The sequence below is a fragment of the Abrus precatorius genome, unplaced genomic scaffold (assembly GCF_003935025.1).
Source record: "Abrus precatorius isolate BTA unplaced genomic scaffold, Abrus_2018 Scaffold2, whole genome shotgun sequence".
Classification (NCBI taxonomy): domain Eukaryota; kingdom Viridiplantae; phylum Streptophyta; class Magnoliopsida; order Fabales; family Fabaceae; genus Abrus; species Abrus precatorius.
In genome coordinates this window covers 26,605,599-26,667,450 of record NW_020874362.1, presented here as the reverse complement: position 1 = coordinate 26,667,450, position 61,852 = coordinate 26,605,599, and the positions used below count along the sequence as shown (strand labels likewise).

General features: G+C 31.3%; 9 protein-coding genes across 11 annotated transcripts in view; 4 read left to right on the top strand and 5 right to left on the bottom strand.

Annotated features, from left to right (window-relative positions):
- LOC113857698 overlaps window positions 1–2,225 on the top strand; it is a 2,265-nt gene extending 40 nt beyond the window's left edge. The window contains exons 1-4 of one of the 3 annotated variants that reach the window (XM_027489834.1): window positions 1–32; window positions 147–195; window positions 533–715; window positions 1,944–2,225. The exon at window positions 1–32 is cut by the window's left edge and continues 40 nt beyond it. In XM_027489834.1, the coding sequence (XP_027345635.1) occupies window positions 557–715; window positions 1,944–2,111 (327 nt within the window). In that variant the 5' untranslated portion in view covers window positions 1–32; window positions 147–195; window positions 533–556 and the 3' untranslated portion in view covers window positions 2,112–2,225. The other 2 variants (XM_027489833.1, XM_027489835.1) reach the window with 2 other exon arrangements.
- A 14,384-nt stretch (window positions 2,226–16,609) lies between these two features.
- Window positions 16,610–16,921, top strand: LOC113859298. Its single transcript, XM_027492105.1, has one exon. It carries the CDS (start codon window positions 16,610–16,612, stop codon window positions 16,919–16,921), a length of 312 nt encoding a protein of 103 aa, XP_027347906.1.
- Window positions 16,922–19,743: 2,822 nt separating this feature from the next.
- Window positions 19,744–20,871, top strand: LOC113858986 (probable CCR4-associated factor 1 homolog 9). Its single transcript, XM_027491799.1, has one exon. The coding sequence runs from the start codon at window positions 19,879–19,881 to the stop codon at window positions 20,728–20,730; it is 852 nt and encodes a 283-aa protein (XP_027347600.1). The 5' UTR covers window positions 19,744–19,878; the 3' UTR covers window positions 20,731–20,871.
- A 4,804-nt stretch (window positions 20,872–25,675) lies between these two features.
- Window positions 25,676–27,283, bottom strand: LOC113859732. The gene has a single exon (XM_027492434.1). It carries the CDS (start codon window positions 27,281–27,283, stop codon window positions 25,676–25,678), a length of 1,608 nt encoding a protein of 535 aa, XP_027348235.1.
- A 4,752-nt stretch (window positions 27,284–32,035) lies between these two features.
- Window positions 32,036–33,460, bottom strand: LOC113858956 (transcription repressor OFP6-like). Its single transcript, XM_027491768.1, has one exon. The coding sequence runs from the start codon at window positions 33,286–33,288 to the stop codon at window positions 32,737–32,739; it is 552 nt and encodes a 183-aa protein (XP_027347569.1). The 5' UTR covers window positions 33,289–33,460; the 3' UTR covers window positions 32,036–32,736.
- A 5,386-nt stretch (window positions 33,461–38,846) lies between these two features.
- LOC113858141 lies at window positions 38,847–41,653 on the top strand. The gene is made up of 3 exons (XM_027490631.1): window positions 38,847–39,320; window positions 39,980–40,171; window positions 40,266–41,653. Exons 1-3 carry the CDS (start codon window positions 39,099–39,101, stop codon window positions 40,422–40,424), a joined length of 573 nt encoding a protein of 190 aa, XP_027346432.1. The 5' UTR covers window positions 38,847–39,098; the 3' UTR covers window positions 40,425–41,653.
- Window positions 40,855–47,308, bottom strand: LOC113858140 (transcription factor E2FB-like). Its single transcript, XM_027490630.1, has 14 exons — window positions 46,887–47,308; window positions 45,418–45,607; window positions 45,191–45,250; window positions 43,929–44,014; window positions 43,756–43,844; window positions 43,613–43,667; window positions 43,199–43,251; window positions 43,058–43,108; window positions 42,907–42,955; window positions 42,731–42,796; window positions 42,569–42,645; window positions 42,197–42,419; window positions 41,878–41,944; window positions 40,855–41,395 (listed from the first exon to the last, which is right to left on the bottom strand). The coding sequence occupies exons 1-14, from the start codon at window positions 47,085–47,087 to the stop codon at window positions 41,250–41,252; spliced, it is 1,413 nt and encodes a 470-aa protein (XP_027346431.1). The 5' UTR covers window positions 47,088–47,308; the 3' UTR covers window positions 40,855–41,249.
- Window positions 47,309–48,423: 1,115 nt separating this feature from the next.
- LOC113858350 (5'-3' exoribonuclease 3-like) lies at window positions 48,424–54,015 on the bottom strand. Its single transcript, XM_027490960.1, has 21 exons — window positions 53,934–54,015; window positions 53,498–53,574; window positions 53,179–53,370; window positions 52,746–52,808; window positions 52,510–52,563; window positions 52,247–52,417; window positions 52,075–52,152; window positions 51,798–51,947; window positions 51,584–51,709; window positions 51,353–51,448; window positions 51,117–51,212; window positions 50,929–50,999; window positions 50,719–50,847; window positions 50,533–50,609; window positions 50,390–50,430; window positions 50,220–50,294; window positions 49,977–50,107; window positions 49,739–49,837; window positions 49,577–49,649; window positions 49,358–49,428; window positions 48,424–49,274 (listed from the first exon to the last, which is right to left on the bottom strand). The coding sequence occupies exons 1-21, from the start codon at window positions 53,941–53,943 to the stop codon at window positions 48,704–48,706; spliced, it is 2,451 nt and encodes an 816-aa protein (XP_027346761.1). The 5' UTR covers window positions 53,944–54,015; the 3' UTR covers window positions 48,424–48,703.
- A 6,617-nt stretch (window positions 54,016–60,632) lies between these two features.
- On the bottom strand, window positions 60,633–61,286 carry LOC113859731 (NDR1/HIN1-like protein 1). The gene has a single exon (XM_027492433.1). It carries the CDS (start codon window positions 61,284–61,286, stop codon window positions 60,633–60,635), a length of 654 nt encoding a protein of 217 aa, XP_027348234.1.
- Between the last annotated feature and the right edge of the window lie 566 nt (window positions 61,287–61,852).

Sequence of the window (61,852 nt, the reverse complement as noted above, 5' to 3'; positions counted from 1 at the left end):
TACTGTTATAGCTGTGAGCACCTAAACACAAAGTTAGGACTCTTTTAACGCTTCGAATAATTCAAATTTATTACACAGTCCAAGTCTTTTAATCGTGAAGCCTTCGCGTCCTGATGCAAAATTAATTAAATTCTTTCACGGTGCAGCTTTTCGAGATCGAAGATGAATTTAGGATTTTCTCGCTCACACGGATCCGTAAGTATTCTGTTTTAATTTTCAAAACCAAATTTTCCGTTGTGCAACTTCTCGATTATCATCGTTTTCTTTTCCTTAATTTGAACCTTTTTATTTTTTTTTATAGCAATTGACCTATATTGACTAGAGTGGGGGTTCCAATTTTGCGTCAGAAAAAAAATTCAAAACCCTAATTCCCACGTTTATTTAATCTCAAATTCTCTCCTCTTCATTGGTTTTCTAGCAAGGAGTAATCAAAAGGTGTTTTTTTGCTTAGATTGTGTGACTACTAACTAACTATTAACCAACTGTCTTTTTGTAACATCGCGGTTTTTGTTGTTGTTTGCATCCTCTGCAGGTGTTCTGCTTGTAATTGGAAACGATGTCGCGACCCATTTTGCTTGTCTTTTTGCTGCTCATACTTATAATAACCTCTCAGTTTGAGTGGAAGCAACAACTTGTGATTGATGTTGACTCTAATTCCAGCTTATCTCAAAAGCAGCAACAGATTTCTAACAGGGTGGAAGCCGTAAAGGAGAAGGTGTTATAATCTTTTCCCATTTTCCATAGTGGGTTCAGACTTGAGTTATGGTGTAATATCTCTTTTTTGTGGTTCTGTTATTGGGTCAACATTGTGTGTTTTGATACTAGCTTTGATCTCTTAGCATGCAGCATTCTTGAAGTTACATTGTGATTATGATATAGATTGTTATCAGATTATAACAAAGTTGACATTTAAGTTTCTGATCTCCTTGGTAACATTGTTTGCATCGTTGTGCACGTGCTTGTATGTTTGCCTGGATCCATTCATTTCATTATGCAGGGTATGAACTTGAGGATCCAAGTAGGTTTGTCTAACCTTCAAGCTATTCTCATTCTGAATTTTGTTGAAGGGGTGAAGAGGTGGTTTGTATTCACTTTTCAAAATTGATTTTTAAGGAACTTATTGAATTTGGTTAAATCTTGTGCTAATGGTTTCCCTCTAACTTTAGAATAAAACCTGAAAACTGAAATAATCCATGAGTTCAGAAATTCTATTTTTCCAACCCAAGATAGTCATTTTGTATCTAAATTATTTGGGAATAGCTGTTTCGGTGGAGCCTCTCTATTGCCTAGTTTTGCATGCAAGGAGATCTTGCTTGGGTTGTAATTCAGTTGGTTCTTTCATTATAAAATGAATAGAAATGTGAAGACAGTTGCAATTTGTTAAAATTATCTACGTGTATGTTATCTTTTGATTTAATATAACATTTTATGGTAACTCATAGCTTTTATATGGAAAATTGTGTCATTGAAGTCTTTGTTTAGGATCTGTCTCTAAACAAGTCATCCTTGGTGACTAAGAAAAATAAGGAAAAGGCTTTTAAACAATGAGTGCCAATTTGAAAACAGTCTCCTTATTACATGGTTTTGCATTCATTGGAACATTACAATCCACCTGTTTATTGTTTGCATGCAGCATATCCCTGTTTTGACCACTTATTATGTGATGAAATTGGCCTAGGCAAAGTAAGAAAGAAATGAGATGGTGTGACTTTATGGTGCATGCACATTGTATGGAACTCAGCAGTTTCTTAAATTATGCATTGTGGAAAAGTTATATATTTAGAATATGAAGTGCATTTCTCTAATTTGCTGTGCTTCATACTGTGTATGATCTCAATTCCAAAATTATTAGAAAATTTTCTTTAGATCTTGGATCTGGGACCATACTACTTTTAGCCAGAAATTTACTAAATTCTTTCAATTTATGTTACTTGCGCGTGCAGATTATTTTAGTGCAAGAGAAAAATATTCGAAGATTGAATGATCTTGTGCGGCATCTCCAGGAACAGTTGCAGCAGTGTAGAAGCAGTAATGGTACAACAAATGGCACTGTAAGCCCGTTAGCTGAGCGTATACTTGAGCTTGAGCGACATCAAATTTTAGAGGATTAAGCTGACACATGTAATAGTGGCTTTGCTTTTTCTTTCTTTCTTTTTTCTTTTTAATCAAATTGCAAAGTTGTTTTAAGTAGTTCTTTGAAAGGAAACGTTGTAAAAGATTTACTTCCATTTGTTAACTACAATTATATTTGGCTTAATTGCATTTATTTTATTTTATTTTTGTCTCGTTTAGATTACATGCAATTTTGGTTCTTCCAAGTTTTTTTTTCGTTTACTTTTAAATTTTAGCAAATTTAGTCTTTTGTTGATTTTCTTCTACTTAAAATTCTTACATTCTTATTTTTTATTCAAAATCGTTATAAAATTAAATTGATTTAATTAATTTTTACTTAAAATTGACTAATCAAAATATCAAATTTAATTTAAACAAAATTCTTAAAATTTCTCCTCTTTGAATCTTATCTCACATTTTATTAAATTCTTCAAATGTTATTAAGTGTTCAATAAATTTCTTACTTCTAAACTTAATTTTATTATAAACCTTCAAAATTTTGGATAGGAATTAAAATTGGAGGATTTTAAGTAAAAAAAAGAAAGATGTAATGAACGATTAAATTTACATAATTTTAAAAATAGAAAGGTTTAATTGAGTTATTAAAACCGTATATAATTCAAATAAGAGCAACCAAGGCATTTTATATTTCTATTACAATCCGGGTCCTTCATCAGTCAAATGAAAATTAATGTTCTGTTAATCCATCAACATCATATATAATTGCACTTTGTGATTTTATTACTCGCTGGCTGTAAATAGGGGATACCTAGCTAGCTGCCTTTGGAGTGCATTGTCTAGTGTAGATAACTGAATAATGGATATTCTATCAGTATTTTACTTGTTATAGAAATATGTTGTTATTTCTTAAACGCTATCAAAGTTAGGTTAAGTATAAACCGTTTGCATTGTGACCTTGAGATCACAAGAACCTCCAAGACCATATGTTCAAACATGTAAGTGAATATTACAACATTGTTAAACTCACACATCAATCCATGTCAACTAGTATATGCTCAATTTTTATAGTTTGATTATCCAATGATGTACCTTTTTCTTTATGTCCCTTAAATTTCTGAATCAAATTTTTTTTATTATAATTGTGTCTTGTAGTTAATTATTTTTTTACTCTCACTTAAACAAAATATTTTCACTTAAACAAAAGTGCAAAATAAACATTAACTTTAGGGTGAAGTTCACATAAAAAATGCAGAAGATTTTAGCCTAAACTTATACTCTGCAGATTTGAAAACATAAATATGACATTTTTTTCTCAGGTCAATGAGAAATATGACTAAGTGTTGTATAATTAGCATTTTTCATGTACATACAGGCTGACATGGAAAACAAATCCAATCACTCACTTGAAGTTTTTAGTGAGTGTTTACAGATTTGATTTTTTTTTTTTTATAAAAATGATTTTAGTTAAAATTAGATTAAAGTGAAATTGTTTTATTTTTACTTTCTTTTATCAAATATGTTTTTAAGAATCAACTTGACTTTTGTTTTAAAATCACGTTTATAAAATAAACTGACGCACAAGGAGCTGAAACATTCCCCTAATCGAAACGTGCAACGTAGTTCGATTTGATTTAAGAAAATAATATCAAAACTAAATTAATTCGAATTGATATTTTATTTTTTAAAATTGGATCAATTTTTTATCATGTTTTTTAAGGGATGCAATTTCATTGGTAAATAAAATAAAAATTTACTAAATAGAGTATGAATAGAATCATAGTTACATAACCTTTTTTTAGTAATTAATTTTTTATTTAAACATAATGATTTTCAATAAAAGGTCAAATATATAGTAATTATGAAGAAAAAAAAACCATCAAATATCACCATAAATAAAATTTTAGTCTAAATTATATATCATAAACCATAATAATCTCTCTTTTATTATATATATATATATATATATATTATAAAATATACTTCGAATTAGTACTGATGTAAAGATAAAATAGAAAAGCTAATATAATATTAGTAGTTTTCAAAACTTTTGTCTATGAAAATTGGGTTTAGCTCATCCAGAATTAAGAGTAAATTTTAATACTCTTACAGTACTTGATTTCTTATGGCTACATTTTTTATGTAGTGATTTTTAAATTAAAATAAATAACTAAATAACCATACAAATAAATTAATTGAATTTACATTTTTTAATAAAAAATAACTTATTTAATACAATTTTAAAAGCTAGAGACGCAAAATAAAATAAAATAAGTTTATGAAACTAAACTGAAAGAAAACTAAAAGTTAAGAAACTTGTTTATTAACTTAAATTAATAAATATATTTTTTATTATGCCAACAACGGTTGATTTAAAATCTCTCTCTCCATGTCAAAGTCTCGGTGTTGGGTGTTTTATAAGTATCTTTGTAAGTGTTATTTGAGTCTTGAGGTATGTCACGAGTAACTAATTTGTTTATTTATTGTAAGTGTAGTAAAATTATATTATCTATTATAATGAATGTACATTAATAAAACTTTTTTATATACATCTATTAATTGTTTAGTCATTATATAACTCAATTTTTATTTAGTATAGTAGTAAACACAATTTATATTAGTAACATATATGAGTAGCAATTTAATTAAATGTTTATTTAGTAATATTTTATTGTATATGAGGTGTGTCCCACAAGTTTAATTATAAAATTTATTAGCATACAAGTTAATGAAAACATATTTTAATAAATTATATAAAATAATTTATCAATTTTTTTAATTATAAGAACCACAAGTTATTTTTGTAAGATGTTTTCACGTATAAAAACACTTGTAAGATCTAAAAATAAATTCAAAATAAAATTTAGTAATAATTAGTGATTTAAAAAATAATTAAATATTTAAAACATATATAAAAAATCGTCAGTGAACAATTTTTAACCAAAAGTTGTCAATGATGATTTTTTAAAAATTTATATTTCGGTAATTTTATAAAAAAATTGCATATTTTTTGAATTTTGATAAAAAAAAAAGTAGCTAACAAAAATCCTCTCTAATATTTTAAAATTTATATAAAAATACGTAAAGTGTAAACCCTAAACCTTAAACTTAAGTTGAGAAAACAGGGGCACGTGATTGAGAGGTGAAGCTATTATGGATCTCTCTCTTTCTTATATATTGTCAGTCTTTCTTTTCAGGTTGAGCAGTTTCATTTATTATTCAGCGGTTCGTAGATGCATAACCCGTTACTACCCTTTCTGTTGATAAATATGGGCCCAAACAGAACAAAGGGCCCAGTCATCAATACAACAAGGATAAGACAAAACGACAAAGCCTGCTTCCTCAAAGATCCGACAATATCTGCTCCATTTACGCCATAGATACCGCTGCTACGTTTGGAATCAAGGAAAAAACAAATAACGGCAAAAATTAAATTTAAATTGAAAAAATGAATTTTAAAAATATTACTTTTTAACCAAATATACAAAATATTATTTATTATTTTCATTTTTTTTCTCTCATTAATTTTTGTCAACTTTCTCCCATTCAAAGGAGAGGCTAAGAATGTAGATTTATTTAAATGATTAGTCTACAACTCCCAATTTAAATTATTTCACCTGTCTAATGTGAATGGTTTTATCTACTTTGAAATGATTATTATACAATAAATTATTAATTTTAAATCTTACAATTGACAATATTCCTAAAAAATAAAATTTATCTACAAAACAATGTGCATATATACCTCACACTGCCGCAGTTGCATGTGGTGTGGCTGGCGTGTTTGGTCACGCATTACATAACATTACATAAAATAAAAATTAACATTTAATATTATATATATTTTTATATAGAAATGAAAGTCCATAACACAATTCCTTTTACCACTATCATTCTAAAAAACATGCAGGTTTGCACAAAAAGAATAAAAAAATATTAATAAGAGGGCGAAACTAATAACTAGTAAGAAAATTATTTTTATAAGCTAAATCTTTAAAAATGATTAAAATTATATTTAAATATGTACGTGGGGATAATTAACTTTTTAAAATTTTAGTCATAGTATTTTTTTATCTATGTGTTACAGTTACTATGTAATTTGGAACCGAATATTATTTTTCTTTGATATATAAATTATTTATTTAATTTTTCAGATAATATTATTTTTTTAAAAATTGGCATACATGGCCTTAATAATTTATAATTGGTTTTCTGCTTAAATTTACCTTTTTCCTAAAAAAATCGTGATTCTTTTTATTTGCTCCGTATTTAAGTGAGGGCTAATTTTAAAAAATATGTATTATGTTTTCATATTTATATGTATTTAAATCTTAATTTTGAAAATAAAAAAAAGTTAATTTATTGATATATTAAATTTTAATTTTTTTATGAATATAGGATGGAAAATAAATATTTTATTATTTTTTATTATTGATCATGAATACACGACAAATAAGCATATATATATGTGCAGTGTAAAACAATGTGTCGGACAAATTAAATACGTCACACAACTGGGCAGTGCTGAGAATAGCATGAATAATTATGAACTAATTAATACATTATTGCAATTTTCTTTTATACTACTTTTTTCTATTTTTATTTTATGTCTCTCCCTTTTTAATGGATGTGTATACAAATGATGGGAAAGGATTGCGCAACCAGTTTTGTTATAATCTATAAGTTAAAAACTATGTAACTTCACTTTCGACATCTCGAATATATTCAAAATAAATATTGAATTAGTTAATTTTAAATTTTATAAAAATTCATTAAGTGATACAAACATAATAATAATTTTTTTGAAGCATAAATATTAGTTCATAACATAAACGTTTGCAAAAATATATTAACTACTAAGACGTTGAATTCAATTATTATATATAAAAATAGAAGTTCTATTTAGTTTGACAAAGAATAAAACGAATTTGCTATGACAAATAAAAAATAAAAAATTGGCAGAAATCATGTGTGGAGGTGCTTATGATGAACTGTGGTTCCAATGCAATTCAGACAACGTATGTGGTAAGGATGTGTGCGTGACAGGAAAGGTAAAAATCTGTCGACAGTTGTACATGCTACAAAGAAAACGTGACATTTATAATGCTAACTAAAGGGAGTTTCACAATAATTGCAAGTTATCAATTTTTAAATAAAATATGTTTAACTATGATTAAATCAAATTAATTTTAAAACTACTTTTAACTCAATTACTAAAACAGAAATAGTGAATTTTTTATTCTTAGTTATAAAAAATTAATTCGTACACTGTTACTATATTTATACTGTTGTATGAACAGCAGAAATAGAAAAATGAAAGAGATAGTATTTTGGGAGGAAGACATCATGGTTTATTCAATAGAAAAGCCTTTTAAATAGGCTGTACAGCAAACGGGAAGCGAACAGAAAATACGAAATTAACTCCTAAAATATTGGAAAGTATAACAACTTTAAATCAAATACTAACTATTGCTGTAAAATAGGAAGTAACACGTAACAAAGTCAAAACTATCTTAACAAATCCTCCCTTAAACTGACATTAGTTTCTAATATCAGTTTAAACTAAGAACTTTCTGTCTTGCTAACTCCAAGCATCTGCCTCAACTTCTGAAATGCTGCAAGTTTGAGAGCCTTTGTGAATATGTCTGCGATTTGATCCTCACTCCTGCAGTAAACCAAGTCAATTTCTTCATTACTTGCCCGTTCTCTCAAGAAATGGTATCGAACATCAATATGTTTACTTCTCCCATGTAAAATAGGATTTTTGGACAGCTTTATGGTTGAACTATTATCACAGTAGATAAGAGTAGGCCCTTTTTGCTTGAAATGAACTTCCTCAAGAAGCTTTCTCAGCCAAATGGCTTGACAGACATGCTGATGCAGCTACAAGCTCTGCTTCTGTTGTCGATAGAGTGACAATTGGTTGCTTTCGAGAAGACCATGAAACAGCTCCTGACCCCATTTTAAAGACATAACCAGATGTATTTTTCCTATCATCTTGGTCACCAGCATAGTCGCTATCCGTAAAGCCAATCAAATCTGACTTTTCTCCCTTTTTGTACAAAATTCCATATTCACTTATACCTTGCAAATATCTAAGAATTCTTTTTGCTGCTTGAAGATGCACTTCCTTTGGATGTTCCATGAATCTACAAATGAGACTTACAACATACATTATATCCGGCCTTATCGTAGTGAGATACATCAAGCTTCCCACAATTTGCTTGTACATAGTGCTGTCAACATTTCTTCCATTGTCATCTTTTACTAACTTCAAACTCGTCTCTGCTGGTGTGCAAGCTGGATTACAGTCCTCCATTTGAAACCTTCTTAGAATCTCTCGCACATACTTCTTTTGAGAAATAAAGATACTTGTATCTGATTGAATAACCTCTATACCCAGAAAATAATGCATTCTTCCAAGATAAGACATGTCAAATTCAGCCATCATGGACCTTTTAAACTTATCAAACATAGTCTGATCAGTTCCAGTAAATAACAAGTCATCAACATACAAACAGACCAACAACAATTTTCCACCATTGTCAACCTTCATAAAAAGTGTGTACTCATAAGGACATTTCTGAAAGCCTTCTTTGAGAAAATAAGCTTCTATACGACTATACCAAGCTCGTGGAGCTTGCTTAAGTCCGTATAAAGCCCTTTTTAATTTATACACTTTATGCTCTTGTCCAATCTTAACATAACCAGGAGGTTGTTTAACAAATACTTGCTCATTCAAATCTCCATGTAGGAATGCTGACTTAACATCTAATTGGAAAATTGGCCAAGAATTTTGTGCAGCCAATGCGATCACCATTCTAATTGTGTCATGCCTAGCAACTGGAGCGAATATCTCTTTATAATCGATGCCAAACTCCTGGCTGTACCCTTTCGCTACCAAGCGTGCTTTGCATTTGTCAACTTCACCATTCTCCTTCAATTTCGTCTTGTACACCCACTTCACTTCAATTGTTTTCTGTCCCCTTGGAAGATCAGTCAGCTCCCAAGTGTTGTTTCTTTCAATTGCAGCAATTTCATCATCCATCGCTTTCCTCCATCTTGATTGTTTAGCTGCTTCTTCAAAAACTACTGGATCACAATCTGCAAAAAGAGCAAAATACATGAATGGATCTTCAGATTGGTTGATCCCAGGCACTTCATAATCCTTCATCCATGCAGGTCTTTTTCTTATACGTGGTGATGTTGACTCTCCTGCAACTTCAGGTGCATTTTGAACTGCTACTTCCTCATGAGGTGGCTGCGAATTACCCTCAACTTGCAACTCTAAATCTGCTCCATCAAAGTCTGCTGCAATATTCTGTTGAACTTCATCTGTATCCCAATGCCAAAAATTTTCTTCATCAAAAATTACATCGCGACTGACAATAATATTCTTAGTGCTAGGATTATACAATTTGAAAGCTTTAATATAGTCACTAACACCAAGAAAGATGCATTTTTCTCCTTTGTCATCCAACTTCTTCCGCTTTTGGTCAGGAACATGGGAGTAAGCAATACATCCAAAAACTTTGAAATTATTGACATCGGGTTTCCTTCCGCTCCATGCCTCTTCTGGTGTCATATTCTGAACGGCAAAAGTTGGACTCCTATTCAGAATATGAATGCTCCAATTGATCGCTTCTGGCCAAAACTTCTTTGGAATTTTGCTCCGTTGCAATAGACTTCTCACCATGTTAAAGATGGTTCGATTCTTTCTTTCGGATACGCCATTCTGCTGCGGTGTATAAGCTGCTGTCAATTGCCTTTTAATGCCTTGCTCTTCACAAAAATTTGTGAATTCCAGCGAATTATATTCCCCTCCACGATCTGTCCGCAACACTTGTATTGGTTGTCCTGCTTCTTTCTCAACCATTGCTTTATAGCTTTTAAAAGCTGTTAAAGCTTCAGACTTTTCCTGCAAGAAATAAACCCAAGTTTTTCTACTCAAGTCATCAATGAAGGTGATAAGATATCGTTTACCTCCATTAAAAATGGGATTAATTGGCCCACAAATATCAGAGTGCACAATCTCCAATAGTTTTCTTGCTCTCTCAGATTTTTCTTTTGGAAATGGTTCTTGATGTTGCTTACTGAGAACACATTCCTCACATACATGTTTAGGACTAGAGAAATATGGAAGACCAGTTACCATATTTTTCTGTTGAAGTGTCTTTAAACCTCCAAGACTAAGATGACCATAACGAAAATGCCAACGTTGCACTTGATCAATCGAACTTGCTGCATAACATGATTGAGTAGAATGATTGAGGTGGAGAGGAAACATTCGATTTGCTGTCATAGCCACTTGAGCGATCAATCCCAATCTGTCATCTAGAATTCGACACACACCATTTTTAATTGTGATCTCGTAACCCTTCTCTTGCAGCTGACCCATACTTAACAAATTGGTCTTTAAATCTGGGACAAAAAGGACATTAGACATGGTTTATGCAACATTGCTTTTAGTTAGTAAAGTTACTTGCCCTTTTCCCATCACTAAGATTGTAGAATTGTTTCCAAATTTCACATTATCTCTAAAGGATTCATCAAGAATGGAAAATACGGACTTATCTCCACTCATGTGATTGCTGCACCCGGTGTCTAAATACCACAAGTTCTTGCTGGTTGACTCCCTTTCATGACAAACCATCAGCAATGAGATTTCTCCAACTTGCTTTCCTCCTTTTCTGCGAAATTAGATGCTTCACCATGTGTATTTGGCAAATTTGATCGGCATTCTGATTTGTAATGACCAAATTTGTGGCATCGATAGCATTCCACATTTGTCTTGTCTGCTGACCTTGCTTGATAACCACCTCGTCCCCTTCCTCTTTCCTGAGATTGGTTTCGTTGGTGCTGATTCTGTTGATAACCATAGTTTCCTCTGCCTCGACCTTTGCCATAGCCTCTACCTCGACCTCTATTGTTGTTGTTTGATCCACGTCCTCCATCTCCTTTGCTCGAATGATCTGATGAAACTTTTAATGCTAATTCTACATTGTCTTGCTGCTGCAGCTTTCTTTCATGAACCAATAATGAACCTTGCAATTCATCAATGGATTAAAGATCAATATTTTTGACTCCTCAATGGAACAAACCACATAATTAAATTTTGGTGTCAATGAGCGCAGGATTTTTTCAACTACAGCCACATCCTCTATTTTCTCCCCAAGTGTTCTCATCTTGCTGATGATGGCCATCGTTCTTGAGAAGAAGTCAGAAATGGACTCCCCAGATTTCATCCGATGAATTTCAAACTCTGAGCGAAGTGCTTGAAGCTGCTGCCTCTTTGCTCTAGCTGATCCTTGAAATTTCTTTTTCATCGAGTCCCAAATTTCCTTTGATGTGTCTTTACAAAGGATGGTTTCCAAGACTGAACAATCAATCGCTTGGAAAAGGTAATTCTTCGCCTTAAGATCCTTCAATTTCAAGGCTTCAACTTCTGTTTTCTGGGCATCTGTTGCTGTGCCCTCAGCCAACTCTGGTATTCCCACAGAAACTACTTGCCAGTATTCCTTGGATCTCAGAAAATTTTCCATTAACATACTCCAATGATCATAATGACCATCAAAGCGGGGAATTGCTGGTTGTACAAAAGTTTCAGACGCCATAAGAAGAGTGGTGGTGGAAAAGCTGCAGCTTTTTCCAGAGAACCGCTCTGATACCACTGTTGTATGAACAGCAGAAATAGGAAAATGACAGAGATAGTATTTTGGGAGGAAGACATCATGGTTTATTCAATAGAAAAGCCTTTTAAATAGGCTGTACAGTAAACGGGAAGCGAACAGAAAATACGAAGCTAACTCCTAAAATATTGGAAAGTATAACAACTTTAAATCAAATACTAACTACTGCTGTAAAATAGGAAATAACACGTAACAAAGTCAAAACTATCTTAACATATACAACCATCCTCGTTATTATTACTATTAAAATCAATGCATTAATTAATTAATATTGTCATTGTGGTTACTTAAAGTTAGTATACCAATTTTTACATATGAGTTAGCCTACTAAAAATGAAGTGTACAAAATTTAACGTGTTTCACTATTTCGTGGTGATTTGATGTTAATTTTATTAAGTTTGATTTTTAAAATTAAATATGATATATTTTTAATTTAAAATTCAGCTCAATGTCCTTTTATATATATATATATATATATATATATAAATAAATTATATATTAATAATAAATTTTAAGTACTAACATAAGTTAGTTTAAATGATAAGCAGTTCTGTATCGCTTAAGTATAATAACATGTTTAGGTTTGTGACTTAGATTGGATTTGAATTAAATCAATAAAAAATTTAAAAAATAAAATAAAATTTTAAGTCTTAAATAATATTTTACATATTATAACATTATATTTATACTAATATTGTTGTTTTTAAAATAAAAAAAGAGATAATGTAATTAAAAAATTAACAAGTAAAAACTATATATGTATACATAATTTTAAAAATAAGGAAAAAGAGAGAGACACGATTACAAAGTTTAACAAGAAAAATTGTATACACACATGCAACACATAAGCCTACATATCAAATCTAACATGGTCATAATTGCTTCCACTGACATTATCATTAGAATTATTATTGTTATTACATAATAACAGTGAATCAGTAAAATCTATTAAACTACTATATATTATTATCCTTATTTGTCAATTATTATTATAACAATCTTATTACTTTCCTTATATTTTCTTTATTATTATTATTAGTCAACTCCTATTACAAAACAAACACAAATATATAACTATAAATAAATCATTTATGTGATTTAAATTTAAAAATAGGTATTAAAAATTTAAAATTAAAAGCGATAAGTAGAAACTGTGTATATGCATTTGGCTTCCAACTAAAATGCATCTTATAACTTGCACTATACATTATTAGCTAAATTTTACTATATCCTCATGGGGTTTTTTTTAATTGTCATTATCATGATGGTTTGGGACCAACGACACACTATCATTATAATTATGTGCATCTGTATAATCTTCAACAGCCGTTGGATCTACTGTCTTCAATGATACTTACCATCAAAACCAGCAACAGTATGGTCGATCTACGAGTTCCTGACAATGGCATCCCACGGCAACGAAGAACCTCTCTCTTTCTATTAGTGCTTTGATATGAGGTAGATAAACCTGACATGTGAAATCGTAAGTCACTACTATATACAGTTATCATCAATTATTATACATATAAAGATCGTAGTAATTGCGTTCTTTTACACTATTCAATTAACATTTAGGATCTTCGTAGCATTTCTTGTTTGGGTTACATATGTAATGTTTAAATGTGTTAGGATTATCATTTAATTAGCCAAAATTATAAAGTAGTTTATTTTATATTACATTTATGACTAAGGACATAATTATTATAAAAAGTTATTATATAGATATTGTAAGTAATATTTTAATTTGATAAGGAACTAAATTAAAAATATTAAATTACAAATATAACTGATAAAAGTTACATAAATATGTTATGATCTTTGTTTATAGAAGCGATTATAGAACATACAGAATTTATTTTTTTGTTTTTTTCTCTTCATTCCCATTAGATAAGGAGCCTGGAAAAAGGAACTTAAAGTCTTCTACATTTAAAAGATCACATACTTATTGTTAATCTTATCACTTTCATCATTTTTAATGACAAATTTAGGTACAGTTTTACATTTTATTTTTATCATTAATTAGAGTATGAGCTCATAAAGATTAATTTATGATTGTGTTATAATTTTAGTTCTATGAGTAAAAATATGTCGTTAAGTATAATTATTATTTGTTAAAAATTGACATTTCCTTTTTAGTAATTTTTCAGACGAGGGAGACTTTGATTATGATCAAATTGCAGTGAGGTTTGTTTGATAGTTTGATATCATAAAAACATTCTTGTTGTTTATGTTGCACAAAAACCCTAGTACCATGTAGTTTCTTTTTCTATAACCATTTATATGCACTTTATTCTCTAATTATGAGTTCGTAACATCAATTTAAATATATCTATGCACCCATTAAGAAAAGTAATTATATACTAATATTAATGGAAAAAAATTGATGACAGTCTCAATAAAATTTCTTCCATTGCTATAACATTTATTTTTTTAGTAAAAATTAATTGTTGGTATTTTGTAAAATTATACTACTAGTTTAATTTTTATGACATAAGAGTTCTACTATTACAAACAAACTTAACATTTAGTTGTTAGTATATGACATATTTTTGTAGTAAAAAGAAAACTTACTTTTTAGTGTAAATGAACAAAATAGTAGTAATTGTACGAAGTACGATTGTAAGTTCCAAGTTGTACGACTGTCTAACTTTGGGAATTGTCAAATATTGAAATTTATTAATCTCATTTAATTTAGCCTCATGAAAATATTTATGAAGCCGTTGCAAGTGGTTACAGAGTTGTCTTATATACGGTTCCAAATTCAATTAGATATATATTTTTTTGGGTGAAATTCAATTAATGTTAAGTTTAATTTCAATATATTAATAATATACATTTTTATATTATCAACTAATTTATATTTTTAAATTTTTTGAATTTTTGATTTTTTCGATTTTTAGTTAATTCAAGTTTTTATTCAATTTAATATCTTATATTGTATTAGATCAGTTAATAAATACCCCTCGTTGTTTGTGTTGTGGTGAAGCAAAACTTGTACGTTATATTTGGCCTCATTGTAACCTTAGCATGGTATCCAAGTGCATACTCAGGAGAGGTTTTTTAAAGAGAGAATATCAATTTTCTTTAATCAAACCGCATGTATCGTTTAAACGATATAATTTTATTCAAGTTAAAAACATTTATATCACAGTGAAGTTGAAAATACTGTTAAAAATAGGAGAAAATATCAAAATAAGTTAAATCAAACATGATATAGAAGAGAGGTTTACATTTGCCGTGAAAAATACATAATTTCGATTCACATAAAAATTAGTCTTAAAATTATCCAATTGTACAACATAAATAAAAACCTATTTATGTGCGTTGGCAAATTTGTTATGCAAATCAATGTTATCCATCATTCAATAAATATGACGGAGACCAACTGACTTGGAAAATTTTCACGAATTGGTCTTGTTGGTTTGCTAAAGTTTGGTCTGTTTCCCGAACCTATGGATTATGTTCTAATTTGAATTTGGTGGAGATAGTTAAGTATGGTTTCCTCCCTATATATATTTAAACATAAAATATTCTAAAATTTACATTTTTTGATATAAAATATATTTAAATAAAAGAGACAATGAAGTAAATGAAAAAAAAATATTACGAAGGTTAAAAAAAACCAGAGACAATAAAATTAGTATACGTATGTGAGGTCTAATTATGAAACAATAAGCTATTTTAAATAAAAAATAAATAATAAAAATGTAATATAAATATTAATAACTAAAATTTAAAAAATAAATACTACTTTAAATAACTTAAATCTAACTTTTAAAAATTATGAATGTTTTTTATTTTATATTTATCAAACATTTCTATTAATTTATTCATCAAATTTATTAACCAACAAAATAAACTAAATACTCTTAGATAAATTACAACAAACCTTTACCGGAAATTTGGATAACCGTACGTGTGCAATTTGAGCAGTAGACTTTTCCTACGCACAGGTGCATCACGCTATAACGCTGTCTGGTGTCTCCTCTCTTGTGTTCTGCGCTCGTCCACTTCTACTCACAATTTAATTTGACATTTAAACTCAATTAACACCTTCTTCTGCATTGCTTTTCCTCTCTTAAATTCGTTCTTATCGCTTTAAGTTCACTGTATATATAATGACCCTTTTTGCTCAAAATGAAAAACTCATAAACCCTATATTACTATTATCCCTGCTTAGATCTCATTGCTTGCGATTGTGTTCAACTAATCATTCCGGCGACAACTCTCTAACTAGATAACACATCTAAACTATCTGCTTCTGCCGGCTCTCTTGTCTTGCGATTGTTTTCAACTAAAGGTATATTAGTTCAAAATAATGCCGTTTAATTTTCCTTAAATTTGTTACTATCAGTAAATTATAATAAATATCGACTTTGAACATGCATGCCCTTTATTACATATATGTAGCTAGCTAGCAAAACTTGTAAAAAGAGTTACTCCACTCATTCAGATTGATCTTTTGCAAGTAGTTCGTTTGAGTTCGTTTGAGTTCACAAAATAGTACTCAAATTCGAAAAAGTTTAATTTTTTAAAGTTTTTTTGTAAACTAAATCTCCATCAAACGTAATCCAATCGGATGAAAAGGCTTAAATTTAATTTAAATTCACAATTTAAAACATAAACATTTTATTTTGTCGATAGGTTCAAGTTAATTAGCTGTTCACCCATTTTGATAGCTCTAGTGAGTAGTAGTATTATTATGTATATAATAATTAATATACGTGTGTGTGTGAAATTTAATTACCGGGTCTTGTTTCATTTAGAAGCGTGGGTGTGGATATCACTAATTGGAGGAAGAATCGCTGAGTTTGTTTAGGTAGTGTGTTTGGATAGGATTGTGAAAAGAGATGAGCAAAAGGGCAAGGAGTCCAAGGTTGGAATTGAGGCTGAACTTGTCCCCACCAAGGGCAGCTACCTCAATATCTTCGGATTCGTCGTCGGAGTTTTCAACATCGTCGCCGGTTTCTATTCAGTCGTTGGAGAGCTCATGCGTGTCTTCTGAGGCTGAAGAGACAAGAGCCATGCTTCTGGTAGGTTGTCCTCGATGCCTCATGTATGTTATGTTATCTGAGATTGATCCCAAATGCCCCAAGTGCAAGAGTACTGTGTTGCTTGACTTCCTTAACAACGAGGAGAACACCAAGAAGACAAACAGCTAGAGAGATTTCAGACAAAAAAAAGGTTTAGTTGTTGTTATTGTAATATTTTCCATTTGTTAATTAGATTTAGAGCAGAAAGAGCATTTTCTTTCCTTTCCATTTGCGTTGTGAAATTAATTTGGCTGTGTTAGTTACTGTTTACAAGACAAGGGGAAGAGAATTTAAATTTGGGTTTTCTGGGTCATGTAGGGAGGATTTTGTTATTTTTTTTGAAATTTTATTCTTCTTAGTTATTATCATCTTCTGAGCTTGAGTTCTTCTCAGTATGGATACAGAAGATAAGAAGTAAGTTCACCATAAGCATATCAGATACTCCTTCCGGTTTATTAATCTTTTATTTACATTTAGGTCTGTTTAATAGATAAAATAAGGGGATATGATAGGCTGAAAGTTGAAACCACCGTTATTTTCAAACTACCATAAGCTGTATGTATAATGCGGTAGATATTTACATTCATTATTGGTAAAATTATTGGGCTTTGTATATTTCTAAAATATAATATAAATTTATAACGTATAATTATTTTTTTATTTGTATTAATAAATTAGTTATTTTATTATTAAAAAAATAAAAAAGAACATCAAATGTCAAATTCAAATTACAGAAGTCAAAATAATAATATTAATAAAATAATTATAATAGTAAATAAAATGTGTAGATAACTAGAAGAGCTAAATACTAAGTATAATACATACTTATACTTTCTTACTCTCAACGTAAAAAACCTCTTTTTATTAGATATAATTTTACTTTTCAACATATCTTAATTATGAGCATATTTTTATTTAATCTTACGATTCTTTTGTTAATTTTATTTTAGTTTTTTAAAATTTATAAAATTAAATCAAAGAAGAAAAAACAAAAGATTAAAATATTAATTTTACCTTTCATTATTTTATATGGTTATCAATTATTGATGTTATAACAACTTAACATTTCGGTAGATAGATAATAGATGTTATTATTGGTCAAATGACGTTTACTGTCTACCAAAATGAATGAATTATGAAGGGAGATGGGAAAAAAATTATGCATTGACTGTCTGGTACATAATTTTTTCATATTTATTTTTCTAATTCAATTTTTTATTTTAAAAACTATCAAATATAATAGAAAAATTTATTCATACAATATCAAAATTAATTTTTTTTATTTTAGAAAATTTTCAGTAATATAAAAAAAACCTAAAAATCATATATTTGTCTCATACACGATTAGCATGGCGAGAAAAAATATGTTAAGCTGATGTATTGTTTGTTGAGTTAGCTTCTACTTAATTTTTCAGGTTTTATATGGATCAACCTAGGGTAATTTTAGTCAATTATAGTCTGGAATCAATGGAACATGTACGAACCAAATGTCCCGTTGACACTATAAAAATTATAATTTACTGATAATTTAATATTAAAATATATTTTTTAATTTATATAATTTTTTAAAATAAAATTATTTAACATTGTATTGAAATTTTACTTCTGTACAACTTTAAAAATCTTTTGACAAGCGCGAGAACACGCGTAGGGACCTCTGTCTTTCTAAATTTTTTATTTTTTAATTTAGTCTCATAAAAATTATATCTAATATATATGGTCATTTTATTAGTTAATTTATTATTTTTATATATATAATTTGATTGAAATATAATATTTAATTTCAATACAAAATTTTATTTTTAAATACTTAAACTACATGCTAAAAATTGATATTAACAAAATTGTAAATAATTTATTGGTTACATAGTTCCATGTCTGACATCCTTTGCATATATTTAGTATTTTGTACAGTAAAGTATAGTGGCAAGGATGCCGAATTTGAAGTTGTGGGTGTATATTATGTAATTCAGTAAATTTCGCTTTTATTAACTTAATTTTTTAAGGCAGAATTTAAACATATAAATTTTTTAATTCTTTATTAAAATAGGTAATATGTTAAAATATCGTATTTAATAGTATTATTTGTAAAATCTAACTTTGGGTGCCCATGAGTCATAAGCAAACGATTAAACAACCACTTATAAGCATAAAGGGCGAGGGACGTAGTTGTGCAACATGGGCAAGGCTAGAGGCCCAGCCCACACATGGGCCTTACCCTGAAACTGAACAGAACAAAACGTCGAATAATTTACTTATTTTATTTTTTTTAAAGTAAATTTTACAGTGTTCTGAAAAATGAGGAAATATTATATATTTTTGTTAAAAAAATATAAATATTTTTTAATATCTTAATATAAAATAGATAAAATATTTAATACACTTTTAAGTTTAGGAATATTATAGTAATTACAATTTTTTCTTTTAATGAAGTAAGGATTAATAACAGAATTTAAAATTAAAAAATGGATGCTCCGAATAATTAATTGTTTTCCTTTAATAGCCGTCACTCCCTGGGCGCGGAGAAAGATGCATGGTTTTGGAGTTTAATGGAAGTTTAACTAAAATAGAGAATGACCAATGCCATGTATCCGTATTAAACAATAAATAACGATTAGTTATGCTCGACAAAATTAGGAAAAAGTAACGTGTTCAAATAGCTATGTGATTTTATCATTCATATCCCAACACCACCCAATTCTGGGGTGTAGTTGACGTAGGAACTTTATAGTGATTTGTGTAGTGGGAGGACATGCTATATTGTTAGAAAATAATAATAAGAAAATGAGGTGCCTAATATGACCAAGTCTGGCATTGACTGGGCAACCTTTACAACCTTCTTGAGTCAAGCTTTCTCACGCGTTGAACTTTGACACTTAACGCCTACACTCAACTTACTCACACTCTCTCTTTCTTTATAATCCACAAAATCCACTTTCCACGCAACATCTTCCCTTTCTTCATATAAAACCTCACTCCACCATCACATCTCTCTCACACCCAATTTTCTAACACAAAACGCACAACACGCGAACACGCTCTTCCGTTGAGAATCCAACGCTGTTGTTCTAACGCGACACCGAAGTATGGGCATGCTTAGCGAAGAACCGAAGTCGAAACCGGTTACGATCCGCGAAGTATGGGCCTCCAATCTAGAATCTGAATTTCAACTCATCCGTGAAGTCATAGATCGTTACCCTTTCATCTCAATGGACACCGAATTCCCAGGCGTCGTTTTCCGCCCACACGTGGACCCTACCAAACCCTACAATCACCGTCACCGTCGTCCCTCCGATCACTACCACCTCCTCAAGTCCAACGTCGACGCGCTCAACCTCATCCAAGTTGGCCTCACTCTCTCCGACGCCGCCGGTAACCTTCCCGATCTCGGAACCGCCGGCAACATTTTCATCTGGGAATTCAACTTCCGCGACTTCGATGTCGCGCGTGACGCCTACGCGCCGGATTCCATCGCTCTCCTCCGCCGCCAGGGGATCGACTTCGCGCGTAACTCCACGGACGGAATCGACTCGGCGCGGTTCGCCGAGTTGATGATGTCGTCGGGACTCGTTTGTAATGAATCAGTGAGTTGGGTGACGTTCCACAGTGCGTACGATTTCGGGTACTTGGTGAAGATCCTGACCCGACGGAGCTTACCGACCCTGTTGGAGGAGTTTTTAAGGGTTGTGAGGGTGTTTTTTGGAAACAACGTTTATGATGTGAAGCACATGATGCGGTTCTGTGAGACACTCTATGGTGGGCTGGACCGGGTTGCACGGACCCTCAACGTGGACCGAGCCGTTGGTAAGTGCCACCAGGCCGGGTCAGATAGCTTGCTGACGTGGCACGCGTTTCAGAAGATTGTTGACATTTATTTTGTAAAGGATGAGCATAAAAAACATGCCGGTGTGTTGTATGGATTAGAGGTTTTTTGTTAATTAAAAAAATAATAAAGCATAAAATAAGAATTTAATTGATTATTTATTTTATTTTTTGTATACTAATGTGACCCCAAGATTTGGTAAGAGATTGCACTTATCAACAACAAAGTTGTTCCTACATCAGATTTCACCTTTCGTTATCTCTATTTTTTTTTTCAGGGTACAATTTTCACGTCTAAGTGTGGCTTAAATGGTTAAATGTAAATTAAAACTTTGACAATCAACTAAACTAAAATGCCGAGCAAGGCATTGTAAATTTGTAATTGGCATGTGAATAGTTGGTAATTTATCAAAACTCAAATTAGTGAACGTCTCTAATAGATTAATTCTCGTTTGATCAATCAGAACAGATCCTTGCTTAATTATGATATATTGAACTTGAGGGCACCAAAGCATTGTGATTGAAGGTTAGGTTGTGCCCAATTTCACCTTTTGATTGCAGCTATACCATATTTTCTCTGGCGCCTTAACTTAGATGATTGTATTGTCAACAATAGGTTCACGGTCTAATTCATGATGGAGTTAGTTTTAGGTTTCTCTTCCTAATTTTTTACGATGTTTCTGAACATAATCTGGAAAAACAAACATTTGATTGTTTTCAGCCTTCTATTGCCCGAGATCCAATTGCAATTTGGTGATTGCTAAGTAGAGTTCACAAAATCGAAGGGTGCCCGTGGCTGTTGCTGTAAGTAGCATTTATTTTGAATTATTTCTTTATATGATGATTATTCCTTCATTCTTACAATTTTAATGGATTCATCTCACGACTTGATAGATATAAATATTCTCAATGAAATTTTTTAATAATAGTGGAAAATTCCATTCATTTTACACATACTGATTATCTTCTTTTTACTTAATTGTGAATCCAGTCCTTGTATGCCAATCTTTTCCACGTTTTTCAGGAAGGAAACTCGCAATGTAATGTTTGTGTGACATAAATGCCTTGTATGTAGACAGTACATCAAAATTTCATTGACTATATACATGGGACAAGTTGCATGTGAATGTGCTTTTGTGTCACCCACTTTCTTGAATCTTGTAACTTTGATTTTAAATAATAAAAATATGAGTAAAAATAATTAAACTAAGGGTGAAGTTTATATTATTTTATGAATTTTAATGAATATAATTAACACTAAAAAGTGTATTAAATAACATGTTGGCAACTTTTTTTAATATTTTATTTAGGTTTTAGTGTCGTAGTTTTAATAGCTTGTTGTCTCTTGAAATCAGTTGTTAATTGTCAGATGAAATTACAAAGTGGAGGATCAAATAATTGATATACCGTTATTCCTTGTGTGTATGGAGGATAAAATAGTTGATAAATCAGTTTATGCAAAAAATGTGGGAAAAAGAATCTTGTGTAAAGATTGAATTATTTGTTATTGATAAAAAAAATTGTCGTCAACTTACGCGTGGAATGTTCGGAGTGTGAAAAACAATGTTTAAACATTTGTGCCAAATATAATATTTGTTCGCAGCCAGACATTTTTACTTATTTTAGTCAAGTGGACGTTAAATATATTATCTGAAATTTGTCAAGTTTCACGTTGATTTCATGGCGAATCTGAACGTTCAAAGCAAGTAATCATTTGGATTAAGCTTAAGGTTTTCGGACCATGATCAACTGCCTAGTTGAATCAGTCATTGCCTTTAATTACCCTTTTATAGGATTATGTAACAGTGATAAAAATTTATGAAATTAAATGGTCACTCTTCAATTATTACTCCAAACAACCAAAATTAAATGTCAACAAAACCACAGTAATTATTAATGAAATAATTACATAAACACAGCAACTACGGTAATCATTGGGGATTGGTAGGAATTCGACAAGAGATCCATTCCTGAAATTACATGACACAAATGAAATTTAAAGTAGGGTTCAGATCATATAGACGACAGAGAGAATAGAATTTAGGGAGAGAGAAAATTCATACCATAAGCTATTTTTCACATATGAAATCACGCCATTTAACGTTCTCCCTCCTTTCACGTGAACTCTTGCGCAATCCCATGCTCCTTTCTTCGTTTGACACGTGGCCATTTTGCTTAACAAACTCTTCCGTCACTATAGAACCTTCCTTCACACGTGTTACATTACTCAGGGTTGAATTGTGGATAAGCTCGCTTCATCTCATCGATATCTTCTCAAGAATTGTCAGCATCAAACAATGAATCCCACTGCACCAAGACCTCTGAAACCTCCGTTCCATTTTTGTTAATCATACGAGCATCAAGGATCTTGTATGGCAACATTACTGGACCAAATTCATTGGTTGTCAATGATAGAGGGAAATATTGTTGTTTAGGATCACCCTAGAACTTCTTAAGTAAGGAGATGTGAAACATCAGATATATCTTTGCAGAATCCAGTAAAAACAATTTATAAGCAACATGCCCAATCTTCTCAATGATCTTAAACGGACCAAAATATCTAAGACTCAATTTTTGGTTCTTTCTTAAAACAACGGAATGTTGTCTGTATGGTTATAATTTTACCAAGGCAAGATCACCGACCTCCAACTGGACATCCCTTCTCTTTTTATCTGCTTGCAACTTCATATAGTTCTGAGAATGATGTGGTTTACCTTTCAGCTTAGTTAACAAAGCATCACGAGCCTTCAAACAATCTTGGAGATCTGTTGGGTCATGCTCATTATGTTCATATCTAATTATGGTTGGTGGTAATTTTCCAAACACAGCCTGGTAAGGAGACATGCCAATGCTATGATGAAATGAAGAGTTATACCAGTACTGAGTCCATGGCAACATATCCAACCAATCTTTAGGATGATCAAAGACAAAGCACCTTAAGTATATTTCTAAAGTTTTGTTTAAATTCTTAGTTTGACCATTGGATTGTGGATGGTAAGCTGAGGTCATAGCTAGAGTAGTATCCTGAGACTTAAATAGTTGTTTCCAAAAATTGCTAATAAACACCCTATTCCTATCAGACACAATGGATTTTAGGAACCCATACAACTTGACAATGTTCTGAATGAATGCTTCTACGACTGGCTTGCTATTAAAACTAGACTTCAATGAAATAAAATGAGCAAACTTTGATAATCTGTCAATTACCACCATGATATTAGAGTATCCATGAGATAAGGGCAGGGAAGTGATGAAATCTATAGCAATATCCTCCCAAATGAGGTCTGGAATGGGAAGTGGCTGAAGGAGTCCAGCAGGTAAGGACTGAGTGATTTTCACATGCTGACAAATAGCACATTCTTGAACAAACCTTCTTATATCGTCTCTCATTCTGTGCCAATAAAATTGAGCACTAATTCTAGCAATTCTTCTAGTAGTTCCAGCATGACCTCCTACTTTAGATTAATAAAATTCATTCATGATAATCTTAATTAAGGTATCATCCCTTGGCAACATAATTCTCCCTTTCCATGTGATAACATCTTGCTGCAATGAATAATCTCCACACCTTCCTGCATTGTTAAGACAATCTTGATAAATTTTTCTCAATGACTCATCATTTCTGGTTGCATCAGCTACTGTTTGAAGCCAAGTATTTGAAGATTCTGACCAAGCCATTGCAAGGCTCCTAGACAAGGCATCAACAGGTATATTTTCCTTTCTTGAGAGTACTGAATTGTGAAGTCATACCCTATGAATTTGGGTAACCATTGTTGTTGCTCTGGGGTTTGAAGTGTTTGATCAAGAAGCTCTTTCAAGCTTTTTTGGTCAGTCTTAATAATGAACTTGTGGCCCAACAAGTAGTGTTTGAATTTGGACAAAGATTCCGTGATTACATAGAACTCTCTAGCATAAGCAGATTGCTTCTGTATCCTCAAGGACAACTTCTTTGAAAAATAAGCAATATGGTGCCTATGTTGGCTTAAGATAGCCCCTATGCCTGAACCCGAAGCATCTGTCTCCAACACAAAAGGTTCAGCAAAATTAGGAATAGCTAGCACAGGAGCAGTTGTAAGGGCTGACTTCAAATCTTCAAAAGCCTTTTCTGCCGATGTAGACCATTTGAAGGAATCTTTCTTCAGTAGGTCTGTGAGTGGTGCAACAATATGTGCATAACCTTTTATAAAACGTCTATAATACTCTGTTAATCCTAAAAATCCCCTTAGCTGCTTCAAGGTTGTAGGCTTCGACCACTTGTTAACTACCCAAGTTTCTCAATGTCCATTGCCACTCCGTCTCTGGACAATGTGTGGCCTAAATATCCAATCTGCTTGACTCCAAATGTACACTTAGAAAATTTATCAAAGAGCTGGTTCTATTTTAGAATATTGAGCACTATCTCAAGATGTCGTAGGTGATCCTTCCAATTAGTGCTATACACTAAAATGTCATCAAAAAATACTAACACAAACTTCCTCAAGAAACCACTGAAAATTTGATTCATTAAGCTTTGAAAGGTTGCAGGTGCATTGGACAGCCCAAATGACATTACCAACCACTCATACAAACCTTGATGAGTTCTGAAAGCAGTTTTATGTATATCAACTAGATTTAACAGGATTTGGTGATAGCCCGACCTTAAATCAGGTTTTGAAAAGTAATAAGCTCCATACAGCTCATCCACTGTAGGAATAGGGAAACTATCCTTAATAGTGATGGCATTTAGTGTCTATAATAAGTGTATACCCTTTAAGTCCCATCCTTTTTCTTGACCAGAATAATTGGGGAAGAGAATGGACTACTGCTAGGTTGGATGATGCCCTCTTGCAACATGCCTTCCACTAGCATTTCAATTTCCTCTTTTTGGCTGTGGAGATATCTGTATGGCTTCACTTTGATAGGGTTTGACTCGTCTAACAGTGGAATTGAATGGACATGAGATCTGGGTGGAGGTAAACCACTGGAAGTACTGAAGACGGTGTTGTAAGTGTGCAATAAGAGGCCTAATTCTGGCTCCATGTCATCAGGCAATTCTAACAAGAGAAATGAGTGAGTATCTTCCTATATAACTTGCATGCTATACACTTCAGCAATGACATTTGTGTGCACCATTCGTCTGATATGATGTAATTGAGCTGTGGTAGGTAAGATGTCACTATCACCTTGCAAGGTAGTGAATCTTCCTTCATGCAAGAATTTGATTTGTAGTGACTCATAATCAGCCAAATGAGGGCCAATTGTCTTAAGCCAGCTTGCACCAAGAATGAGATCAGCACCGGAGATGGGAAGTAAAAACATTAGCAGTGTAAATACATTCCCCTGGGCCTGCAGTGTCAATTGTTGAATCAAACCTTCCAATTCCATATAGTTACCGTTGCCTACCATCACTTTAAACATTGGGGCCTTCTTAATTGGAAGTTTTAGAAATTTAGCCACTCGAGGCTGTAGGAAGTTATTAGAGCTACCACCATCAATCAACACTTTTATAGGCATGGTTCCCACATGAGCCATGAATTTAATAGTACCAACTCCAAAGCCTCCTTTTAAGGCATTGAGGGATAAATGATGATCATCAGTCAGTGGTGATTGCGATTCTGGAAATTTCTCAGCATGATTTTCAACGTGGATAGAATCCTCATCTCCTAATTGTAATACATACAACTGTTTGTTAGGGCACTTGTGATTGAAGGAAAACTTCTCATCACAGAAGTAATATAGACCTTTCTCTCGTCTCAATTGCATTTCTTCTAGACTTATCCTTTTTACATTCGAATTTCTCAGTTGGGGTCCTAGAGGGTTAGGTAATAACGGTGGTACGGTGGTCTTTGTGTTTGGTAAGGTGTTTTTGGGCATCAATCTGGAGGTTGAAGTGGTAGATGAGCTAATGAAGGGTGAATGGTTATATTTGGTTGGGTAATTAACATTGGGTTTCTGACCAGGCGTGTATTTTTCTTCATAAAACTTAGCTAAAGCAACCACTCGTAAAATATTTGGTGGTGAAAATGCAATCACATTACGCTTAATATCAACATTTAAACCACTTATAAAACAATTCAGTATTGCTTCCTCAGTCAATCCTTCCGATCTATTAGCAAGAGACATAAATTGCAGATAATAATCCGATACTGACCCGTTTTGTTGTAGTTTAAACAAATCTGCCATTGGACAATCAAAGGGAGAAGGGCCAAATTGAGATTCTAATGCCCGTGTTAGTGCTGACCAAGTTGGAACTTCCTCGATCTTCTGTAACATCTGAAACCACGACACTACATCCTTTTCAAAATGCATAGATGCAATATTAACACGCTCTGCATCTGGTGTATAGTGATAATTAAAGAATTTGTCAGCCTTGAATATCCATTCCAATACTGAAAAAGAGCCATCGTAATGTGGAAAACCAATGGAAATGTCCTTAATCGGTGAAACCATTGTGATCGGAGGAACTATCCCCATTGAATTTGAGTTTGAGGGACTTCCATGAGTGTGAGAAGAATTTTGCAACAATTGCTGTAACGACAGCTTGATCTCCTCCATCGTAGCTTCTTGAGCACGAGTCTTAGCTTCCATCGTTTTTTGAAGTTTTTCCACCATCGTAGCCAAATGGCGAATATCATCTGCGTTGGTGCAAATCTCTGCTTGCATTTCCTTCATTCTGGTATTCTCCGCCATGGAAGTCAATGAAAGCACCAATGTAACAGTGCTAAGAATTTATAGAATTAAATGGTCACTCTTTAATTATTACTCCAAACAACCAAAATTAAATGTCAACAAAATCATAACAATTATTAACGAAATAACTACAGAAACACAGCAACTACGGTAATCATTAGGGACTGGTAAGAATTCGGCAAGAGATCCATTCCTGAAATAGTATGACACAGATGAAATTTAAAGTAGGGTTCAGATCAGATAGACGACAGAGAATAGAATTCAAGGAGAGAGAAAATTCATACCACAAGCTATTTTTCACGTATGAAATCACGCAATTTAACGTTCTCCCTCCTTTCACGTGAACTCTTGCGCAATCCCATGCTCCTTTCTTCGTTTGACATGTGGCCATTTTGCTCATCAAACTCTTCCGCTACTATAGAACCTTCCGTCGTGTGTGTTACAGATTAGCATTATTCCACATAAAAATGGGCCAAAGGTTTTAATTCCCACTACTTTTCAATTTTAAGCTAAAGTCAAAGTATGCTCGTTAATCTTCAGAAAACGTTCATCTTATGGGATTAAGTGAATAATAAATAAATAAATTCTCAAATTAAACATTTATAAATTAAAAAAAATGAGCGTTAAAAAATTTAATATCTTAATCTAGTTCAATTTAAATTGAAATTTAATATGACTATTGAAGACTAAGTTTAATTAAAAAAAAAAAACTTATAATAACGTTATTGACTTGTGTAAGTGTAATATTTACCTATATTATTTATATTGTATAGAGTCGCACAACAATTATTATTGCCCTTTTATAATCCCTTTCATAGAAACGAAATATAAAACTAGCAGAATGAATAAATTATGGGGTTAAGTCTAACAACGCTTGAGGCTCAATGACCTTTTGAGAATTCTCTCTTTCTAGAAGCCTCTGTTACAGTCAAAGACTAAAAATCTCATTATTCGTTACATGTGTTCACTTGTGGAATTTGTCTCATATTCTAAAGATAAGAACAAAAAAGGAACAATCTTATAAAACAGTGTACCCCTAGTTATGCAATCTTCTACTGTAACATTTTTTTTCTTATAGGACACTCACAAACTAGAATGTTAAAATGCCTTGTACTAATACTCACCCACCATCCACCAAAGTGACTCTAAAGAAATCTCTAGCCTCATTGGAACTTAGCACAAGCAACGAGAGTTACCTACGTCTTGTACATAGTTTGATCTGTACAATTGGTGGTGTTAGTGAGAATCAAACACATTCATTTGTATTAGTTACCAGCCAACGTCATGGGCACAACGAAATTAGTAAATTAATTAAATAAATAAAGTGTAAGTAAATTACCGATAGTAGTTTTAGAATCAATCTTTCATATATTTAATTAAATTTAAATTCAAATTAACTAAGTTAATACAAAAGTTTTATTATAACTATTTCACTTCAACCTATAATTTGATATCCTATGATGATAACACATGTGATTTTTTTACATATTAAAAATAAAAATAGATTGAAATATAGCCATATGATTTTGTACTAAACACATTAAAATTCATACTGAAAATCGAAGAATTTATACATAAAATATCACAATCAAATTATAATGCTTATACAAATAAAGTAACTAATTAATAAGTTAAAAATATCAAATATTTTATTTTTGAAACGACACAAAAATCTTCTGTTATCTACTAATAAAGGTTTTGCTCTTAATTCAGGTCTCTTATCCATCCATATTATTCATATTTTTTTCCCTCTCAACTCTTTTAATTTTATTTCATCGTCAATAATTAATAAAAGAATAATTTAACAAAGTAATAGCTTACATATCATCCGAGCGAGATTATGTATTTCATAATGGAAACGGAGCTTTCAATTATTTTAAAAAATTATAAACGGTATCCATGTTAAATAACAACTATGAATATAAAATGAAAATTCAATAAAGCACAATGGGAGAGTTTATTCAAGTATATACTTAGAGTGTGTGCATATCAAAGAATTATTAATTTAATAAAATAAATTTATTTAGTATGCCTAATTATTTAGTTATCTAAATTTATGATGAAATAATTTTGTTATTAATAATTTTTTTACGTAAAATTAATTGGTAAACTTTGATCTAACCTTTACTTTATTACAATATGATTTGAAAATTTTAAATTAAATTTGTCTTCTTTTTATTAATTAGTTTGTTAGCTACATTTACTAATATTGGAATTAAATAAATTAATTTGAAAATATAATGAAAGCCATATTGTTACTAAAAGTGCAAGAATTGGAATATAAGTAACTTGATTGAACTTGCTACATGCCCTATTCAAGAGAGCTTTCAGCTTCTAATTTTGATTGGTTCCAGTTGAGAACAATTTTACAAGCAAAGGAGGGATGGATCCAAACAAGAAGAAAAAGGACATTTATAGATAATATAACTCAAATAAGAGAACCAATGATCTCACCAAAATATCTAATGAAAACCTCCCCGTCTCCCTCCTCCCCAATCAAGGAAGCATCACATCTTGCATGCAAAGTCACGTACAGTTAATTAGAACTGATGATTAATATAATTAAAAGTGATAAATTTTTATTAAAAATAAATTATTTATCATTAGGAGAATAAAAAAAATTATAAATATTATTTTTTAATACAATTTATAAATGCTTAAACTTAATTTTAAGTGCTAAGATTAAAAAAACCCTTATTTAAACGGTAGATTCATAATTTTAAGTTACTTTGATGTTTTGGTTATGGCAAATGATGAAGAAAACTTACTTTTCTTTGTATGAATTCCTTTAATTGAGAGTGATCAATAAAGAAAGAGATCTTACTAGGCGTTTCCTTTATAGCTTAGCCAGACATTAAAAAAAGTCATATATTATTGAGAAAAAAATTGGGGCTTTAAAATTGCTTTTATTTGCATATTTTTGCTTAAGAAAATTTTTAAAAATAAATATTATAAATTTATGCTAATAATATAATGTATTATTAACATATTATTAACATGTTATTAATTAAAAGTAATTGTATAAATTCGCAATGTCAACATTAATGATATAATTTCTCTGGGATAAAAAGTTATACTAATGGATGTTGACTTTTATTTTTCTATTACGCTTAGGTGCATTGATTGTTAAACTTAATTTTTAGAGATTTGTTTAGTTTAAAAGATTTTATTAGTTGTAAACTGTTTTAAAATTTAAATAAAAAAAGATAATCTAAATACACAGAAATCAAATTGACATTAAGAATGCAAGCTTGAAAGAATTCATACAGAGGAGAAGGGAAAAGCTTGGCTCTGTTAAATTGATGAGAGTCCTTGTTGGATGCAAAATGTGGTCCTAATTAATAATGCTTTCTTCACCGTAAGAAGAAACAAGTACTGTATTTATTTAATTTTCGGAAGGTGTAAGTAAGACACTAATACTTTTCATTCGAAGATTTCAACATCTAAGGCCATGTCCATTCTCTTACGCTATTAGATACTCTAACTAACTATTAATTACTGCTCAAAATTAAATGCAAGTTTTATTAATAATATAGCATTTTACGAGCTTTTAATAATTTTTACTTTACAACTGATTTTTATATACATGTTTGATAGAAGGAAAATTTTCCTAAATTATGGAACCTTGTTGATAAAATTCACGATGAATACGTGGATTTTATATTTTAAAGATTATAGGAAACTGAATTTCGATTAGAATTATGTGATTTTAGGCTCTTAATCTAAGTTTTGACATATATATATTTTTTAGAAAAGCCTCATTTATGTTGAAAAATGACTGATAACTTTTTTCTTAAGTTTTTAGAACTTATGATTCAAGATTAAAAGAACTAAAATTAGTAAAAAAAAAATATTTCAAAACTTTTAGTTATAAAATTGTCGAAATAGCTAAAAGAGAAGGAAGAATTCTTTACAAGTCTAATATCATAATACTTTTCAATTTATTTACTTACTTATTGCAAAATTTACCGTAAACAATACAAAGATAATTTTAAGTCAATTTTTATAACAAATTCATTTCTCTCATCGAATCTACTCATATATACCAGTAGGAATATAATTTTTGTTTTGATATAACTGAGCACTCACTACGATGGACTTTGTTAGTCACTGTACAACTACATGTAAAGTACTAATACCATTAGTCCTTGTAAAAACGAAACTCTTTGGAAATGGAAATCTTGACACTTAAGTAACCTTTATATTTCATTGCTTTTCAGATTCCCACACGTAGGACTAAAGGGTAAGTTATTGTATTCACTACATTTATATGAGAAGTTTCAATCGTGTAAATATTTTATATATCATCTTCAATATGTTATAATGTCAGATTTTGTTTTTTTAAAGCTTTTATTATAATCAAATTCCTGTAATAAAGTGGCAGCATGTAGATTGTTTAATATGCACACTAATGTTAAGAAATTTTATACTAATAATATGTCACACTTAAACCTTACGAATGATATATAAATTAAGAAATTGTAGTTGCAACTTAAAGTAGACATATAGCAATCCGAATTCCCTATCTGCTATAAAGCTAGCAAGGACCAATTAGAAGAAAGAAGCAAATGAAGGTTTTTTATGACCTTCAAACATAAACCAATGTTATTATTAAACATGGCGCTAGATTGAATGACAAATATATATATATATAGCGCCAAGAAAATACATTTATCAACAAAAGTGAGATCTAACTAGTAACCCGGCACTCATTTATATATTTTGAATGCACAATTACTCCGAATAAACGCGTCTGAGAAAAGTTTGAGCTTGAATAATTAATCTCTTACATTAAAAGTAGTATACATAAACAAATGAAGAAATATCAATCCTACCATTATCTCTTACTTTAAACAATTACACAGCCACATTTTCAATTCTGAAGCCCCATCTCCTTCCAACCCCACATACATAAATCATATACTACCGATAAGGAATGAATAAGGAGAGCCAATTTAAAACCATGATGTTTACATGCAGCTTCTTCCCACGTGTGAATTCAATGCTTGCACATGTCCTAGACACGTGTGGGCTATATAGGCTTTGCTAGCTAGCATATATCCATGCCAAAAAGCAATACTTATGTAAACATATACAATGTCTATAGACACAAAATATCAATTCACCCCAAGATAATATCAAAATAATTTTGATATTTTGATACACATTTTACTATAGACCTTATTATTATTGTAAAATATTTTTCTTTTGATCACAGTTGTGGGTACCCTATTGCCATCTTCATTGGTACTTTCGAATGATGACATGGTTTTCACTTGTCGAAAAAATATTGGATATATAATTTAAGATCATCACATATTTATAGTCTCAGCTAACTATAATTATCAAATAACACGTAACAGAGTGTTAGTATTTGCTCTTATTAATTGAAAAACACAGTGACCTATCATATGATATAATCGGCTGAGAGACACGTGGTAGTTCGGAATCACCTAATAATTTCTCCGGCGAGAGGGAGATGGTTGAGACGCAGAAGGGGTAGTACTAACCTTGTAAGGGAAAGCCTCTTCACAGATCTCATTGAAGGCTTTAACAATAACATGGTGGTGACAAGTGGCATTGAGGTGAAGAAAGCATTGCAAAAGGTCTTGAAGATCGTCCTCCGATTCGATCTCCTTCTCAAAGATCATTTGGAGCATGGAGTGTCTAAAATCATGATATGGGTTTGAAGAGTCCTTCTCAATGGCCACACTATCCACGAGTGGGCTTCGTTTGAGTACAACGTTGTTGTTGTGGTCGTGAAATGTCTCGGATTCGGAGATTGTGGTGGAGGTGAAATCTTCTTCATCAACGGAGATGGCACTGTTGTGTTCCAATGAAGTGGTGGAAGATGCCATGCTGCTTGGGTTTGTGATCTTCTGGTGAAGGGAGATTTTGGGTTTTGGGGTGGGTTCATGTACTTCAGAGGCCTTTGTTTTGCTACAACCACAGCTTCCGTTTGCCGTGAATACGGTTCTCAAAAGACTTTTTTTATTGGAAGACATTAACCTACTAAATTAGTTAACACACACAGAGAGATAATATATATAAATATATAGAGAGAGAATAGAGGGGCTCTTGTTTTTGCTTTTATTTTTTTGTGCGTGTGTTATGGGAATGGAGAAAAGTGGAACAAAGATAGATAGGGCAAGGTAGATGGGGGAGTATGGTAGGATTCCTTTTCGAAATAACTTTGTGCTGAGCTTTGATAAACAGAGATACAAAGCGGATAAAGTGAACAATTAAATTGGTGTGCTTGGAGAAGAAGGTGGAATAAGGGATGGGAGTCTCTTTCGGAAATGTTTGGTGGAAAAAAGGGTTGGAGTTTGGAGGGGTTTTTATTAAGGTATTTGACTTGACGTAGGAGTGTAAGGGATTAATCATTTGATCAATCTTCGGGGAGAAATATCCATCGTCATGATGAGATTCTTCTTTTGGGTTTGTTTTCAATTATTAAGGAGTTAATTTTCGTATGATTAAATATTTCCATTAGACTAATAATTAGCCTTGTGTTTAGCTGCCTAGTTCCACAATACCATAATTCAACCACAAAAAAGAGAACTCTTAATTTTCAACAGAAATGTTACGCTGACACTCTTAAAATGTGACGTGATTTGAGTTGAGGAAAAAAGAGAGACAAAAATTGTGATAGATAATGTAACAAATAAAAAAAGCACGTAGAGACATAAATGTTTCTCAACTTTTAAATAGTAACATATAGTCCTTACGTCATTAAATTTACAATAAACTTAATTCTCACGTAGTAAAAACACGAAAATTACCTTAAACTCAAAAAGAAGAATCCTTTGTAGACAAAGTTGGCTTCCAAGGAAACACACTAATACTACTATTATTTTATATATTTGTATAGACTTATTTCAATCTTAAATTGCGGTTTCCTTCCTCCATCGACATGCTTCTGCCAATCGGTTTTCTTTCGTTTTTCTCCACTCAAGTTTTGTCTTTATAAGGTGTCTAATATGGAGCATGAAAATATTCTAATAAACTATCTTATAAATATATATATATATATATATATATATATATAAGATAGTTTAATATTGTTTAAGAAATTATTAATTGAGGAAAAAATTGGCCGCTTTATTTCAATTCAAGCGTTTATTCGAAATTAGTCATAAATCAACCGACTTGCATCCCACCAGAAGTTTCATTCAAATAAATTATTTGGTATCAGTAAACATCTGTCGCACCGATAAGAGGATTAAAGCCTTTTTTGTTCAATAGCACAATAGCTTGTAGCACCCTAAAGGCTAAAACAGAACAAAATGAAATAAATAAATAATCATAAAATAATTATATTATATTTAAAAATGAATATAATATTAAATAATTAAATTAATTATTGATATAAATAATAAATAAGTATCGTGTTAATACAAATTTTATAATAAATATGAATATAAAAATTAATAATTAATATTTTAAAAATATATTATTTTTTATAATTAAGAAATATTAATGATTATTTCTCTAAGAATCAGATTGAGTAAACTGCTAAAAATGTTAGCACATATTAATGAAAAGTTACATTACTTTGTGCCAGTTATAAGATATTATTACAACACACATAAATAAGTAGTACTCCATGTATGGCTAAAAATTTGAATTTGATATTAAATTTACAATACGACATGTGGCCTTCCTTCCACTATATGCTCTTTGTTGTTTCTTAAAATAAAGTGGAGAAATATTAGGTCTTGCCGTCTTGCCGGTAATTAACTTGATTTGAGTTTTGACATAAACATTATTAAAGTCCCTCTACAATTTTTTTATTAGATGCATGAGCATCTTGTTCTTAATTGATTATCCCATCAAGGGATTAAATTATTTCATATGTACATGCATATGGAAAATTTACATTTTGCTATGTATATGGAAACTGAATTTCTTAATCGGATTAAGGTCAATGAACTAAATTGATACAAGGAGCGGATTGTGCTAGTTGGAAGATCAATTTTAAACCATCTGAAGCTGTTGTTTAAGCAACATAAAAAACAAAGCTCTAACGCAATTAAGCCACCAACTTTTTCTTGCATGTTAAGCTTTACATTTAATCCGTTGCAGCAAATTTACCAAACACAGTGGCATCAATGCATCATTCGCAGTTCAAATTTCAACTATCTCATTCTGATACGAAAGGGAAAAAAAATATTATATATCAATATTAGTGACTCATAATGGTTGAAAATAATTTAAATATAAATATTTTAAAACAAAAAATTTTGCTATATTTTCTTATGTATATTCTTAATAATCTTTCTATTATTTAGAAAATAAATATCACATCAAACTTCGTATTGTATTCAATATCAAACTCATTATACATTCCTTGAGAACTAGCTGCATGTATTAAATTTAAATTTGAAGAGAAAGTTTATTAGTTCTATTTGACTCGACTTATATTAGTCGAATGTCCAATATAGTATTTGGATGCTAATGTTCATGCAATTAAATAATTCAGCAATAGTAGCTGAGAATGTCGGGTCCTGAATTGCCTAGGAAACTCGTGAAAGGAAAATTTCACTGTCTTAATTAGTTGTAGTTGATGAGGTTAAGAGGTCGGTCATGTAGCTTCTGGTTTTTTCCTGGAGAGGACCTTGCAGTTGCAATTATTGTTCTGATATTCGATCCAGTGAAACCAGGTGCTCCATCAGTTAGTTGTGTTTGTGATGTTCTCTAGTCATGGACAAATAAATATATAGTATATATTATAAGCATAACTATGTATTTACATTATTAAGTGAGATCTAAAAGTTGATTGAAGTAAAGAAAAGAGAAATTAAAGACGAATAGGTATCTTAGGATCTGTTTATTTCAATATATATTTATGGAGCTATTGTCTTGCACTTGTGCATGAATAAAATAAAAAAATTAATTTAAAAAATGTTTTTAAATATTTTAAGAAATTTTTTTATGACAAAATAAAATATATAATATAGAAGTATTGTTAAATGAAAAATTGATTTATAAATAGATATAAATTATTCTAAAAATAAAGTGCAAAAGCATTATTGGTTACAATACACAATTAATAAAAAATTATTATTGAAAATTTTAATATTTTATATTATTTTCACATGATAGCTTATAATATGATACTTTTTCTTTAAATAAAGTTTTAAAAACGTAAGTAAGAAAAGAAAACGAATGTATTTATATTATTCATCTTAAAATTTTAGACTCTTTAATAGATGATAAATCAAAATGAAGAAATTCTTATATCTTTTATATTAATATTTTTTTATTATGTTACTTATTATCTTTATATATTTAAATTCAGTTGACATGACATGACTATAAAAGTTGAACATGAGAAATAAATTTCAACAGGATTGCTGAAACCCTAACAGAAGGTAAAACCAAAAAAATAAGATGAAGTGACCATCTTCAATTCATGAAATGAATTCATGAACGTGCGAAATGATTGTCTCTAGTTAATGGTAAAGTAGTTCCTCATTAATAATTTTTTTTTACAAACGGTAAAATTCATTCCTAACTATTATTAAATGATAATTACTTTTTTAATTTAAAGGTAAAATAACAGAATCAACAAGATAATTCCTTTCATATATATAATCTAGATAAGTTAATTTTTTTTATAAAAAAATAGACATTGTTGATCCACCAGAAAATAGCATGCCAAAATTTTACTACATATTGTTATATTCTTAATATGTTAATTTTACCTTCTCAAAGAATTTCTCATAATATAATCAACCGTCTTTAAATAAATGATTTTTCAGAAATACTTGATTTTCCATGAATAAAGCTCTTGAGCTGTTGACAGTTGACTTTACATTATTATATTCATTGCACATCTGGTCTATGGAATTAGATATGATGGTCCAAATGGCACTTCTAGATGTAATCTGCACACCTCAGCTATCTGCTCATGAAATAATTAGGCAAAAATGGAACTCTTATACGATTCAACTTTTACTTTTTGAAAATTTTCTGTCAAAATGGATGATATTAAATGTATTTGAATAAGTAATTTAATTAAATATTTATTTAAAAACTATTTTAAATGAAGTTTATTGTATGAATTTAATTAAAGAATTTATTAGAATAAACTAAAAAAAATCATAACTTAGTTTTATAAATTCTTCTAAACATCTTTATAATACGTATTATAAAATTTGTTATAAATTTATAAAGCAGGGTTTACATAATTGGTAAGATGTTCATATCCTAATCCCTAAGTTAAAAATTTTATATCATCGTTACAAGAAAAACAAATCCTTTATTGTGAGAATAGAAATGTAGATTTTACTTTCTCTCGTTGGTGAAGTATAGTTTTGGAATTGATTCTTCTGTTGCCCCTACGTATCTGTTAAAAGTGTATTAACTAAAAATCACTGTCTGTAAAACTATTGTTGATTTATAAAAAAAATATATAAGAAAATGAGGTGAGAAAAATAAGTGGGCGAAGTAATTGCTGCACCAGCATGGGGTTGCTTTTTGCAATTTTCTTTACATTATAATAATTTTTCTAAAATATTTATAATAAAATTTAAATTATTTAAATAAAAAATATTTTTTTTAAATTAAAGAACTCTAAATTTTACTATTTATATTTCAAATTTTCAAGTAAATTTTTTTCACTCTTCATTTTATTGTTTTTTCCTCCATTACTTTAAGCTTTATGATTCTTTTATTATTGTTTATTTTTAATGTATTTTAAGTATTATTACTCTTCAATACGTCAATTGGATTGAATGTATTATCAAAAAAATTGATTTCTTGTTAAAAATTATATTTTTATGTTTTTTTTTTACCCGTCAACTTCGACACTTTTTTTAAAAATAAATTTTTAAAATTAAGATTCTACACTATGAAAATCAATTATTAAAATTAAACTCACACTTTCATAAATTAATTTTTCAAAAATAAAATTTTAAAATTAGAATTTTAAAATAAATTTATGAAATTATATTAATTTTAAACTTATATTTTTACAATTCCAAAAATTATTTTTTAAAATTATTAATTATTTTAACAAATATTTTTTTTAAATTAAATTAATTTTAAATTTTAAGTTTTCACACTTGTAAAAATAAATTCAAGAATTATTTATTATTTTTATAAATAATTTTTCAGAATCAAAATTTTATGTTTATAGAAATAAGTTTTTAAAATTAAAATTGTACACTATTGAAAATTAATTTTTTATATTTTTATAAATTAATTTCAAGAATTATTAACTCTTTCCTAAAATAAGTTTCTGAAATTAGAATCTTACTCTTTCTAAATTAATTGTTTGTATGTAAATTTCTAAACTTAAGTTTTTGAAAATATTTTTTTATACAAACATCTGGAATTTAATTTTTGAAAGTCAATTTAGACATATTTTTAAACTTTAAATTTCACCTCAAAATAAAAAATAATAAAAAATTAAAATGAAATCATCATAAAAATATTTTAAAATAAATTATAAAACTTTTTAAATGAAGAATAAAAAAAAATGCAAAAATACTAGCTACATGTCCTTTCCCGTTACCATAAATTTAAAGGCACGTGCTGTGGCCACAATCTTTTCTTGGGCTTATTTTGGAAGCCCATTGCAATGGACAAAGAAGACTTTCCCATTGTGAATTCATGACATTCCCAGCTTCAACGTGGAGTTCATAGTGATCTTTTGTCCTATCATTATCTTTTACTATCTTCTTTTTCCCTTGTTGGCTCCAGTAAGCTCACATAACACTTTGTGTGTCTGATATTTTCCATTTTTTCAGCTTTCAATTTTGATCATCAAACAACGTAAGTTCTGAGTCTTAGGTACAATATTCCAAAAATGACATCTCTGCTACTCCCATCACCATCTTGTGCTTCTTTACTGAGCAAGAGGACTAATAGATTTTGCAATCATTCTTCATTTCACACACATAAATTCCATGTAAAGAGCTTTAGCGTAAAAGCACTTAGAGAGGAAACAGAGGAAATCAAAAGCCCGTCACAGCCATCTTCAGCTGAGGAAGTTACAAAGAAGTATGGGCTTGAAGCTGGTCTTTGGAAGGTGGCCGTTTCTTTCTCTAATCTATTTTTGCTTAACTAGTTATTTGGAGTATGTGGTTGCTAAAAATTTCCAATTTTTTAAAGCAAAGGGTTCTTGTTTTTATGTGGTTTCCTGTTTATTATGTATAATTGCTACCAAGCTACCCATTTTTCTTGGCTTATCTGTCAAGTGCGTAATGTTTCCCACTCTATTAAGTCTGTTGCAAAAAAGATGCACAATTTGAATTCGGCATAAGGAAAGTTAAATGTATAGTTGGAGGATATACTAAGATGGGACTTTGCTGCTGAAAGTTTAGGGAAAGTAAATTTAGTCAAAAGTGAACAGAAAGCTTGAAAAATTTTAGTCTTGAGCTAGTGTGGGAAAATAATTAGTTTTGCTTCTCAAATCGAATTCGGGTTTGCTTTCTTGATGCAACTTCCCAGCTTAAATGTTGCGTTGACCACAAAAGACGTGCCTCTTGATCAAAGTTTTATTGTTGAAGTCATACCCAATTATGTGTTTTATCCCTGAATTGCAGGTTTTCTTTCCATTTGTTCCTTTAGCCTTCTTTTTCACCCCAGTTTTGTGGAGCAAATGATGGATTGTGGTTGAATTATCTTCAAGGAGGGTTAACTAATAAACCAGTAATCTGTCTAAATTGAAAATTTGGTTTTTTGCAGATTTTCAGCTCAAAGGAGGAAGGAAAGAATAATTCTGAACAACAGAAATCAAAGGGTGATCAAGCCAAGGAATTGCTAGCGAAATATGGAGGAGCATATCTTGCCACCTCCATAACTCTATCATTGATCTCTTTTGCACTTTGTTATGCACTAATTAGTGCTGGAATCGATGTCCAATCTTTACTGCAGAAGGTGCCAACACTTAAACAAAACCTAATGTATAGATACGATCTAATTTAAAACAAAATAAATTTTACCGATTAATAAACTGCATGTTAATCTTCAGGTGGGAATTTCAACTGATGAGACCGGCGAAAAAGTTGGTACTTTTGCTTTGGCATATGCTGCACATAAAGCTGCATCTCCAATTAGGTTTCCACCCACGGTTGCTCTTACCCCAATTGTAGCCGGTTGGATTGGAAAGAAAGTAGAGAAAGATAAGTAACTTGTAGTGGTACCTTCGAATACCAAACAGTGTTTACCTGCCTTCTGTTATAATATTTACATTTTAATGGCCAGATGAACATATGTTTAACCCACTAATGGGCATGTACATCCTTATTAAGAAAATGATGTTTATTAATAAAATTCTATATTCATCAACTACATGTCACTAACATTGTTATAATTCGCTTGCATGATTGATTGCATCCTCCATTTTACTAGAATTGCTATATAGCGCACTAATAAGTTGCTGATTGTAGTCACTTATATTGGAATATTGAGGGAGCAACAGATAGAAGGTAATTACCAAGTCGCTAGAAACGGAATGACTACAATTCCAGACAATTAGTTCACGAACAGTTTGCTGAAATTGCGAGCATCGCAATTATTGAAATGGATGAAGTGTGATAAATGAACACATTGGATGGGAGCATAACTCTTTCAATTTGCATTCCAAGTGTTTTTATTGCTTGCCAAAATATAAGACATCGAGCATCGAGCTAAGTACACTACAAAGCCATGACTTACAATAATATACAAAGATGGGTTCAGAAAGCCGCTAGATTTTTTTTTTCTTGAACTACAAGGTCACTTGGATTATGTAATATTTACTGTACAATGAGCAGTTGATTGGCCACTCGGTTCCTCGGACGAGCTTCTTGGAGAAACATGAGAAAGCATCTTCATGGAACCTTCAATCCAACCTCTAGGACTATGTTGAAGAGAATACAAGAGGGACATGGCTGATGGCTGGATGTCATAGGTTCTCGACGGGAAAAGGAACACCACTTTTCCCTATTATATTCACAAATATCATTTGGAAGCTTCAACCTCCAGTAGGGTTAGATGCAGAAGACAATTCACCAACGTTTGAAGGTTGACTTGGGGTCGGATGACTTGGGGACGTAGTGTGCTCACGAGTCATGCAATAATCTTCTTGTAGTGTATCCAGGTCATTCCATTCAACTCCAGCTGCAAATGTATCAAGGATATATTCAAAATAATCACCAATCCTGGATTCCATTTTTTTTCACTTATTTTCATAAAGAATAAAACTAAAACCCCTCCTCTCCAGGTGTTGATATATGTGCACCAGCGTACGCTAGAGAAAGGGAGAGAGAGCATGCAATATATATAGACATATATATATTTTTGGACCTTGCATTTTCATGAATTTTTTGTTTTCGTTCTTCGAAACTTTTTCTTTTAATTTTGGTCCCAACATTTTCGCAAGTTTTTTTTTTTGGTTCCAGTCTCCCTTATAAACATGATTGCCTAGGAGGCTACCATGAGAGGAATTTTTTAGAGCCTAATCAATTGAAGGGAAAAAAAGGTTTGGAGGGACTAATACCAAATGTTTGCAAAGATGTCAAGACCAAAAATATACTTAAGTATGCGTGTGAGTGCGTGTATGTGAAGAATGAAATCGTGACTAAGGTGTTCAGAGAGGATACGTTCTGTTCTCCACATGTCAGTTATGCTAACATCAGCATCTGATAAAAGCCAGTAATCAGCTTCACTCTGCAAAGAGAAAAAAGATTCAAATAAGCTCCTAGACTCACACTTTCCTTTTAAATCAGAAACAATACTAGCAACTTCATGCTAACAAGTTACAACAAAGAAACATGCTATAATTGATTTGCATAAATTTTGAAAGACAACACCATACGGCTTTTGAGACTCTGCTGCCATAGCCCATAAGATACACTCTTCCCTCACAACTTGGAACATATGTATTATCGCAAACATCTCATAAACTAAAGTGATACTTACAGCGACATCTGAAGGAACAATCTTCATGATCCCACTCACAAAATCCTGAGAGGTAGTAAAATCTGAACTAGACCCATGACCATCTTCTTGTCCCTGCACTTCTATGTCCTTCCCTCTATCCTCTGGGACCACTGTTGATTGATGCTTGTTAAGTTCTGGACTCGATGGAAATTTGGGTGCAACATCAACCCCATTAATCTCTTCAAACTTTTCTTCAAATTGACTAGAATGGCAGAGAGAACAGGAATGTCAACTTTATTACATGTTGCAATTGCCGAGCATCATTGCTTATCTGGCTTTGTCTCCTAACCGTGCATTGCAATAAACCCTCGAGGTAAATGGTTTTAGAATCATAAAAAAAAGTAAGCATACCTAACAAGGTAAACATCTATTGGGCCCATTGTGCTTCTGAGGACAATCCTGTATCTCCTCTGCGGATAATCAACAGCCTAATGGAAGAGGAGCATTTTCAATGGGAAAGATGCATGTGATAATAATAATTCCTACTTAACTCTTCATGCCCTCTCAAATTACCTCATCTGGATCAGGGACCTCCAAAGTGGTGCCATGTGGAGCTTTAATTGCTATCAATGTTTCATTCTGGCAGAGTAAAGAAAATGGGTTAACATCCCGAAAAAATATTATATTGTAAGATGTATAAAGAATACAGAATTCATAGAAAATATTTAATCATAGACGAAGAAACTAACCTGGAAGCAGGGCAAGTTCTTTATATCTTCCTCAGTGACAAAAAGCAACCTATGAAGGTGGAAATAGATTAAAGAAAAATACCTCACATACTTATGAACACAAAATTGTGGCAAAATGACCCAAAGATGGATAGGGTGAAAAAAATATTACTTTTCATTGTTTTCATCTTCACTAAGACCCCGTAATCTTTCTTGCATCTCCCTGCAATAATTTGAAAAATTAGTTAATATAGAAAACAGAAAAAACAATTAAATAATTCAATAAAGAATAAGAAAGGAATGGTACCCAAACCTTATTTGTTCATCTAACCGGCGCTCCTCTATTGTTAAATTTTCAACTTCTGCCTGCAAATGAGAAACAAAAAGAAATCAAATACCAACAAATTTCAAGAATTAATACTACCGTTCAAGTCTAATGTATGAAATAAATTGTATAAACATAAACTCATTTCCAATACCCCTCGCAAAGAAAATTACTGAAATTCAAATCAGAAGGTCTTAACATTTATTTCAATCAAAATATTTCACATGGAGATGGTTTCTTTGGAAGATGTAAAGACTGATCACAGATGCAATTTATGATTTCCTGTCAAGAACTTTAAGATTTCCAATAAAGAAGGTCTTTACATCTCTATGATCATCTTTACATCTTCCAAAGAAACCATCTCCATGTGAATTCCCAGAAGAGAATTAAATCATTCCTAACCTGTAAACTAGCAAAACTATCATCAGCCTCCCCTGGTCTTGAAACATCCAGTCCCCTGACCAATCATTGAAAGAGTAGGTAAAATAGTTTCAATACCTTCGAAAACAAATATGACAACAATGATAGACATAAGAAATTCCTACTTCCATTGAATCCTGTTCTTGAGTTTCTTTTCTATAAGGCCAATCCCTTCAAGAACATTTGTTATATCATATATCCTCCTCTTTTGCACCTGTAGTTAAAAAAAAAAAAAAACATCATCAAATAATCAAACTTTATAGCATGGAATCATTCGAGCAGAAGAAAATATATTAACCTCTAATGTGTCAGCAGCTTTATTCAGATCAAGGATACCATCCTCTGCTTGTTTGATCAAATTGATGAACTTCTTTGTCAACAGACCTATTTTTTAAAAAAGAAAATGTCATATAGAATAAATTAAAAAATGTGTAGAGACCTAATTTTGTCAGTATTCAGTAAAACATATAAAACAAAGGGTGAACTACACTTTATCCCCTAGTAGTTTCACCACTTTCAGATAAACCACTGGACTGTTTTCTGTAACTCAACCCCCCTCAACTCAGCTTTAACCTTGAAATGTTAACTTCAATTGGCATCAATGGCAATTTACCATTTTCATATTGATTACGACCAATTGTGCTTTTCAATTTGAAGCTGCGCAACAAGCAATGTCGTTGAATGTTCAGGGTACCAACTTTGTTACATTTCTACTCAACACTAAATGAAAATTGGATAGTGGTGACTGTTCAGACCCATGTGTCCATTGTCAGCAGCAAAATGCACCGTAGAGGAGTGGACTGACAACACTGGATTTGCCTTGGGCACTAGATCTTCAATACTAACAGTACCAATTCTTTGGATTAATCACAGGTTGAAAAATCTGGGGCATTCTTCAATATGGAGGATAGTGCTGAAGGAGAGGGTTGTGGCACAGATTGTGCCTCCTCCACAGGTAGTCTGCACAGGAATATGGTGTATAGGAAGGCTTTGGCAAAGTGGTGGAGATTGTGATTTTGGACAACAAGGAGCTAGTCAGCCACTAGATGAGTGCCGTATTAGTAATTTGATTTGGTATGGTTTGGTTTAGTTAAATACAGTTAACTGAAAGCGACACGAGAGTAGTTATCCAAACCATTTTTAAGACATAAATCAGTTTGGTTGTTAGAAATGCTATACACAATTTGGCTCTTCTTGGACAGTTCAGTTAGGTTTGCAATCAGTTTGGTTTTTAATGGTTCTTTTCCCACCCTTACATACATCCCATAGTTCTTTTAGGAGGGTATTGTGTAAAATAAACTGTAAAATAAACAATAACTTTATAGTGGTGGGTTGTGACAATACTAAACCACAAGGATTTAGTGTGTGAAATAAACAAATATTATTTTTCAACTTTAACCAAACTCTTTAAAAAGAAAAAATCAATTTAAATCTATTAAGGGGGGTTAACACCAACAACAAAAAAAGTTGAAAAAGGATGAAACTACAAGGGTGCACTGTGTAATTTACGCTATAAAGAATAGAAGACAATAAACAATGAACTAACAAATGCGGTAATACCTAAAGAGCTGTCATAGCGACATGGACCAGCAGGAGTGAGATTATTGCCTGAAGGAGAACCTGCCAAGTTTATAGAAAATAATATCTAAATTTCTTGCATGCCAAAATTGACGAAGGTGTATGTTAGTAGACAGGCAACCAAAATACTGGTTTACCTAAATTTTCTTCAGATGTCCATTAAACAAATATATAAACCTAATATACAAAAATTGGAAAAAGGTAGTCACCAATATTTGAGCCTGGGGTTTGAGTTCCAGGTCTGTTGCATTTTGTCAGCCTAGAGGATTTGCCTCCCTTTCCCATCTTTCCTGATACCGGTGTCTGAAAAGGACTATTAGCTGCTTCAGTGGATCCAGGAGTCGTCCTATCACCAGAATCAGCTTCAAATTCAGCTGTTTCACTCTTCCGCTTCAGTTGCTGAAATGTGAAAACATAATAATTGCAATCAATAGAAATGATAATAAAAAGAAGTTAGAATAGTAAGAATTACATTTCAAAAATAATTCATGTGCCATAATCATCTCACCATAATGGATAATCTATATTTAGTTTCAATTCATTGCAAGAAAGTAATTGCAAAGCAATACTTATAATATCCGCAAAGGAGAACAAAAAGAATAACTCATTACTTGTAAAGAAGTCAACAATTTTTTTAAAAGAGAAAGAAGAGTAAGTATTCCACTGCACTAAATAAGAATTGGCAGGTCAATCCATCACAAAATTATGCATAATTAATTTTTTCACATGATCATTTGCTAATTTATTGTTAGTTCATGATCACTTAATGTGAAATGCTCAGTTGAAACTTGAAAACATTTTTCTTATAGCGCTAGGCATGACACATGCACAAATTTGTACAACTGCTTTCATTTGATAGTATGAAAGGCAGCCCAATAGAAATGCATCATGGCTTAGAATCCTAACCAAGGAACATATGGATGGAGTGACTCAATTTGGTGCAAATGCCAAGGAACCTATGCATTTGGCAAGCTCCTACTTTAATCTTAGGTTGAGTAAAATGATTCAATTAAAATACAACTAAACAAAAAAATGTGGATATAAAATCAATGCCGGTCTTCATAAGCACTTCAAAGCAGCTAATACAACTGATTTGTTTCCTTCCCACTCACTCCTTTCCACCTTGAATTGGCCAATTTACAATCACATCATGAACCCAACTTCTGCATAATCAACAAGCACATCCACTCAAGTTCCTCATTGCTCTAGTATTAGACCCATATACTAAGTTCATATATAACGGGAGAGACAAGACAGAAGAAAAAAATAAACGCAAAAGGTCCTTCTAGAAAAGGTATCGAACAAAAAATTTCATTTCCTATATAAAAATACAAATACATTCATAATCTCTAACATATCTTAACTTGACGAAATCAACATTTAATATCACCTACTAGTTCTTCTATATACTTCAATTTGAACAAAAAACCTTCGTAACCCAAGTAACAATTTAGCTGCAGTATTATCTCCGAAACTTATCCAGTGACTAATTACAACAAATTAATAACTCAGTAACTGATTAAAGCATGAAATTAAGCAGATCTCTAGTTCTCTACACACTCTTCCCACACTAAACTAAAGAAACCTACTAATAATCTAACAACAACAACAAAAATAAAAAATAAAAACAAAATCACCGAAAAAAATTCAAATAAAACAAAATTAGGGAAACACTCACGGGAGTCTTAATGACGATGGCCTCGGGCTCCTGGTCGAGGTTTCGGCGGTGGTCGGGAGCGAAGCGATGGTAATCTCCGGCAGCCACGAACGGCGGTTTCATGGAGGAGAACGGAAGTTGGCGTTTCATGGACTGCATGATCTTCTCCGGCGGGTTCGAGGAGGCGGCGGCGGCGGCAGGAGGAGCTCGCGAGCCCGACATCCACCGGGCGGCGATCAAAGTCGGAGGAGGATCGAAAGGGTTTCCGCGTTCGGAATTGAAGAAATCGGAAGAGAAATGGGAGGGAAAGGAGTGAGATCTGAGCGTTTGGCAACTCAGAAAATAAAAAAGCGGGAGAGAGAAAGAGAGCAGAAAACGAGGGAAAGAGAGAGAGAGAGAGAGAGAAGAAGAAGGAGGGAATTTGGTTCGGATATAGATGTGGAGGGAAGCACTTACAATAATTCCCAAATAAATAAATAAATAAATCTTCTTTACTCTCTCATTAAAACACATTCCATTTATTATTATTTTTTAAATTAAAAAAAGTAATAAATTTAATCTTTTTCCTTAAACCGCTTCTAGTCGGTTAGGGTTCGGCGCGAATCACATGTGCAACAGTCTTCAAATCTTGCTTCCCCCACTTCCCAACTTAACCACCACGTCCTCTATCTAATTAAACAAAGACATGTTCATTGCCGAATTTTAATGAATTGAGATTTCATAAACTTCTAACGAAGATATTCACATTCAACTAATTCAAAAAAAAAAAAAAAAAGAGGGTTCGAAATGGCAAAACGCGCGCCTTGCACTAAGATGAGGGTTGGTTTCCGTTGACGTGAATCATTAAGAAATGATTTCTTTTATCTTTTTCTTTTTGGGTCATTAAAACAATACAAATTGTCGTAACGTGTTTGTTCTGACTTCTGGCCACGCAAACGCAAAACTCACCACCACGATACTGCTGATGCTTACCATTTCCCTATCGGGCTGGGCTTTTCCTCCTTGTCAATTTTAGGGGTTGGTTTTTGCTCTCTTTTTTCACAATTTATTATTTTTTAAAAATATCTTTATTAATAATTTAATTTAATTTTTTTCTTCTTGAATTTTCTATAAATGATAATAAAAAAAAGAGAAAAAAACTAAGAGAGTAATCAAGAGTTCCCCACTCCACCTTATGACATTTGTACATATTGACTTTTATGGTCCTAGTAACAAAAAAGTTGCGGGGACCTGAAGGAGAAGGCACGGGGAAATAAAAAAATTGAAGTACAAAAGCTGTGAAATTTTGCTGAGCGAGCAACAATTCATTGAGTCTCTATCAAACTTTCATTTTCACGTGTCATTTAGCAATGATGAAATCAAATAACTTCAACATTATAGTAATAGTAATTTAGTACAAGTACTTGTATAACTTGAAAAAATTTGCAACACCCAAAACTTCTCTTTCCTATGAAGTAGAAAAAACATAAAACAAATCCACGTAATTTTGAGAATTTGTCAAGATGCTTGCGTAAGCCAAAATGAAAAAGGCGAAAAAGCAACACAAGTTGACCTTATCACAACGCACAGTATTGCTGATGTTAAAAAGAGTAACTAAACAACATCACATACAAAAAAGCACCTCCTATTAAGTTGTACCCTATAAATAGTCATTAGTAACAGGAGATCAAACACAAAACATCAATGCTACTTGGTACAAAATCAACATCTTCCATTTTTTCAACATTTAATTTAGCCAAAATAAATAAAAACATTTAATAACTTCAAGATAAAAAAGGATAGTCTTGGGCCAAAACACTATCAAGCTTCTATTTGCTCCACTCCAAATATGCAATTTCTTACCAACGATTTTGATCTTTCACTTGGTAAGACTTTGCACCATTCCATTGAGGTCGCAATGAGCTGTTTGTGGAAGCACTCTTCCATGAATTAACTCTACTGGAGCCATTTTGAAGCCTGATCTCAGATTGTGAACCTTGATGATAAGGAGGATTTGTTGACTGATTTGTGTAACCATTATTATATGGCTGAAATTGAGATCTGTCACCAGGCCTTGGCAAATGATTAGACTCTGATATTCTGAGTTGTCTAAAGTTGTCCACAAAGTGTTGTGATCTTATGTCTCTAGTAGTAGTGACATGATAAGATCCTGCATCCTTATGTTGTTTATGAAAAGGAGACAATGATGGCATTCTTTGACTGGACATTGCATCAATTCCTCTCACGTTGGAACTATTGCATGCTTTGCCTCTACCTACACTCCATCCAACACCAGTAGCACCTTTGTGCATGACTTCAGGAGGCATATTAGATGAAAAGTTTCTTGTATGATGAGTAGTTGCATTTGGAGAAAACTTTGAAGTGCTTCTCTCTGTGTGTTCACTCCTCCATCTGACTTGATTCTGCACCCTGAATTTTCAAGTTTGCAAATTACACAGAAGATTGTACCCACATCCAATACTACACATAAAGCAAAAAAATAAAAATAGTACCTCTCAAAACGACTATGGTTCTGCCGCTCATGCCAGAGTTCTGTTTCCATAATGTCACCCCCAAAGATTGTCTACAAAAAATTTACAATGTTTTTCAAGGAGATCAAGTGCAACTTTGGTATCAATTAGTCTTGTCTATTTCATAGCAAAAACTTAACTATGCTGTAGACAATTAACAAAGTTATCTTGAATCAGAAAATTTAAGAAACTGGGATTTACCTTCTCTGGAAGATTTACACCAGATAATAAACGAGGAATATGATTACCAGCAGGCACTTCATAATAGACATATCTGCAACATAAACAATTATAAAATGACAGGAAAATCTCATAAGTTGAATGCTAACTAAGAAACTAAAAGGTATATTTTCAATAGCATACAGGACACAATTTGTTTTTTCGTTGTCACAAATCTCCATCCCCAAGCAAGGCTTGTCAACACCTTCATGGCAAAGACTTATGATACCCCCAATGCCATCACTGCAAAAAGTACAAGAATAAGAAAACATAACAATGAACTATGCGTTATTCCTAACACTAAAACAGTATTTACAGATGACATACTATCTTCAAAGAAGGAATATGCAAAAAAAACATGATAAAAGTATCCTTGACTAACCATATTCTCATGTTCAACTTGTAAGATGAATTTTCCCCGAGACAAAGGGAACATATTTTCTCCACTAATTTGTTAGACCTTCTAACAAACAAGCAATCAAGTTTGACTGAATTTCTTATGGCTTCATTTGCCTATAAAACACAATTGGAGATTTAGAAGGCATTCAACAAAATACATAGATGATTGAATTATTCAAAATATTTGTTTGGTGTTATGTGGTATTAATAAGTGAGTAGATCTTACAGATAATTGATTTTTGAGATCTACGGTTTCAGCCAAAAGCCGGCTTTCTTCTATCCATGGAAGTTTGCAGATACCCTTCATTAAAGAAACATTTGTTTCCATCATTTCATATGTACTGATTGAATAACAAAGACTAAACAAATTATTTACAAGGACTTAAGTGAGATAACCTGCCACAAGAATCGCTTAGCTTCTAGGTCAACTTCAAAATCTACAAAACCAAAAAATTTATAGAACTAGAATATGAATTCAATAGAACCACACATTCAAAAAAATAAAATAAGAAAACTTCAAATCAAATTAACCAGCTTACCCTGAGGATAAAAGTCTAATATTCTTGAATGTTCATCCAGCATTAATTGTGCATAGGCTTTTGGAAGTGCATGAGCACTGGACATCAATAAAATCAGTTAATTTTACCATTGTAACAGAATTCTTTAATACCAAATACAAAGTTTATGGTAACAAAAAAGTTGGAAAATAGAATAACTAGAGTTACCTTTGAGGGGGCAGCACACTTAAAAGTTGATCAAGTGGTAAGAATGGGACACCTTTTTCAAATTTTACCCTCACCTGACCCATTCCCTTCAAGTCCGAAGCAAATGGACCATAGTGGAATGGATAAAACCTGTTTATTGCAATTTATCATTTTCAATCCATATAATGCATGCCAGGAATTCAAGCTAGATATCCAACCATATTGGCTTACCATGTCCACGAAGCAACATCAGAAAAATAGTATTGAAGAACCCACAACAATCCTTCTGTGTACTTTTGGACCTACAATTAAATGAAAATCTATCACCACCACCATTGAATGTTGTCTAACAAAAGGCACAACCAGCCATACTAAATAGAAGATTTAGCAGCAGTTGCAAAAGTTGTGAAGAACCATACTATTTCTTTCCTTTTGCACTCAATGTCAGTAGGGCCCTCTACAAAAAACCTCACTTTATAATACCTTTCTTTGTAGCTAGCTGCTCCCAGTTTTATCTGAAATGAATGATAACAACACTTGCTAATCATCTAGCAAATTTTAAAAAAGTGTGCTTCATATCCATTTATCATATAATTAAATAAAATAAAATAAAAAATAACATAGTAAAAATAAGCCCTTCCAGGCAATTGCATACCTTGTCAATGAGGTACTCCCCACTCTTAAACAAGTTACATTTTTCTCTCATACATTTCCTTAATTCATCTCTTAAATCCTTTGTGTTCTGAAAAATCTGATAATAAAGAGGAAAAGCATTATCAACAATTCAACATCATTAAATCCCTTCTTTCATGATGGTGTTTCCATCAATAAAAGATGTCAAAAATTATATATAATTAAACTCCTGATTGATAAAGAATCAACTTACTTCAGCAGATGTAGCTGGAACAGAAACCTCTTTGGAAGCTGGGGCCTTACAAATTAGAAGAGCACAATCAGAAGTACTTTCATTGTCAAGAACAGAGTGACATGTTACATTCTTTTCTTCCTGCTTCTGGATGGAAATTATGTAATTATGTTAGGCCAAGATTACAGTAAAATATAAAATCAAATGTTCATTTTCTTAATATAGTTCAACTTACGGCATCCTCATAATCATTAATAAGCCTTCTCAACTGCCGGTCCCTAATGTCGGATCTTTTCTTAAATATTTTCTCTTCGTAGGTGCCAACCTTAAGTATAAATTTTTCAACTCTTGATAACTTAATAAAAGCAGCATTTTTCTCACCAATCTGCATTAAATTTCATATCATAGGCACAGTGGAAATTCACATGAAATAAATTTCAAATTAATTGTACATAAGGGAGAAAAAAAGATGTAAACAAACAAAAGAAGAAATGAGACAGTAAGAGGGTTACCCGGCTCATATCGACAAGATATCCTCCAAGATTATTGAATTCTTTCTTGTAAACAGTCATCAGTAAATCAATAGCCCCCTGACATAATTGAGCAAAACAAATAAGGATAAGTGACCACTTATTTATAATTATAAATATATTCATCACATCTAACAAAAAAGTCACTGATAACCTCGTGAATTTCCAAAGTTGGCATGTGGGGTAGAAAATCATTTCCAGCAAAAAAGCACATGAAGATGAAATCATCAATGATCCGATCCAATTCAAAGCTGAAATTTTTGGGAGGATCTTCTACCTTCATGTCTATCTCAAGATATTCCCTCAACAACCAAATATGCAAAAACTGCGTACAGTTAATATCGTGAGATTCATGGTACAACCGCATAGTTGTAGACTTGTAGTTGTGGAATGTAAGTTGGTTAATATTTCTTATACCTTGAAAGGCTTAGCAACAATTTTTTGCTGCTGCAGCTGCTGAATAGGTACATCCTGCACATGCACAGAAAGTGATGAGTTATATTTGTATACAATAGTAAAATACATTTCAAAAAGCAGTGTTAAAATCATTTCATTTCATGTTTTAGTGTATTTGAGTTTTCACATTAAGGTATACAAGATTATATGTTGGAACAGATAAAATTCTAATATATTAATAATCTTGTCAAAATTACCTCTCTTAATACTGAAAAATGGGGCTCATGAGTTGCCATTGCAAGCATTATTAGATCAGCATCCTGCATTTGTAATTAATTCAAAGGCTTCAGCTTAAATATATTGAACATCAAAAGAAACAAATACTCTGTCAAAACTTTTTTAACTGCAATTTGCACACCGAGCCATATAAGCAGTGGCTGGTGTTCGGATTGTACTCATCTAGTGTACGCTGTTTTCGTATAAATGACATAATCTTATGTTCACCTTCTCCAGGAACATTAGCATCAGAGATAATTACCTAAGTTCAATTTAACAAAGTAAAGAAAAAATGATTTAGCTTGATAAAGAAGAAAATAACAATGATTTGCAATATTAAGAATGAAGTGAATGAAGCATTCTTAGCTTGACATAGCCCATCAGGCATTGTGATGTGAATTATGCATATCATACCATAACATAGTTCCATAATGAATCACCGCTTATTCTTGAAGAGATATAGCTTTTAAGGGCCTTTGAGAGTTCATGCATGAACTCTGTGCCTGGTGTTATGACATTAGAATCTGACACTTCAGATTCTTGCTTAGGAAGAACTTGTTTGCCTTCCATTTCAAATTGCTTTCGCAATCTTTCTTCCTCAGCTTCCTATAGATACAAAATGAAAATAAATTTAAAAGAATACATGGAAAGATTAAACAAAACATAAATATACCATTTTCTATGCTATTAATGAATGAAGAAAGAAGATTAAAGAAAAGGATGAATAACTCACACGAATTTTATTGTCCTTAGAAGTTTGAAAACGTCTTGATCTTTGTTGGTTCATTTTGGCACGTGGGGCAACTCCATCTATGTATGAGAAACACACAGACCCACCGTAGTTCAATGATTCATAAAAAGACACAGAAGTAAATATACTAAAGCACTAACTTGCTTTGCATTGCATTGTTAGGGAAATTTCTTCAATTACTTACTAGCAAAGCTTTAAGGGCACTCATTAAAATATCAAAAAATAAAATTTTATTTAAAATGCTATTGAAATTTAAGACACAAGTACTATGATTTTTCATGCATTTTTCACATAGTTCTTAATATAAATATATAATAAAATATTTTTTTTATTCTTCAAGCCCATTAGCAAAAACCCGAAAGCAAGTACCAAGTTGGCTGTATGAATAATGATAGTTAATGAAAGTTCCTTGTCTCACCAATAGCCATATAGATCAGCTTGTGAGGCCTAACAGCGTCAACAAGGCGATCTATGTAGTCAAACACATTCCTAAACACATCTTCAAACGTTGTTGGCAACGGAATCTGAATGATATTACACGCTTAGAATCAAAGCAACTAAAGCTGACACGTATATATCAAGTTAAAGAAAAGCAGCAAAAGAATAAAAGAAAACAAGAGAGACTAACGAACGTTGTGATGATCATCAGGGTGAAAACAAGGGTGGATGATGGAATTCATGTCAATATACAAGTTATCAAATTTGAAGCCATTTGGATTCTGCGTGGTGGGGTCAACGTCTTCCACCACCTTAGGATATTTGTTAACCAACCATCGATAAAACGAAGGCACACCCATTGTTGCTATCTGTGTTTCTCAGCTTCTGATGATTCAGATTCTTCTTCCTGACAGAGCTTAACTACATAGTATAGAGAAAAGGGAAGATGTTTAGTTTACGACTGGTCCTGAAAATAGCATGAAAACCATAACATAAATATATTACTTTCATCGGAAAAGAAATATAATAATATATACCTGAGTTGCAGTGAGAAAACGAAGAAACGATTGAAGTGGAACTGAAAAGCAATCACTGGTCGAAGGATTCAAAGAAAACGCATTTGCTGAATGAGAATTTTTTTTTTTATGTAATTGAAGTGAGATGAGTAAAGCACTGAAGAATCACTGGTCGAAGGATTCAAAGAAAACGCATTTGCTGAATGAGAATATTTTTTTTATGTAATTAAAGTGAGATGAGTAAAGCACTGAAGTTAACTTATTTGGTGAAAGAAAATATATTTTTATGACATTTGACCAATGGGGGACAGGATACATTGAAAGGCTTATATTAAACTTAACTGTTAAGATTATTTGATTTTGGTATAAGTTTTTAAGAGAATTTTATAATTATTTTAATATTTTATGAAAAATTATATTTAATATTTAAAATATAAAATATTTTTTATTTTTTATTTTTTATTTTACAATTAAAAAAACTATTAAACATATCATAAGAAAATCTAAATAATTATAAAAATATAATAAATAAATATACATTTTAAAATAAAAGCTTAAAATGAATAGTTTCTTAAATTCAAGTGTTAATATTTTAAAAAAAAATGTATAAACTGTTATCGCTAAACATTTCCATAGCAAAATTAACAAACCCCTTTGATCATGTGTATTGCTAATTCTTTAGAAGTTTAGAAGTCAACCACTGCGAAGACTTTGAAGATTTAAGAAATAACAGAGAAAATCGAAGCGTTGTCATCATTATGTTGCAGTTTAAGAAAATCAATTAAGCTGTGCCAGTATCTACCTAGCTGTCCAGAGTTTTACTCATAGCTACCCAAAATAAATTGTAATTTGAAATTTTATTTTACTTTGATTAAAATATAAAAAAAGTAAGAGAAAATATTTTTAAAACATTTTTCTCTAAGTTTACTTTATTTTATATATTAATAAAACAGGTGTATTGCTAATTCTTTGGATCATGTGATGATTGCGGTATGCGTGTTTTTGTTGATGTAATCTTATCAATCTCGTACACTTTTTCCTGCCAGAACATGATGTAAAATAGCGGCGTCTGATAGAAGAGTGAAATAAGTGCACTGCGATATTTACTTTTTTTTATTTTAAAAATATTTTCTCTTACTTTTTTTAATATTTTATCAAAGTAAAATAAAATTTCAAATTACAATTTATTTTGGGAAGCTATGAGTAAAACTCTGGACAGCTAGGTAGATATTCCGCACTTTAATTGATATTCTTAAACTGTGTCATAATGATGACGACGCTTTGATTTTCGATGTTCTTTTAAATCTTCAAAGTCTTCGCAGTGCTTCACTTTTAAACTTCTCCGTAAGGGTTTTGTTTTGCTATGGAAATGTTTAGCAATAACATTTCATACATTTTTTAAAAATTATTAACATTTGAATTTAAGAAACTATTCATTTTAAGCTTTTATTTTTATAATTTTAATGTATAATTAAATTTAGTAGTGAACATAATTGTTTTTTAAATAATAATCTAGATTTTTTTATTATATGTTTACTAGTTTTTTTAATTGTAAAATAAAAAATAAAATATCTTTTATCTTCACAAAGTATTAAAACAAAAATATCCGGTTTAATAATCAGTATCTGAAAGTAAGACGGTTCTCGAGCGCAACTCCTAACTTCCACCGCCTCAATTAATATCGCTTGTGAAGTGATGAGACTCATTTTTTAAGAAAAGAAATATCATCATAAAAATACGAAACTTATTAAATTGTAACAAGTGTTAAAATCTGATAAATTTCACATTTTCATAAAGATATTTATTTTTTATATAAAAAAATTAAATTTTTCCACGATAACAATGAAACTTGTGCACGTAGTTAAAGAAATTTTAGACAAAAAAATATTTATATTTTAATAATTTTATTTTAAATTAACAAAAAACAAATAAAAAAGCCACATTTTTCTCTGAAGTTTATTTTATTTTATTTAGTGTTTTTTTTTATTTCTTTTATTTTTCTTTGTAAACTAATCTATGGCCCCATCAGTGGGGCCAGGCCTATACGTGCACTTTCCGTAAACTTCATTATTGGGTGTTAGTTGTTTTCGGCCATTTTTCTTGGGCCTCGCTTTTCTACTCGATTTACTATTTTAAAAAACAGAATAAGAGATGAAATAAAATTTTAAAAAAGGAGAACTATAATACAAAATTTACTATTTGAATAATAAAATTAAAATAAACAAATAAATAAACACTCCTACTTATTTAAACAAGTGAAAAGAAACAAATTAATTATATATTTTTTATAATAATGTAAAAAATTAGTTTAATAAAAAGCAAATATTTTAATATAACATTAACATATTTTTATTAACAGTCATTCTTTTTTTACTTTCAATATTATTTAACATTAAAATTAAATTAAAAAAAATGAAGCCCCTCTTTCCACCCACTTTAATTTAATAGCCCAGAAAGGGGTAACAACAAAAATGTGGAATCTATTCCTTCGTATGTATGTATGTATGTTTGCTTGTTTGTTTTCTTTCAAAATTATGAAAATAAAACTTTACTGTTAATTGCTAACAACAAAACGAGACAATGTTAACTTCTATCTGGGCCAAGGCCCATGCTTTCAAGAAATTTAGCAGAATTAGGATATGTAACAGATATTGACAAAAAAAAAGAAGAAGCATATATAACAGATAAAGAACTGAGGGTGGTGATGAACATAAATAGGCCAATATCATGAAGTTACCGTCCAACAATTCCCTATTATACCATATCCAACCCAGAAAGTTATATTGATACATGCCTTATTGACCAAAGGGTTATCTGAAAAATAAGAATGATAGGGGTCATTCCTGTGTAGTTGTGGTTGTATTCAGCAGGAAGACGGTAAGGCTGAACAGAGGGGTGAGTGAATAATAAAAAGCTGATGCATATGGAAACTTCACTCAGCTAATGTTGTGTTGCAGTTGTACCACATTGCTTCCTTCTATCATCAAGTTCACTGTCTGGCTGAGATATTCACGAAAAGCAAACCAAACCAATGAAATCCACAAAACTCTATAAACACTTTTCTTAACGCATGGTTTGTTTTAATTTAATTTATTCCAAATAGAAGTTTTGTGTGATTCAATTTATGAGAGAACAATTTTTCTTACTTAATATACGTACAAAGTGTTACATTGTATGAAAATGGATTCTAACGACATTAACTAACTAACAACTCTGTTACAATAGAGTGGATTTTTCATTAGATCACGTACGTGCATGATCCACCAGAAGGTCCCAACATTATTATATACATAAAATATATACTTAATTACATTCTCATCATTTTGTTGTACTTCGTTAGTGTAGTTTTACTGTTTTAAAGCCTAAACTGAATTAATTTTTAGCTTAACCTAGATTTTGTCCCCATTTGAGTTGGCATATATACTTGCACATTCATACATATATCACATTTTAATTCGTTTATAGCCAGATCATCACCTACTTAAGGAGGTGTAATCACTAGTCTTGGAGGGCCCTTTCCAATGGTGGCCAATTTAAAGTGAAAGAAGAGAAAGAGAAAGGAGAAGAGTCAAAGAAGATTTTCGACCTTATTATTGATTGATCTCTATAAAATGCCTATCCAATTGTTAGGCTTATGGAATAACTTCTAACTGTCACGCCTTAAAGTACATATGCATAATATATGCTATTTGCGAATGTTTAATTACTGGTGACAAGACTTGAATCGGACTTAACGGAGCATGAAAGCAAAAAAAAAAAGATGAAACAAATGATTATACTTGAATTTATAATATTAATATTTTTCTTTTATATCTCATTATTTATTATTATTATTATGTATTTCTACATCTTTCTAAGTTTAAACACTTACAGAGATATCTACCAAACATTTTTCATTCTCATAATATATATATATATATATATATATATATCATAAATGGAAGTAAGAATAATATCACTTGTGTGAACAAATATCACCCATATTTATTAAGATTTAAGAATGAAGAATAATTAAAAGCTTCTACCTCCCTCCACCTTGGCAACAAAGACCCACCAAGACCATGAAGTTGGTGGAACGAGTTAATCCATCTTTCCTTTTAGAATCTGCCGAAGCTTACTTTTCATAAAGTTGCAGGTAAAAGAAACCACCATGAATATTTTTCTCTTTACTCCATCTCATGTGCATTTAATCATGTCTATTTTAACGAAATGACTTAAAAGTCTTTCAACAATGACCTCTGCCATTATTTCCTTATGCCATCTGGTCCCAAAATATAAGGTTCCATCTACACAAAGATTAAAAAAACAGGACGATCTTAGATGAGGAAATATTTATTTTTTAATGTTGGCTTGACCTTGATCGTAAGGTATTTTTTAATTATAAGACATACAAAATATAAGTACAATTTGTAAATATTTTAATTTTAATAAAAAAAATATCGCTAAAAATATTTTAAAAATTTCACTTAATTAAGTTTTTTCTTTTTATATATTAAGATTTAAACTCCAACATTTCATCTGAAAATTTTCCTGGATCGCATATTTTGATTTTCTATCTCCATTTAAAATCTGTTTGATAATCAAGTTCTACGTTAATGAATTAATAATAGATTAAAAAAATTATATAAACAATAGGATAATGAATAATGACAACAATATGTGTATGCATTACTTTATACTTTGATTCAAGATATGTGGTTTTACAGATCGAGCTTTCTCTATTCACAGTATACGAGAGAATAGAAGGATGTGAGCGATAACAAGACAATCACTATAATAAATTATATATATATTAAAAACAGTAAAAAATTGTTGTCTCGTTAAAATTAAATACCAGGTTATGGAATGTGATCATTGTTGATGTGTGTTGCGTAAACAGAGGACATGATCCTAAAGCTATGGGAGCATTGATGAAACCAATTAACAAAACTACAATTAAATATGTCAAGAATTTGGGAGTACTCCCTTTGTTTTATTTTCAACGAATTTCCTATCGTGAATTCGTGATACTTACACATGATTAGTCTCAAGATTTCTTTTGTTAATAGAAAACTTGGGTTAGTCTGAGAAACATAAAAGTCTTAGCAGTAAAAAGGATCCAATGTGTGCTCCTTAAGAACAAGAGAACAACCTTGGTCAACTACATAGACGATCTATACCAAATTTCCATGGAATCCAAGTCAATCGATCTTTTTACCAATTACGATATATTTTATATACAATTGGAAGATATGCGTGTCGATTGATTAATTCAGATAACAAACGTAATTAACTTTTAAATGTTAGGTAAATTTTTAGGTCGCAATTTGTCATAGAAACACTGAAAAGAGAAAAACACAGATACATATATATCGGATCTATAAAAGTAAATAAAAAATTAAACAAATCCTCGACACTAAACAAGGTCGAAACACTCAATGCATGTTTAATATTGCAAAAACTATATATATATATATATATATATAGTCATTATATGTGTGTGTGTTTTTTTAATACTCTGTTCTAAATAATTGGTAAGATAAATTATTTTACCAAAATACATTTAACCAAATAATCATTTAATGCATTATAACAATAACAAAAAAGCACATTTACATTAATATATCAACCAAAGTTTTCGCATTGATTCATCCACGTACCCAACGTTCCCTATCATTTTCAGATTATTTATTATATTTCCATCTCCCACGAAAAGTCACATCCGTACAAGAAAACAATATATACACCATTTCCAATAAAATTACAGAAGTCAGTCCATGACAATATAAACAAGAAAAATCATGCAGATTAATGTATAAAAATTATTAACCATCAATCCTTAAATTAAGTCAAATTAATTATTATTAATAAATTTTATTAAATAATATTTATTATAGGTTTATATCTTTATTATAATACATACATTTTTAATTAAAAAAATTGGTCTTTTGAAGTACTTAAAGTTAGATCTAAAGAGTTAATAAACCTTTAATAAATTATTCCATATAAAGCTTAAGGAGACTTTCTCCAATTAATACTCCTTGTTAAAAAAATTAAATACAATACTGACAACAAAAGAGAAGAGAAAAAAAAGAGAGATAAAACAATTGTGATATGAAGAAGCATGGAACTAGCAAAAGCTAATTAACAATTTATACCAACCAAAAAAAAATTACTTTTGCTGCCTAAACATCAACACTGCAACTTTGCAAGAGCTGAAACTTCACCGCCGGAGCGACAACTCCGATAGCATTATCCCGATCTCCGGCGAACCTAATATACACAGGACAGTTAACATAAATATGGTACCTGCCGGAGATCCAAGTCCCAACTTTCCACTTAACCCTTCCGTTAACCTTGACGTTGACCAAAGCGGCGCCGGCACTTTGGTCCTGCTGTAAAGAACCCAACACAAACGGCGAAACGGGAACGGCGTTACCGTAGAGAAACGGCGACCAAACGGTGAAGTCCTTGTGGCCTTGATAGGCATCGGGAATGGCGGTGGCGAGAGAGATTTGTTGGCTACGGTAAGAGGCGTAGAGGTTAAGGTTGTGATAGTATATTCCGATGCGGTCGTTAGGGTTATGAGCGGAGAGTGTGATTTGCATGGTGAGTGTGAGTGTGTTGAAAGAAAGAGAAGGTTCGGTTGTGGAAGAGAGGTTGAAGGTGTAGATGGTGGCGTCTTGGACCACGAAGTGAGGTTTTGAGGGTCTTAGGATGATCCATATTAGGAAGATTATTAGGAGGATAAGTACGATGAAGGCGATGATGCCGGCGAGTACGTGGCGGAGGAGGTGGCGGCGCTCGTGTTCGTGATGGCCGCAGTCCTTGGTAGACATGGTGATTGTATATATATATGGTTGAATGAATGAGTGAAGGAATGGATTGGGTGGTGAAGTGCGTGTAGATATGCAAAGGTTAATGAAATGATAATGTTAATATGTGTGTGTTGCTTGTGTTGCACACTGTCTACTCACTTAGAGAATGTTTCTAGTGGAAAGTTTGCTTTTATTATATATAGGCAAAATTCAATGAAAAGAAAGAAAGTGGTACTTTTTTTAATTAAATTACAAGAAATTTGATTTTTATAAAATAATAATTTGAGTTTGACTGTGCGAGTTAAAAAAATCATATGCTGAGATCAACGAGTTAGTTAAGTGGGTCATGTGGGATAACTTAGATCTTCTTTTGCATTCGTATGATTTAGTTGTATATAAAATCAATTGTTACGTGCATGTAATTCATTTCTTAATACATTTTTTTGTAATTAATCAATTTTTATAAAAGTTGAAATAATTTTTAAAATATAATCAATTTACAAAGTGTTTTGACTATTTAAATGATTGACTAATTGTGAAAAATGTGTTAAGAGTGTGTTTAAAGAAATGTGTTGTTATCCTTTTTC

Excerpts from the sequence above, each read along its gene's own strand:
- LOC113859298 (XM_027492105.1), top strand. The coding sequence starts at position 16,610 with ATGAGCAAAAGGGCAAGGAGTCCAAGGTTGGAATTGAGGCTGAACTTG.
- LOC113858986 (XM_027491799.1), top strand. The coding sequence starts at position 19,879 with ATGGGCATGCTTAGCGAAGAACCGAAGTCGAAACCGGTTACGATCCGC.
- LOC113859732 (XM_027492434.1), bottom strand. The coding sequence starts at position 27,283 with ATGGCGGAGAATACCAGAATGAAGGAAATGCAAGCAGAGATTTGCACC.
- LOC113858956 (XM_027491768.1), bottom strand. The coding sequence starts at position 33,288 with ATGTCTTCCAATAAAAAAAGTCTTTTGAGAACCGTATTCACGGCAAAC.
- LOC113858141 (XM_027490631.1), top strand. The coding sequence starts at position 39,099 with ATGACATCTCTGCTACTCCCATCACCATCTTGTGCTTCTTTACTGAGC. Across the intron at positions 39,321-39,979 it reads TTGAAGCTGGTCTTTGGAAG|ATTTTCAGCTCAAAGGAGGA; the intron begins GTGGCCGTTTCT and ends GGTTTTTTGCAG. Across the intron at positions 40,172-40,265 it reads TCCAATCTTTACTGCAGAAG|GTGGGAATTTCAACTGATGA; the intron begins GTGCCAACACTT and ends GTTAATCTTCAG.
- LOC113858140 (XM_027490630.1), bottom strand. The coding sequence starts at position 47,087 with ATGTCGGGCTCGCGAGCTCCTCCTGCCGCCGCCGCCGCCTCCTCGAAC. Across the intron at positions 45,251-45,417 it reads AACCCCAGGCTCAAATATTG|GTTCTCCTTCAGGCAATAAT; the intron begins GTGACTACCTTT and ends TAAACTTGGCAG. Across the intron at positions 41,945-42,196 it reads TTGTTCCTTCAGATGTCGCT|AGTGAAGCTGATTACTGGCT; the intron begins GTAAGTATCACT and ends TTCTCTTTGCAG.
- LOC113858350 (XM_027490960.1), bottom strand. Across the intron at positions 52,564-52,745 it reads ATTTTTCAGTATTAAGAGAG|GATGTACCTATTCAGCAGCT; the intron begins GTAATTTTGACA and ends GTGCATGTGCAG. Across the intron at positions 52,153-52,246 it reads CAACTTTGGAAATTCACGAG|GGGGCTATTGATTTACTGAT; the intron begins GTTATCAGTGAC and ends CAATTATGTCAG.
- LOC113859731 (XM_027492433.1), bottom strand. The coding sequence starts at position 61,286 with ATGTCTACCAAGGACTGCGGCCATCACGAACACGAGCGCCGCCACCTC.